We start from the raw sequence: 72,089 nt of genomic DNA, 5'->3' as shown, positions 1-72,089 counted from the left end.
CGCCGTCGCAGAGGGCTGTCAGAATGCAGCACTTCCAGGCCTTGCTTCGAGAAATGCTGCATTCTGCTTTTGCGTGCGCTGGCAGAGGAGCAATTCCCACTCCCAGAGAAGGATTTGCGGGTACCAATCCAACAGCGCCTGCAAGAAGAGGCCGGTTTGAAGATGTGTTGGTGACTTCGGATATGAGGTCATTCTTTCAGCCGACCCATCGACAGGTGTCATCCGGATCCAGCATCAGGGAACGCCTAGACCGTCAGGTGTCCGACTACATTGGGTTAACGGCCGATGTGGACGCTCTGAGGAGTGATGAACCCCTAGACTACTGGGTGGGCAGGCTTGACCTCTGGCCAGAGCTTGCCCAATTTGCAATCGAACTGTTGGCTTGCCCCTCATCCAGTGTCCTGTCCGAAAGGACGTTCAGCGCAGCAGGGGGGATTGTGACCGATAAGCGTACTCGCCTAGCTCACCACAGTGTTAACTACCTCACATTTCTAAAAATGAATGAGGCATGGATCTCGGAGGAATTCAACACATGTGATCAGTAGACCATGTATATGTCTATAAACAATTTTTGGAATCAAGCACACAGACCTTCTTAATTCATTTGGCTCACTTCCCTGACCCAAAAAAGCACACCGTACTATATGCCCCTACCCTCCTCTTTGAAGAGGTTGAGCGGTGTCATATTTCTACTGGGGCTGCTTATTATGAGGGGTTCCCACCATCCCTGTGCTGTGCTGACTTCCTCCTGGGTGTTCTTATTATGAGGGGCTCCCACCATCCCTGTGCTGTGCTGACTTCCTCCTGGGGGTTCTTATTATGAGGGGATCACACCATCCCTGTGCTGTGCTGACTTCCTCCTGGGGCTGCTTACGGTGCTGCTGTCAGCGCTGTATGTCACGGAGCTGCTGTCAGCGCTGTATGTCACGGAGCTGCTGTCAGCGCTGTATGTCACGGAGCTGCTGTCAGCGCTGTATGTCACGGAGCTGCTGTCAGCGCTGTATGTCACGGAGCTGCTGTCAGCGCTGTATGTCACGGAGCTGCTGTCAGCGCTGTATGTCACGGAGCTGCTGTCAGCGCTGTATGTCACGGAGCTGCTGTCAGCGCTGTATGTCACGGAGCTGCTGTCAGCGCTGTATGTCACGGAGCTGCTGTCAGCGCTGTATGTCACGGAGCTGCTGTCAGCGCTGTATGTCACGGTGCTGCTGTCAGCGCTGTATGTCACGGAGCTGCTGTCAGCGCTGTATGTCACGGAGCTGCTGTCAGCGCTGTATGTCACGGAGCTGCTGTCAGCGCTGTATGTCACGGAGCTGCTGTCAGCGCTGTATGTCACGGAGCTGCTGTCAGCGCTGTATGTCACGGTGCTGCTGTCAGCGCTGTATGTCACGGAGCTGCTGTCAGCGCTGTATGTCACGGAGCTGCTGTCAGCGCTGTATGTCACGGAGCTGCTGTCAGCGCTGTATGTCACGGAGCTGCTGTCAGCGCTGTATGTCACGGAGCTGCTGTCAGCGCTGTATGTCACGGTGCTGATGTCAGTGCTCTGTATTACGGTGCTGCTGTCAGTGCTCTGTATCTCCTGCACCCTCTTGTTTGCCTACCCTGGTCCCTGACCTTCCCTCTCCTCCATTGCCTTCATTAGCTCCATAGTCCTGAATTGTCAGAACAATTTCCCAAATAAAAAAAAAATGCTTGTAGTTATCGATCCCAAATTCACCTCATACATGTATTATGCTATTGTCCAGGTGGTGGGACTACGTGCTACCCCCTAATAATTACCCCGTGGCCGCAAATTCGACCTAAAGGTTTGCGAAATTCGCCTCCCATTGAAGTCAATGGAGCCCGCGGCGAACGGTCGTTTTCGCGAACGTTTGTGCCCGTTCGCGTTTCGCGTTCGCGAAACGTCCCGTCGGAAGTTCGTCCATCACTATTGCTGATCAGTCTGCTCGAATTGAGAGCGATCAGGCTGTGCCTCCACACTTGGTCGATGAGTCTTCAAGGGCGTCCGATCAGGATACAGTCAGACAATGCCATGGCTGTGGTGTACATAAATCACCAAGGGGGAACAAGAGGCTCAGCCGCTGCTCGGGAGGTCGCTCACATACTTCGGTGGGCAGAGCGACATGTACCGGCCCTGTCGGCCATTTACATCCCGGGGTGGAAAATTGGCAGGCAGACTATCTGAGCTGACAAATGCTTGACCCAGGAGAGTGGGCATTGCATCTGGAGATATTCAGGCTGCTGTACCTGAAGTGGGGCACACCAGATGCGGATCTATTGGCCTCCCGTCTCAATCGGAAGGTACCAAGATTTGTGTCCAGGACCAGGGAACTGTGGGCAGACACGTCAGATGCGCTGGTGGCTCCATGGGATCAGTACCAGCTGATCTATGCCTTTCCTCCGCTGAAACTGTTGTCACGCCTGCTGCGCAGAGTGGAAGCCGAGGTGGCCCCAGACTGGCCTCAGCGGCCCTGGTACGCAGACCTGGTGCATCTGGTAGCAGACGCTCCCTGGCGGCTACCACTGTGGGAGGAACTCTTACTTCAAGGTCCAATCTTTCACCCTGCTTTACCGTCGCTGGCTTTAACGGCATGGCTGTTGAAAGCCAGGTGTTGAGGAACCGGGGTCTGTCGGACTCTGTGATTCCAACTATGTTGAGGGTGTGGAAATCTTCTTCAAGGAAGATATACCATCGTACTTGGAAGGCCTATATCTCCATGTGTGAGGAGAAAGGGTGGCATCCGCGCTCCTTTTCTATATCCAGGATCCTGCTGTTTTTTCAGCAAGGTGTAGACCAGAAGTTGGCGTTGAGCACCATCAAGGGGAAAATTTCAGCTCTGGCTGTCTTTTTCCAGCGACCCCTGGCATCTCTCTCATTAGTGAGTACCTTTGTTCGGGGTGTGCGACATGTAGTCCCTCCGGTGCGTCCTCCGTTACCCCCATGGGATTTTTATTGTCGGCACTTCAGAAGTCGCCGTTTGAGAATATCAGGGAGATTCCCCTGTTGACCCTTTCACAGAAAGTGGTTTTCCTAGTGGCCATTACATCGGCCAGGAGGGTTTCGTAATTGGCAGCCTTGTCATGCAAGTGTCATGGTGTTGCGTCCCCAACAGTCCTTTCTACCGAAGGCGGTTTCGGCTTTTCATATCAATGAGGACATTGTATTACCATCGTTGTGTCCTAAGCACCCCAAAGAGGTGGCCCTTTCACGCTCTCAATGTGGTTAGGGCTCTGAAGGTGTAATTGTCTGCCACGGCTCCCTTTCGGAAGTCAGACTCACTGTTTGTTTCGGTGGCTGGTCCAAAGAAGGGTATGGCGGTCTCGTCGGGCCCCATTTCCAGGTGGATCAAACAGATTGTAGTACAAGCCTATGCCTTGAAGGGGCAGGTGCCCCCCTTTCCAGTCACGGCCCACTCTACAAGAGCAATCGGAACATCTTGGGCCTACCGACACCAAGCGCCTGTCGCTCAGGTGTACAAGGCGGCTACCTGGTCATCTGTCCATATGTTTACCAAGTTCTACAAGGTAGATGTCAGTGCATCAGCTGAAGCCTGTTTTGGCCGCAAAGTTTTGCAGGCGGCCATGTAGTTGCAATTGTTATTTTTTCATGTTTTTTCGATAAAAACACAGTACTGTTTGTTAATGCACTGTTGCATTACTTCCGCAAAAAGGTTGTGGTGTTGGGGATCTCTCCTGTTGAGAATGCCGGTTATGGCGGTGTGTTTTTCTGTACACTGCTGTTTTTTTGTGGGTTTAGTTTCACTAGTTCCCACTTGCCATGGTGGATGACGTTTTTATGCTGTTTTTTCCACCCCTTGTTTGACACTGCTTGGGAACGTCCCATTTAGTTACAAAGAGGAGCTGTGTCGGTCGGGGAATATAAGAGAAAATAGGATTTTTGTACTCACTGTAAAATCCTTTTCTCTGTAATTCACCAATAGACACAGCACCCACCCCTCCTTTTCTCTATGTTATACTGCTTGTTGACGTACTGAATCTGCTGGGAACAGCGGGGAGGGTTGTTAGCACAGGGTCCGCCCCCCTGGGGCGGGACTGAAAGTTCTGTGTATTGTGTAACAATTTTGCCTAGTTCTCCTAAGGGCAGGCTAAACAACCCATTTAGTTACAGAGTGGAGCTGTCAGTCGGTGAATTACAGAGAAAAGGATTTTACAGTACAAAAATCCTATTTTCTGAACGATTACACTATGGAGGCATCTTTTGCTTTTTCTCTATGAGCGGCACAGCAGCCTAGAGGGACCATAAGGTTTTTGGGAACACCTGTGAAGCTTCCCTGTGCTTGGAGAGACCGTTTGTGGTCATATAGAGCCGGTAAGTGTACCCTAACTCTCTTTTTGGGTGGATCACGTTTCTCTTCCGGATTGAATCACTGGTTGGGATTAAGGAATATCTACTCCACATCTATTGCATACTGGACTTTTTCTACACACCTATTGCATGGATTTTTATTGTGTATTATCACTATTGAGAATTTCTTTTTTTTATTTGATTATTTGAATTAATGTGTCATTTTCATAGGAGTAATTATGTTGTCCTTTTCACTACATCTTGGTGGTTGTATGCCTTAGTTTTATTTATCAAGGCTCTTTTCACTATTGTAAGGATTAAGGTATATGTTGAAAAAAAATGGTTGACCGTATGTCTTACTAAATACATGTATTTTTCCATCCTTCTCTGTAAAATAAGGACTCGTCATCTATTGTCACGTACTCATCAAGAAGAGGCCGCATCAGCCCTAAAAAGCAGTCTACGCCCAGAAGATTGTCTTATCAGCTGATAACACCCGGAGAATTGTCTTTTCTTTGAAAATGTTGTTTTTTTACATTTGCTGATGTTTGCCCTTTTCTGTCTATAAAAGATATAATAAAGAAGCCTCAGAGCCAGAGTCAGTCAGAGACAGTCAGAGTTAACGACAGACTTCTGAGCAGAAATACTGAATAATACCTCCGTGTCTCTTTGCTTGGATAAGAACTCTAACTAACAATTGGGAAACGGTAACATAACCTGACAAATAGGTGACTTGTTGAGGTCACACCTAACATTTCTGGCGCCGCGAATAGGGACTCGCTGAAGAAACTACAAGAGGCGAACGAACATAAGGACGGAACGAAATGGTCGGGCACATCAAGAACCACAGACAAATCCTGCGCAGGTAAGAAAAGCTTTATTTTCTTATAAACTCTGTGCTTCTTAGATTTGTGCCCACCTGATCTGTCTGAATTGTTCTTCAGGTAAAAACCAACCTCTGTAGTAAGCGGGTCTTGAACTTAATATTTTGGCTTATGTTACCGTTGTTTCTTGTCTGTCTACTTGTCATCTGTCTGTTGTGAATGAAATAAGCCCTGTTTGTATGGTGTGAATTGAAACATATATCATCCCAATGGGTAACGGAATGCGCCCTTAACTCGTAAGAGTACTTTGGGGGTCCGACACTTAAGTTTGATATACGCTTTTTGATTCATGAGCCTAAAAACGGGTTGAAAGTATAAGTCCTGACTGCCTCAATAAAGCAGGAATAAGAAACGAATGCTGAGAGATTCCATGGTAATGGGACGGAAATAAGGTCTCCACAAAGTCCCGGAGACCTAGTCATATGTGTTTGGCCACCAAAAGGGAATGCTTGTATATGTTGTAGCTGTCAGTCTGGTCATAATATTTGTCAGTTGGCTAGCATATAAAGTAATTCGATCTCATCCAGGAGAGGTTTTTTAGTATTTTGGCACCCTAGGAGGAGAAGGCAACGAGACACTTAGTAAGTGATCCAAACGCCACCTAGGCAGGACTGTCAAAATGGGCCAGACACATGGTAAACCCCAGGAGGAATCTCAGAAATGTTATGCTGTTAAAGACATAATTACAATGTTGTATGGGAAGGATAAGGCACAGGGCACAAATAGGATTCTCAAGAAATTGGGGATGGATGGAGAAAATGGATTAAGTGTAGAAGGTTGGGAAGAAATAAAGAAAGACAGACAGGGAGAGATATTGCAGAACAGATGGGTATCACAAATACAATGTTTAATTAAGGTTTCCAACAGGGTTGAAGAGGAGGGATGGGAGTATTGTCAGGAAAAGGGTGGATGGGATATGAAGGTCCGACACAAAAGTCTTCCTTCTGCTCCCGGCGATAGGGTAAATACGGGAGATACTCCACCTCCTTATAACACCACCACACCAGGTAATGAAAGACCAAAACTTTATCCTTCCTTAAGAGGAAGAGGATGGGTATGCCGAGTATGCGGTATCCAGAACCCAGACTGGGCACAGGAATGTGTGCATTGCGGCGCTCAAAGACCAGAGCCCGTAGCTCCAGTCCATAGTCGGACTAGGGTAATACAAGTAAATAATCCAAATGCGGGTCAAGCAGGACAGCCACCTACAGTGACCCGACAAGTCGTTCTGAGGACATGGACACCTTGGTCGGCTGACACTCTTATGGCATTAATACAGAATGCTCCTGATCCCGTAGCAAAACCTGCCGCATTCTGTAGATTCGTGACACAATTACTAGACACACATGAAGCAACTTGGCAAGATGGGGAAGATATATGTAGACATAAAATGACACTAACAATGTTTAATCAATTCATGACTAAACTTACCCCACTTAGACCGAATGGGGATCCTACCACAGATCCACCAGGAATACACCCTCGTCATATAGACTCTAGACCCCTGTTTATAGCTCAGTTACGAGAATTTTGCCAAGGGAAACAGCAGGAAAGGGGTTCGACAGCGCCCATAAAACAGGCCCCAGGTCAGACTGTTACAGAATTTTACCTCAACATGGAAAGCATGATGGCTGACGAAGGTCTAGATTTAGCCTTACCCGTCACCATTAGGGCTTTCAATCGACAGTTTATGGAAGGACTAGTACCCCAAATAGGTGACAAACTGAAGGCATGTACTCCCGAATGGAGAGCCATACGGGACAGAGGAACATTGTTGCAGAAAGCACAAGGCATAGAGGCTGATTTAGCAGAAACGAAACCCAGAAGGACACCGGGAGTTAACACTGTTGCCCGGGTCAATGAAGGAGGGAATTCCTCCCGTAAACCTCTTACCTGTTATTACTGCAACAAGGTGGGACATATAAAAAGAGACTGTAGGAAAAGGATAAAAGACGAACAGGAAGGAAACACGGACAGAGACACGAGGGACTACAGACAGAGGCGTACCAATGATAGGGACGATCCGACCGCATGACTTGCCCCAGTCCTAGCTGAATCAGAGAACAAAATGCTCCACATGTTGATGAAGGTGGAAGGTAAACATATTCCTTGTTTGGTTGACACAGGAGCGTCACGCAGTCTGTTGTCTGATTCAGTAGTCCCTCCACACATGACATCCCGTGACACCATACCCATAAGTGGTTATGACGGTCTTTTGTCCGATGCCCCACTGACTAAACCTTAAAAGGTAAAAATAGGGAGAATGGCTACCGCCTGACACTTGTGTATTGTTGCAATATGTAGATGACCTATTGTTATGTTGTCCGGATAACGATACTTGTTTAAAAGCCACTCTCTCATTGTTACAATTCCTGGCTGAAAAAGGGTGCAAGGTGAATAGAACTAAGTTACAGGTATGTCAGAAAAAGGTTGTCTTTTTGGGCCACTGTATATCCCAGGGTACTCGACATCTCACTGAAGAACGAGTCCAGGCCATAAGACAAATGAATATCCCACGCAACTTTAAGCAACTTCGTATGTTTCTGGGAATGGTATCATATTGTAGACAATGGATACCACATGCCAGTTCTCTGATGCAGCCATTATATGATTGCTTGAAAATAGTACCCTATGTACTCACAGAAGCAGGTCATGAATCTTTTAGCACCTTAAAAAGGTTACTAATTTCGGCACCTGCGATCGGGATCCCTGATTATACCAAAACATTTCATTTGTACATTGCTGAAATCACGGGACACGCAACAGGGGTGTTGACACAACAACACATCAAACAAAGGCCGGTAGCATACTTCTCGGCGGCTCTCGATCCTGTCTCTAGAGGATCACCGTCCTGTGTACGAGCAGTTGCAGCAGTGTCAATTATCATTGACAAATCCTCAGAAATTGTCTTAGACAATCCTGTAGTGGTACATACCACACATGACATACACGCCATCTCGTCACAGGTCCAACCAAAACACATATCAATGGCAAGGCAGCTGCGTCTACAATGCACTTTGCTCCTACCCCCCAATGTTACCTTTCAGTGATGCACTTCTTTTAACTTAGCACAGCTTTTACCATTACAGACAGATTTGACAGGGGGGAGTAATGATGATAATGGTGTAGATACAGCACAAGATACTCAGGATTCTGACACACTTTCGTTTCAGGACATAACATCTGATGAACACGATTGTTTCCAACTTATGAAACAAGAAACCACGGGGTTCCCACATGTCACAGACATACCCATTGCAAATGCAGAACACACACTGTACATAGATGGTAGTAGATTTGCCGATGACAAAGGTAAATATCACACAGGTTATGCTGTGGTAACGGACACACAGGTAATTGAGGCAAAGTCATTACCAGCACACATGTCGGCACAAGAAGCGGAACTAACCGCTCTAGAGAAAGCCCTAGAACACTTGGAGGGACAAGAAGGGAACATTTACACTGATTCCGCATACGCCTACGGTGTGGCACATGATTATGGCCACATATGGAAAGCTAGAGGTTACCTTACAGCAGCAGGCACACCTGTTAAACATGGTGAAGGAATCAAAAGAGTCCTGAACAATCTTCAAAAGGTTATAAGAGTAGCCATCATGAAGATAGCGGCACACACGAGCGCAAAAACAACTGAGGCAAAAGGAAACGCATTTGCAGATTTAACTGCAAAGAAGGCAGCTCTAGGGGAAGTAAGCCCTGAGACCTTAGCCACGGTACAGGTGAGTATGCCCGAAACCACATGGCAGCAGCTAATGGAACTACAGGAACAAGCAGGGGCTATTGAGAAGGACCGTTGGGTTAAGGAGGGAGCTGCACCAGGCCTTGACAATGTATGGAGAGAAGGAGACAAAATATGTCTACCCGCTTCTCTATACCCCGCAATGGCAGCGGCTGTTCACTTACCCACTCATGTCAGCTCCAATTCTATGTATAGGATTGTAAGCCAAGGATGGCTAGCCCCTGGATTCAGTAGTACTGCAAGGAACTACTGTGCTGCATGCCAAATCTGTCTGATTAATAACCCAGGACAGAGAGTGAAAACCCCACGTAAACATCAGGTCCGGGCCCAATATCCCTTTCAGAGACTGCAGATTGACTACATACAAATGCCTAAGAGCGGCCCCTTTGAATTTGTTCTCGTGTGCATCTGCCTATTTTTAGGCTGGCCCGAAAGTTATCCTGTGAAATCAGCTACGGCAAAAGCCACCGCCAAGAAACTGATTACTGAGCTGATACCTAGGTTTGGTCTCCCAGAAACAATAGAATCAGATAGGGGGACACATTTCACGGGAGAAATAATGCAAAATGTGATGGCAATGTTAGGGGTTCAACAAAGTTTTCATACTCCTTACCACCCACAGAGTTCAGGATCAGTAGAAAGAGTAAATGGTACAATCAAGCTGAAAATACAAAAAGCTATGCAAGAGTTAAATAAACCATGGCCTGAGTGCCTAGCTTTAGCTTTGTTCTCTATTAGGTACACCCCAACAGGAAAAACAGGGTTATCCCCATATGAAATACTGTTTGGAAGTGCACCTAGATTAGGTTTATATTTTCCTCAAAGTATGCAATTACAATGTGATAGTTTAACTACGTATGTAATACAGTTGCAACAGCGTCTGACTAAAATCCACAAGAGTGTGTATTCTTCTCTTCCAGACCCTAATTCTGTCACAGGTACACACGATCTACAACCAGGAGACTATGTGTATGTAAAGAAACATACCAGAAAGACACTGGAACCAAGGTTTGAAGGTCCTTTCCAGGTGCTATTGATTACAGCAACCTCAGTGAAATTGGAAGGGAAACCTACCTGGATCCACGCTTCTCATTGTAAAAAGGAGCCAGTTGGCAAATGACAACATGTATCTTTTTATTGTTTCAGTAATTCTGGCTAATAGTTTGGTTACCTCACAGAATAAAATACACAAGGATGAAGGATTTTCTAAAAAAATGTTATTACTGAAGTTTAAATATGCTTATGCCCAGAAGTCAGGATATGAGAAATGTTGGATTTGTAGCAAATTACACCCCAGCACAGCAAGTATACCACTGATGGCAGTTCCTATAAACTATACTGATCTTGCTAACAGTAGCATTAACATAATTAGAACAAATACCAGCGAGACAGTAATGTTTAAGTCAAATGGTCTCGCCTTTTTCCCTGATTGGTGTTTCAACTTAGGGAACACAACGGGAGGAAATGGAGAATGCCAAGACAGCAAGTTTAATTTGTCCATTGTCGTATTAAATGGAAGCTTCTATCCCAGTAATTCCAGCACACACCAGACATTATCTGACTTCCTCACTAACATTGTGGATAATAATGTCAGGTGGTTAGTATCCAACTTATCTCTTTATGGATACACCTCTCGTTATAGAAATGATATCAGTTCAAGATCAGTAGCTCTAGGAAACAATATATACATCTGTTGTGAGGATAAATGTTATACTTGGATACCTAGAAGAGCTCAGGGATGGTGCTACCTCGCAAGTTTAGTACCAGTAATGGGAGTAGTAGGTGATGAACGAGGTGATCACCTATTAGAAGCTAGCATGCATCCTAGATATCCCCTCAGGTATCGTAGTAAAAGAGAAATATTCCTGAAGAAGGACATGGCATGGGCTTGGTTCCCGTCCTGGACAGGATGGGGTATAGACTTAATGAAAAGACTAAATAACTATACAGGAATTATTAATGATGTTTTGGAGAAAAACTCTGATGACATTACTAAGTTAAATCTGGAGACCAGAGCCATCAGACAACAATTAGAATTACATGAATTAGCAATTGAAAGTATGAGTGCAGCATTGACAGGACTCTGTGAAACTACTGAGGACTATGAGTGCTGTACTTGGATACATAACACCAGCATTGAGGTACCTGACTATTATGACATCATTGCACAACACCGTACGGAAGTAAAGAATTTACAAGAGAAGGCCCGAAATATTGGTCGCGACTGGGATCCGTTTGGTGGAACTTTTAGTTTCTCAGGGTTATTCTCTTGGGTTAAGAAGGCAGCAATGACGATTATAGTGGTGCTCTTATTCGTATTTTTCTTTTATGCATGCTTTAAACTGCTCATGTGCTTTTGCAAGAAAGCCAAGGTAAATGATGCGGAAAAGATGGAACTTTTGTGAAGATAGGTAGATTTAGTTTCTTGACATCACCCATCTGTCAGAAAAGCCACTCTTCCTGAATTTTAGATGTTGGTACTGTCCAGGGGGATGGGTGTATACCCCTCTGACAACTCGCGGTCAGGGAGAGTACCGTATATACTCGAGTATAAGCCGAGATTTTCAGCCTCTTTTTTGAGGCTGAAAGTGCCCCCTCGGCTTATACTCGAGTCACCGCTGTCTGACTGCTCGATCAGCGTATCGAGCAGACAGACGGCGGACATTAAAATTCAAAAGCCGCGCCTCCTTCTCCGCCTCCGCCTGTGATAGGCGGAACACTGAATTTCCCAGCAGTCAGTGTTCCGCCTATCACGGACATCCGTTCATTCTCATACTACGGACGAGTATGAGAGGATGTCCGTGATAGGCGGAACACAGGCTGCTGGGAAATTGAGTGTTCCGCCTATCACAGGCGGAGGACGGAGGCGCAGCTTTTGAATCGTAGAATGGCCGCCGAGAAGAGCGGCGATCCATCGGCACGACACGGGACGGAGGAGGCACGGGACAGAGGAGGCACGGGACACCGGAAGGCACGGGACAGAGGAGGCACGGGACAGAGGAGGCTCGGGACGACGGCGGCTCGGGACGGAGGCTTGGGACACAGGTAGGCTGGACACACACACAAGGCTGCACGGACACACACACACACACACACACACACACACACACACACACACACACACACACACACACACACACACACACAGGGATGGATGGATGGATGGATGGATACACACACACACACACACACACACAGGGATGGATGGATGGATGAATACACACACACACACACACACACACACACACAGGGATGGATGGATACACACACAGGGATGGATGGACGGACACACAGGGATGGATGGATGGATGGATGGATGGACACACACACAGGGATGGATGGACGGACACACACACAGGGATGGACGGACACACAGGGATGGACAGCCATGTCTCACCCTCGGCTTATACACGAGTCAATAAGTTTTCCAGTTTTTTGGGGGTAAATTGGGGGCCTCGGCTTATATTCGGGTCGGCCTATACTCGAGTATATACGGTACTCTGGATATAGGCCGACTAGAACTTGTTCAGGTGGACCCAGGGCAAGAGGGAGGGGTGATGTCAAAGGGGGAAATGTAAGGATTAAGGTATATGTTGAAACAAAATGGTTGACCGTATGTCTTACTAAATACATGTATTTTTCTATCCTTCTCTGTAAAATAAGGACTCGTCATCTATTGTCACGTACTCATCAAGAAGAGGCCGCATCAGCCCTAAAAAGCAGTCTACGCCCAGAAGATTGTCTTATCAGCTGATAACACCCGGAGAATTGTCTTTTCTTTGAAAATGTTGTTTTTTTACATTTGCTGATGTTTGCCCTTTTCTGTCTATAAAAGATGTAATAAAGAAGCCTCAGAGCCAGAGTCAGTCAGAGACAGTCAGAGTTAACGACGGACTTCTGAGCAGAAATACTGAATAATACCTCCGTGTCTCTTTGCTTGGATAAGAACTCTAACTAACAATTGGGAAACGGTAACATAACCTGACAAATAGGTGACTTGTTGAGGTCACACCTAACACTATCATTGGGAAATTGAATGAATCTATTTGTTTATTTATTTACTTTCTATCAAGAATTTGAATGATTTTTTTTTACTCATTTAGCTTTTAATTTGGTGAGTGTTTGCTTTAGTTTTACTCCCTAAAGTTTGTTTCACTATTACAGGGAAGTTATATGAATTATTTATTTATTTATTCATACTTTTTTGAGTGTCTGCTTTACCCTTACTCACTAAGGGTTTTTTCACCACTACAGGGCAGTCACATGAATTTTCTATTTATTTATATATTTTTTTCTATTACTATATCTCATAGTTATTTACAATATTAATTTAATTGTAAGTATTTTCTAATGGCTATTTAGTTTTATTAGCACTGCACTTTTTTTGTAATTTAGCTTGAGTTGGTGTATCTAAACTCTTGTGCTAGCCGCTCCTTCCTTTTTTCACTCATTATAGCGTAGTGTGAATCCCTGTTGGGGTTCTTCTTTTTCAAATAAAATTAAATATAAACACTGGGTGGCAGACATGCTGAGGTCATCGCGATACAGCGTAGGTTGACGGGCGATTGCATGCCGGCCGACATTTTTTATGGGCATTTTTACTGCTTTAAGTGTAAGTGTATTACTTTACTTTTATTAAATTTTTTATACGGAATTATGCTATGGTGAGTCTTCTTTCCATTTCCCTGGGATCCCGAGTACTGCCTTTCTGCTTCATGTGCTGCTGGTGACGGTCCTGGCCTGTTTCATTCAATAAGGGAGCCTACTGTGATAATTGTCTGAAGAGGTGCTGTGGAGATTGACTATGGGCATGAAATCGCTTGCCTTTTGGTAAGTGCATATTTTGTGTGGTGGTGGTCACGATCCTTGGTGTTTTTTGGTTGTACAGAAGATTGAACACTTTTTATTTTTTATTTTTACTTTATGTTTTATTTTTATTTTTACATTATTATTACACTCATTATTATCACATTTTTTTTTATTATTATCACTAATATATACTAATATATATTTTTTTAATTTTATTTTTATTTTATTGCTACTATTAATCTAATATTTTTTATTTTTCCATGAATTCTTATGATATTTAGGTATTTATTAAGTTTTCACTGGACTATTTTTCATTTATTGGACTTTTTTATCACTTCACTGGGATTTTTCGAAGTTTATTATTAACACTTGTTATTTATAATTCTTTTTATAAATCATGGTATGTTTGATTTATTAGAGGGGTAGATCAACTTTTTTCACTACTATTGCAATTAATTAATGAATCACTCATAGGTGTTTATATTTAATTTTATGTAGAGTATGTATGGGCGCGGCTTTTTCTTTTTGTTATCTTATTGTGTTTACGCGTATCTTGTAAAACTGAGATGCAGCGATTTTTAGTTGAACTAGTGTAGATTTAGGTTTAGCGCGGTATTTATTTTTCTTTTTGATCCATGATAGATCCTAATACGGATATAACGTGACAATATAATTACCGCTAAGGAGTGGAACAGGTAACGATATGGCCAGAAATATTAAAAGCCTTTGGATAGTCTTAGGGGCCCCCCGAGTTGCCCCCATCTCCCCGTGGTGGATGAGCTCAACCCAAAGGGCTTGCAAGGAGCCACACTGATGACACCCCCCAGAAGACAGAAGGGTCGGCACCTGCAACGAATTCCCAATCAGAATTTATATAGATAAAGGGATTTAATGAGAAAGATTCTTAGCACAGTTTCAATAGTGTCAATGGAATATAAATGAATATAAGGACTAGCTGCAATCCTATTGGTCAATATTTACACATCAATGTATTATAAGGTCCAATGGGTACAAGTATATATAATCAATATAGTGTAATTAAAACTAAATTTAATGATGTGTAGTGAAGCGGGAAGAGTATAATATTAGTAAAGGAATTCGAAATATAAACTATTGTTTAAGTGTTCCATATAGTGCAATGGCCTGATTAAGGGCTGCCCCAAGAGGAAGTGGGGTGATAAAGTGTACTATATATTAATAGTAAAGTAAATTAAGTTGCATATTTAAATAAGTGCAGTGGTGACAACCAGCTGATTGCAGGCTGAGATGTGTACCGACAATTGAAAAGCGGTGTGCACGCTGAGCCACTGGTGCGTGCGCACTTCACCGCAAACCATGATCAAGGGACGCCACCGGCAGGGTGAGGCTCATATCAGTGAGCGGGAGGTAAAACCCCGGATGGTTTGAGGTGAAGTGCGCATGCATGAGTGGGTCAGCGTGCGTACGGCACTGTGCTATCTCTCGGTTTGTGGGGGTGATGATAGCAGTAGTCAGGGCACCCGCCTTCCGGGACGCCGAGGGAGGAGGATCAGGGCTGCTCTGTGAAAAACAATTACACAGAGCAGGTAAGTATATCATGTTTGTTATTTAAAAAAAAAAGAAAAGAAAAAAGACAATCACTTTGGGCATGCCCCACTGCAAGGGTGGATTTTGTTTATTTTCCTGGAGTTGGGATTTAAACCTTTATTATGAGAGAGAAAGTCAGAGAAGACACTTGGGTTCGGACAGGTACATAAATGGGAGATTTTATGTATATTTATACGTGAGTGTTTGTATGTATGTGTGCGTATATATGTAGGTGTGAAATGCCGCATAGGGAGTACTGTTATGCACTAGGGTGTATATACTCCTGGTCTCTGTACTCTGTAGTTTACCCACTCTTGACTCCTGCACATTATATATTACATACACCTTACATCTGAGATTATATTCTCCCCCTTTGGAACCCAACCTTTATTCTGTCTCATGTGGATGATGATTTCGTAAAGTGATTAAGACCTTTAATTGATCTATTGTATAAATGATTAATACTTTTTTTTTTTTGTGAGGATAGCTTCTGTTATTAATTTCAATATATTTGATCCTTATTTCATGCTTTATTCATTTCCAGTTTTTAAACTGTATTGGTGTCTTACGTGGATAAAATTGAGGTCTGTAAGGTCCTGAAGAAACGCATTGACTCCATCACATTGATATCTCACTCTGGTTACATTTACATTTCCGATGGTTGATGTTGAAGTTGTGACCTCTTGTGCAATAAATGAATTGTTTTTACTATGCACTTATATCATGTCTTTAATGTGATTTGTTAATAACATTTGGATATTTTTTAACGGCTGTCTGTGTACAATTGGAGGCATATACAAAGTCCCCCACTTTTTTCTTATGATTATAGTAAAAAAGTAAGTAGCTATTTGGCTCTTCCTTTTCAATAAATCCTATTTTAAATAGTATTACACTATTGGAGCTTTTCTTCTTTTATGATTATCCCCTGCCCCTGTATGATTGGGTGGTCCCGATGTGAGGGGTGACTACAGTGAGAAATTCATCCGCCACTTCATTGCCCTTGGCGGTTACATTCTTGCTACCCCGCAGAGGTATTTCTGCTTGCCTACTTGACCATCCTAGTGATAGCTTGTCCCGACCATATGTTGTGTGCCACTGAAAAATTCTGCACCCAGTCACTTGGTGGTGGAAAATACAGTGGAACCTCAGATTACGAACATAATCCGTTCCAGGAGTATGCTCGTAATCCAAAGTACTCTCATATCAAAGTGAGTTTTTCCATTGAAGTCAATGGAAGCGAAAATAATTTGTTCCGCATTGACTTCAATGGGATGCTATACCGCATGCGGCCAGAGACGGGGGCGCTGGTGAGCCTTGGAAATGGGCGAGCCTTTCCAAGGTTTGCCAAGGTCAGCCGAACTGTCCTTGGGCCTTTCGTGCATTTCCGAACGCCGACGATTGGTCGCTGTTTGGCTCCGGCGCCCCCCACCTCAGGCCAAAAACGATACTGCACACCAGACAACACTCGCAAACCGAGTTTTAGAAATACAGTGCTCGTTTTGTGAAACGCTCGTTAACCGCGTTACTTGCAAACCGAGGTTCCACTGTACATGTATTCTTGGACCATTTTTCTTCCTTTTTCTTTTAATTCCAAAGACTTATGTCTTACTAAGGATTTCATCAGCTGCTTTTTGCACATTGCACACTATCCACTTGTTTAGTGTGTCACAGTACTATACGGAGTGATATATTCACTGACTAGTGCGATTTATTTTTTGTTTATTTTCTTTGGATTATGCCATTAGGGATGATGGTAACCTATATCTGTTTAACATGAAATTCGCTACCACATGTTTGTCCCACATTATTTTTGTTCCTGACCCTTGCACTTTGTAATTTATCCAATCCTAATCTCTGCAATTTATATGTACAGTAGGTATAATGATCAGGTATTGGTGAGATGATTGGTCATGGGGCAGCTTGGCATGGGGCAGCTTGGCATGTTCTCCATGGGTGCTGGATGACCTTGTCCTAACACTGCATAAGGTTAATAAATCTTTCATGGTCCCCATGTCACAACACTGGGGGTCTTCGCAGCTATTTGCTATTTGCCAAGCACTGTCACTGTAAATTGTAGAAAGGAGTCTGACTCACATGCTCTCCTATATCTGCAATAAGTATGTATTTTACTTTGATTCTTACCACTGAACAGAGCAACATGGGTGTGAAAAAAAAGCAAATTATGTGCTGCCTCAGTGATACATGGTCTGCTTTAACTACTTGCCAACTGTCTCCTCTAACTTTACAGCTTAAAGTGGTCGTATAGTCTTTTCTACAACTTTTACCTACAGGTAAGCCTATAATAAGGCTTACCTGTAGGTAAAAAAAATATCTCCTAAACCTGTACAGTTTAGGAGATATTCCCCTCTCAATGTGCCACTGACTGCAGCGGCACATGCGCACAGGGGATTCTTGGCTGAAAGTCCGGCAGACGCCGGACCCTGCCGGAAAGAAATCTCCCGTGCGCATGCGCGGGAGTGACGATATTGCGGCTCCGGCCATTCACAGCGCTGGAGCCGCGATACCCAGAAGACACGCAGAGGGAACATGTCAACTCCCTCGACGTGGATCGGTCGAGATGTCGGGGCCTCGTTCTAAGGTAAGTATTTCATAATGAGCTAGTATGCGGTGCATACTAGCTCATTATGCCTTTTCCCGTGCAGGTCAGAAAAAAAAAACCTCAGTGGGTTTACTACTGCTTTAAAGGTGGCTCGCCGGTGCAGAATCACGTAAATATATGTGATCTGCATCCCTGGGTAGGGGGCACACGTGCGCTGTTCCGGCTGTGCTGCCATGTTGCCATTGATTTATGGCCGCAACTTGCTGATCAGCAGAGCGAATGACAGAAGAGAGCCCTATGTTGGCAAACAACACAGGACTCTGTACGGACAGCTACAATGTGCCATTTTTTTCCTCCCTTCAAAACAGGGAGTAAAAACTGCCACATTGCTGAGTAAAACAGCACACAGCACACACACTAAACATTGTTAGGCACACAGTTAACTCCTTGATTGCCCCTAAATGTTGAATCTATAGTTGCCATGATGCTGCACATGTGATGAGCTCTGACACCAGCCATATGATGTCTTGACAGTTCATTTGAAAGCTAACATAAGCACACTAACAAGGCATGGCCAGGTCTGGTGCTACCACTAGGCAAACTAGGCAGCCACCTAGGGTGCCCTGCTACCTAGGGCTCCCGGCCACTGGTGTTCTCTCTGCAGAAAGCAACTAAGTCTCAACATCAGCAGGCAGCCACCACTCCATTCGCACATAGTGTCAGAGGCACAGCAGTGGCGGAGGACTGTGTCTGTGTCACAACTACCGAATGAATGGAAGCAAGCAAACATTCATTGATGGGCTCTGCTGAGGCTGCATTTGATTGGCCTGCTGAGGCTGCATTTGATTGGCCTGCTGAGGCTGCATTTGATGGGTGCTTAAACGGAATCCCGGCGGAATTTGTCTCAAGCTGTCTTGCCTACACATGGTCACATCAAATTCCGATAGTTTATAACGCGGTGACATACAACACGTACGGCGGGACTAGAAAAAGGAAGTTCAATAGCCAGTAGCTTCTGTCTCATAGTTGAATCTGAGCATGCATGATTTTTGGCGTGTCGGAATTGCATACACATGATTGGAATTACCGACAGAAAAATTTTCCGTCTGGAAAATTGAGAACATGCTATCAATTTTTGGCTGGCGGAAATTCGGACAGCTAAATGCCGATGGAGCATACACACGGTCGCATTTTCAGATGAAAAGCTCTCATCTGTCTTTTTCTGGCTGGAATTCCAATCGCGTGTACGCACCATTACTGTTTTCAACAGTTAAATTGGTGGATATAGTCCCACTTTACATGCAGTAACCAGGGAGCCTATCAGAATCCATTCCAAAGAAGTCAGACCAGTACATAGATCCTGATTGGGTGCCATGAGTTACAGCAATTATTATAGAGGAACTGCAGTCTGCTCACATAATTTCTAACCACTTCAATACAGGGCACTTTCGCCCCCTTCCTTCCCAGCCCAATTTTCAGCTTTCATCGCTCTAGCGCTTTCAGTGACAATTACGCGGTCGTGCTACACTGTACCCAAATGAAATTTTTATCATTTTGTTCGCACAAATAGAGCTTTATTTTGGTGGTATTTATTCACGACTCCGTTTTTTATTTTTTGCGATATAAGCGCAAAAAAGCGGAAATTTGGAAAAAAATAACAATATTTTCTTTTTTCTACTTTGAAAGAAATCCAATAAAATCAAATTTTGTCATAAATTTAAGCCAAAATGTATTCTGCTACATGTTTTTGGTAAAAAAAATTCCGTTAAGTGTATAATAATTGGTTTGTGTGATCACGGACATATGTACGCAAATGATCATGTACATATGTGTGCAGGTGATCACGTACATATGTGTGCAGATAATCATTGGGACATGTGATTTTAGTGGGACATATGTGGGGGACATGTGTTTTTATTATTAGGGACATGTGTTTTTATTATTTGGGGACATGTATGTTTTGGGGACATGTGTGGGGACATTGTGTTTATACTGTGTGGTGTGTTTACTGTGTGGTGTGTTTACTGTGTACACTAGACTGGTGATCAGTGAGTAAAAAGCTGTAAAAAGCAGCTCATACTCACTGATCATCAGCCGGCTGCAGCGATCTGCTCTCCTCTCCTCAGCGATGACTTCTGTGTGAGGAGAGGAGGAGCCGATTGCCTAGCAACCGGCTGTTTGTTTACATCACATGACGGCCGTGATTGGACACGGCCGTCATGTGATCAGGAGGGCCAATCACAGAGCCCTCCTGCCGATCTGAGATGCGCCATGTCCGGGTGACACGGGCGCATCGGGATCGCGCCGCTGCGCGGGCACGCGCGCGCGCGATCCCACTCCTCCTGATGGACGTTCCTGAACGTCTTATCAGGAGTAGACGGCTCCCACCCGGCCGTATATGTGCATTGGCCGGGTGGGAAGTGGTTAATATAAACATATTTGCCATTCTGAATCTTCCCTCCAACCACTTTGCATATTATTTTATATACTGTATACTGTGCTTGTCATATATGCTGCATAAATCTCCCTCCACTGAGTCTGGCTGCAACCATTTTAACTGTGGGAAACTAAAGCTGCTTCCTGTTCACTTCCTAGATTTACACAGACACACAGAGGCACCTCCAGCTCTGCAACTCTCATTGGCCCTCTTATGATTGATCCCCCCTCCCTTCCTGGCAAACGCTCACGAGAGTGAGAGAGAGAGCTGTGCATAATGCCATAAGCCTAGGCTTTTTTGCCAGACAAGAAACAGGAAGTGAGCTGTATAAGGTATTTACTGGCAGAAAAATAAAAGGTTTTACCATCCAAAGTTAAAACAAGGCAGAAGATTTAATAGACGGAACGTTGAAAAAATGACTGAAGGTCTGCTTTAACCGCTTCCCGACCACCTCGCGCCAATATACGACAGCATAAGGGCGTGTACAGGCAAAATCACTTACCTGTATGTTGCCCTTTAAAAGGCGGCAGGGGTACCCCGCCGGAAGCTCCGCGACTCCGGTCGCGGGTCCCACGGACTCGATCGCTGCAGAGATACCCGAGATCGCCTTATGGAGAGCAAGAACGGGGAGATGCTAAAGTAAACAAGCATCTCTGTTCTGCCTAGCAACAGTGACACTGATCTCTGCTCCCTGTGATTGGAGCAGAGATCAGTGATCTGTAAAACACAGCTACACCCCCCACAGTTAGCAACATGCTCCTAGGACACACTTAACCCCTGCACTGCCACCTAGTGGTTAACCCCTTTCCCTGCCAGTGTAATTTACACAGGAATCAGAGCATTTATATAGCACTGATTGCTGTATAAATGACAATGGTCCCAAAAATGTATCAAAAATGTCCATTGTGTCCATAATGTCGCAGTCACAATAAAAATCGCTGATCGCCGCCATTTAAAAAAAATATTAATAAAAATGCCATAAAACTAGTTCTATTTGTGGGGAAAGAAAGGACGTCAATATTTTTTGGGAGCCATGTCGCACGACCGCGCAATTGTCAGTTAAAGCGACGCAGTGCAGAATCGCAAAAAGTTCTCTGGTCAGGAAGGGGGTAAATTCTTCCGGCGCTGAAGTGGTTAAGAGCTCTTCAATGAATAAAGAATATATATTTTTTGTCTGTGCTTGGGGTTTAAAACGCAGATTACAAAACTGAAAAAAAAACACGAAAAAAAACCAATGTGAATGAAACAGTAAAGCTACTTTATTGTACAGATTGTCATGTAATGAGACACATTCGGTACATAAGGGAAAATGGCAGTCCAACTGAATCCCCTGACTTTATGAGATTAGATATAGGATTTAGGAGGCGGCATTAGTAGGCAAAATGACTGTTATACAATTGTAAAAGCATAGGATGCAGTAAAGCAGAAGGAAAAAAAATCTTTTCATTATGTGCACTTTCCTGTTCTAACAAAGTGAACAGGAAAGTTATCTCTGCAGGTGATACATATGAAATTGGTTGTATTGCTTTGAGAATATTCGCACCTGACGGTCTTTCTGCAAATAGTTAACCTAAATGTTTGGCTACTGCTTTTATTTACTCTACCAGTGTTTCCTCTGCAGATATCCCTGACTGGTCCAGTGGTCGAATGGATGAAGGTATTGACTGGCTTGCACTGCCCATCTGGTGTATATAAAGGGTCGTTCATGGTTCTGTTGCAGTTGAAATCAGCGACACTTTGAGAGGTGATATGCTTTTCTTTAAACTTTTCCCATTCCCTGTCTACTTTTGGTTTGCAATGGGAAAGGCCAAAGAGAATTCCACAGATAAACACAATTGTTGTTACTGAAAACATCTTGCCAAGGATGTTCTGCAAAAAAATAAATAAATACAAGTAAATTAATAAACAGAGAGAAACAGAGATGAAGAGCGCCCCCTTTGTTGGTGCCCCCCTTGGAGTCAGTGAGATGAAGCGTAGCCATGAGTTTGATTTACATTTTATCAGCCAACTGTGGGCTTTACCTCCAGGATGACTATTGGGTACTACAGAGGAGAAATCAGATGCCTGATCTCTTCTCCATACAGTACAGTGAATCAGAGCTCTCTTGGGTGACAGATCCTTTTCAGCTAGACCCAGGAGAGGAGCAGATTGAGTTCTGCCTGTACTCGATTTGCTTGGCCTCAGTGCAGAGGGGAGTATGGAGTCTAATAGAACTCTGATATTGCCACAAGGATAAGGTTGCCACCTTTTCTTCAAGCCAAACCCGAACACTTTAGCGGCACAGGGCACATTTTTTTTTCCATAGTATACACTATAGCAGGGATATGCAATTAGCGGACCTCCAGCTGTTGCAAAACTACAAGTCCTATCATGCCTCTGCCTCTGGGTTTCATGCTTGTGGCTATCAGTCTTGCTATGCCTCATGGGACTTGTAGTTCTGCAACAGCTGGAGGTCCACTAATTGCATATCCCTGCACTATAGGATTATAAAAGACCTGGGACATCTTTGGGAGAGTAGTAATGGGGTATTTTGCTGGGAACGGTGCCCCCTCCAGTGATGCCGAACCTGCCCCCAGACAGCCAGCCACAGCTCCCAGATAGCAACAGATGTGTGTGTGTGTGTGTGACTATCTCAGTTACTTGGGGAGCCGGGACTGTCTGGGTGAATCCTGGACAGGTGGCAACCCTACATAAGGAGGGCCTGCCACCTGCACTATGCTATTACATAGGGGCCTTTACAAGCTCTTGCTATATTTCAGGCTCACTGAGGCCAATACAAAGAATTCTGTGAAAGGGCAAGGGGAGAGGAAGGGGTGGACAAACAACAGTGCAACTTCTGTGTATAAGAGACGCAGCTCTTATAGTTGCAGCTCCTGTGCTGCAACTATAGGAGCTACACCATCCAGCCTCAATGAAAGTAAATATGAAAGTCGTATTAAACCGAAAAACAAAAAGTTTATATATTGCAGCTTACCAGTCCTTAGATGCGATGGCTGCATTTGTTTTAATTTTTTATGCTTATTCTTATTTATTTTACCTGGTGATCCTGCCAGTAACACACTTCCTGTCCAAGGGTGTCTGCACTCTGGATGAAATAGTAAAGCAGACACCCTTGGGCTGCATCTAGACTAGAAGATTTAGATATAGTTGGCTAACACTTTATAACAGTTGCAGTTTTTTTCCTTTTTTGGATAAAGGTTTAACATAGATGATTAAAAACTTACCGTTATAGGCACCCCTCTCAGTGGTAAATGGCTTGTCTCAACCCTCTAACTGCTCCTTTATCCGAACAGCTTGGTCTGTTAAAGGAAGTGGAAAAACAATAAACTTACTGACAGATTTTCTAGGAGAAAATAAAGGAAAAAGAAGAAAAAATAAAACAAATGCAGCCACCACATCATAAAATTGGTAAGCTTCAATTTAAAACATTATTGTTTTAGGGTTTAACACCACTTAAAAAAAAAGTAAAACACCTCATGAGACTTTACATTTTTTATTAAAAAAATTGCCTGGAGTTTAAAGTGGTTTAAACCCTTACAAACCACATTGACCTACAGGTAAGCCTAGATTAAGGCTTACCTGTAGGTCCAAGAAATATCTCCTAAACTTACATGGTTTAGGAGATATTTGCCGAAAGACAGACACCACTGTCTACGGCGCATGCGCCGTAGACAGCGGCGCGCAGGCGCACTGAGCGCGCTGCTGTCAACGGTGATGTGCCGGCTCCCATGCGCATGCGCGGGAGTGACGTCATCGCGGCTTCACCAAATGACAGCAGCGGAGCAGCAAGACCCACCGGGAAGATGGATGCTCCGGACTACAGGGGACAACGGTGACTTCGCTGGCTCCTGTGTCAGGTAAGTGACACATAATGGACTACTATGCGATGCATAGTAGTCCATTATGCTTTACCTTTGCAGGGAATCAAAGAGGAAGTAAACTCATCAGGGTTTACTTCCTCTTTAAATAAATAATTCAAATATAGATAAAATAATGATATCTAATAAAATAAGATTTATCATTAACTCCAATCTGAGGAGCTGTGGAGTTATCTAAAAAGGCATTATAAATCTTCCTACCTGCCTCTTGTATTTTTCAACTGCATACGAAGTGCATTGTTCAGCAGTTTCATAGTGTCATTTGTTGTCCCTGTACACATATCATATAATAGAGTAAGGCTGGGTTCACACTACAGCGATGCGGGAACGCTGCAAATCCACTGCGGGTTCCTGCATCGCATGCCTCCCGGCGGCAGTTCACACTGCCCTATGCGAACTGCTGGGAGTGTCAGTGAAACGTTAATGACACCCCCAGATCAGTTTGCATATCGCAGTGCGATCTGCAAACTCTGACAGGAATCAGATTGCATGGTGTGAACACCCATGAGATCCGATTCTGCTGCGGACCAAAAAAGAGTCCTGTGCGAGTTTGGGCCGGACGCGATGCGGATTCAGCCATACTATCTGTATGGCTGAACTTGCATCACACAGAGATCGGATGTGATTTGTACTGCAGTGCGGTGCGAATCGCATCCGATCTCATAAACCGCTGCAGTGTGAACCCAGACTAAATCTCCACATTCCTTTGTCAGCAATTTCTGTTTGTGTTCAAGCATGGAACTGCACAGGTTAATGCTTGACCTCTTTCTGTAGTCTAAGAACTGACACTTCCATATTATCACTCCCACATTTGTGATGCAAAACAGAAACATGGCAAGGCATTTACATCATCTACATAGAGTTTGCATGTTCCCTTTCTCTGTGCTTTTGTGAGTTTCCTCCTGTCGCACTCCGTAGACCTATTGGCAGGATAACTGGCTGCTGCCTAAATTGCTCTAATGCACAACTCCCAACTTTTTGAGATGGGAGCGAGGGACACATATCAGCAAAAGTATGTAGTCATATTTCACACCCCCTGCCACGTCCCCTTAAAGGATGAGTAGAATTATAGGGGTCTGATAATGTTGATATATAGATTAGATAGATAGATAGATAGATAGAGATTTATAGTTATATATATGAAAGCGAGAGAGAGACTGTCACTTTAAGAATTTATAATACTCTTGTTTCTTACTTTCCTTAGGTGTTTTGTTCCATTGCCTGAGAGACAAAAACTGAGCCTGTCTTGCTGAGGAAATCAAAGGATGGCTCAAAAATAGACGGTCTTATCCAACTATTTTGATCCAGAACTCTCATGGCAGTGTCCGTGTCCAGTTTCATTTCTATCAGTCACATGATGTATACAGCCATTTAACTGTTCGCTTGCTACTAAGAAGACATACATGCTGATTGGACTAACTATATGGTCACACCTAGATTACAGCCTAAGGCCTCATGTACACTGCTACTGGTAAACAGAGGTTTTGGAGCAGTTGGGAGTTTTTTTCAGCTACCCCTGCACTCTCCTTTATGTTATCATATCTGTCCATGTACACAGAGTAATTTAGAGTTGTTTCTAGGCAGTCAAGTTTAGAGGCATTTTGTAGGAACGCAGAAAAAAGTATCCAGAAGCTGAGTTTACAGGCATTTCAAGCGCCAAACTCTTCTAAACGCGGCTAAACGTGGCTAAACTCGCATTTAGCTGCATTTCCTTTACATGCTTTTGTCATTTTTGGCTATTTGAAAAAAAAAAATGCAAACGCGTCAAAACGGACATTATAAACGTGGGTTACTATCAAATCATTGAGAAGAGGTTGTAAAAACGTCCGATGTACATGAAGTATTAAACACACCTAGACCTTATGCATATTCATAACTATAAGTTGTTTAACTTGATTTATTTAGTTACTCCCGAAATTCGTTTTTATATTTATTTCGTTTTTCGTTCAAAAATTGCATTCGTCCGAAAATCCACATGAATTACGATCGAATCTGTCTTTGAAGGCTTATGGTGTCTGTCGAATGTATAAAGAAGATTCGACTGAGCTACTATATAGCATACTTTAGAACCCTATTAAAGTCTATGGGACTCCAACGTTCAAAATCTAAAGTGCTAATTGTAAAGACTAATTTGCAAGTTACTGTCCTAAAAAGTGTTTGGGGACCCGGGTCCTGCCCCAGGGGACATGGATCAATGCAAAAAAAAGTTTGAAAAACTGACGTTTTTTTCGGGAGCAGTGATTTTAATAATGATTAAAGTGAAACAATAAAAGTGTAATATTCCTTTAAATTTCGTAGGGGGGGGGTTGTCTATAGTATGCCTGTGAAGGGGCGCATGTTTCTGGTGCTTAAAACTGTCCCTGCACAAAGTGTCAATTATGCAGGAAAAAAAGTCCTTTAAAATCACTCGCAGCTATTATGAATTGTCGGCTCCGTAATACAGAGAACACTCATTGAAAGTCATTGATAAAAAAATAAATAAATAAAAAAAAAGCATGGCGGTCCCCCAAATTCAATTACCAGGCCCTTCAGGTCTGGTATGGATATTAAGGGGAACCCTGCTTCAAATTTAAGAAAAAATTTGACGTGGGGTTCCCCCTAAATATCCATAACCAGACCCTTCAGGTCTGGTATGGATATTAAGGGGAACTCCGCTTCAAAAAAAATAATAAAAATTGACGTGGGGGTCCCCCTAAAAATCCATACCAGACCCTTTATCCGAGCACGCAACCTGGCAGGCCGCAGGAAAAGAGGGGGGGACGAGAGAGTGCCCCCCCTCCCTCCTGAACCGTACCAGGCCACATGCCCTCAACATTGGGAGAATGCTTTGGGGGTCTGTGACCCCTCAAAGCACCTTGTCCCCATGTTGATGAGGACAAGGGCCTCATCCCCACAACCCAGGCCGGTGGTTGTGGGGGGTCTGCGGGCGGGGGGCTTATCAGAATCTGGAAGCCCCCTTTAACAAGAGGACCCCCAGATCCCGGCCCCCACCTGTTTGAAATGGTAAGGGGGTACAAAAGTACCCCTACCATTTCACAAAGAAAGTGTAAAAAATAGTTAAATAAGACAAACACACTTTTGAAAAATTCCTTTATTAAAAATAAAAAAAAATAAAAAAAAGATTCCAGCGGTGCTAATCCACTCTTGCTATCCAGCGACGGACGATCATCTCTCCGGGGTCCAGCGTTGGCTCATCTGAATCAGCGCAGCATCCTTCTTCTGTCTCCATGGAGGAGACACTGCAGGGATTCCGGCGGCCTGACGTTTCTTATATACAAAGGGCGGGGCCACCCGTCACCTGACCCCGCCCCCCTCTGATGCAAGGGGAAACCCGGGGTTCCCCGTGACGTATGGGTGACCCCGCCCCCTCTGATGTAACGGAAACCTGTCTGTGTTACATCAGAGGGGTGCGGGGTCACCCATACGTCACAGGGAACCCTGGGTTTCCCCTTGCGTCAGAGGGGGGCGGGGTCAGGTGACGGGTGGCCCCGCCCTCCGTATATAAGAAACGTCAGGCCGCCGGAATCCCTGCAGTGTCTCCTCCACGGAGACAGAAGGATGGATTCGCTGCGCTGATTCGCCGAATAATTTTGCACGCCCCACTTTTCATTTTTTTATTAGTTAAAAAAGTTTCAAAAATCCAATAGATTTCGTTCCACTTCACAATTGTGTCCCACTTGTTGGTGATTCTTCACAAAAAATAAAATTTTTATATATTTATGTTTGAAGCCTGAAATGTGGCAAAAGGTTGAAAAGTTCAAGGGGGCCAAATACTTTCGCAAGGCACTGTATGCACTAGTGACCTTCTGGGGTGGTAGGTAATAGCTCGTACAGATAAGTATAGAGAAAAGAGAACAAAAAATATATCAACCGTGACAAAACGCATTACACTCAGGCGATTCACTCTTGAATCTGTGCGGTAGTGATTACCGCTCTTATTATGGGGGTAAATAATCTTTTGGCTTCAAATTTCAAAAGAAATTAATTAGAACGGCTATATATTCCCATATTCCCTGGGGCTTCAGGGGCAAATAGGGTGTAAACTCTAGAAACAGAACTTGCTCGCGTCCACGGCATGAACAAATCGGAGTATGTGTAGTCATCCTTTGTCTGAGTCATCCATATGTTCAGGAGCGATAATTGGCCAGTCCCACAGGAGTCGCAGGCCTTCCTTTAGAGTAGAAATCAGATGGGTGGTGTCCTCTTTCATGATCTGTAATCTTGCTGGGTAGATCCAACGGTAGGTGATGTGGTGGTTGTTTAAAAGTTTTGTGATGGTAGACAACTGCCTATGCTGCTGCATGGTGAAGGCTGACAGGTCCGCGAAGAATGAAAGTTCTTGTAGATCCTGAAGTAGTGAATCTCTGCGTCTGGTTGTTGCCATGAATTGATCTTTAATGTGGTAAAAGTGGATTCGAACAATTGTATCTCTAGGGAGATGTGCTGCAACATATTTAGGCTTAGGGAGCCTGTGGATCCGGTCCACTACAAGATCCTCCTGAGGTGCGTCAGGAAGGACTGCTTTAATAATCTGCAGAAAAATATTTTTCAGGTCTGGAGGCTTTACTGCTTCAGGTATACCCCGTATTTTAACATTGTTCTTCCTAGATCTGTCCTCTAAATTCGCCAGCTTGAGTTTCATTTGCAAGATTTCATTATGGGCATCCACTAGATCATTAAGTGGCAGCAAATTCTCCCATTTTCTCCCATATTCTACATGTGATACTCTTTTGTTTACTGTGGACATCTCAGATATAAAATGTCTAGTAAGAGCTTGGATGTCAGCATGTAATGTATACCTAAGGGACACCAACATGTCTTTCAAGGTAGTATGCATTATTGGGGCATTGGCAGTGGGAAAGTCAGACAAGGAATCTTGTAGTTCCCTGGTATCCTCTAGTGAGGAATCCAGGCTTACCTCCTCTTATTCTCTCTCATCACTCTCCAGTCATGGTTTACTCTTAGCAGGGCTGGCAGATTCTGAAGTTGGTGGGGTGCTGGTATTTTTCCCCATATGGTGGTGTGAGCGATCAGGAGGCTGTTATGCAGCTTTGCATGGCTGGCCACGTGTGCTGTACTCACTGCCTCCTCATGTGCCGCCACCATCTTGCCTAGCGCTGCGCCGCTGTGATAAGAGATATTCCGGCAGTTTACCTGGTTTGCATCCTCCTTTCCCTTTTCTCTGTGGCATCCTTGAGTATTCCCACACCTCCTAGTGTGTTTTTCGCCTAGAAACCAGGCATGTGAGCGCTGAAATCACCCCTGATTTCCCGCGGCAGAGAGGAGCTCTTTCACTGAGCGTGCATTCGTTCCGCCGGCTAGCCACGCACCAACCCTACATGGTTTTGATTGAGAGAATCTCTTTTCTCTGACTTGCAGCAAGGGAAGCTGAAGTTTAACCCCCCTGACGGTCTTCCCGAGTCTGGCTCGGGGTGGAATTTTTATACCAAAAGCGGTAACCCCGAGCCAGACTCGGGACCGCATCGCTGGATCCAGGAGGAGGTTTACTTACCTTCTCCCTCGGATCCAGCGTTGTCTCCCCGCTGTACGAGCGAGCCGTGTCTTGCTCGATCTATCACAGAGCCGATCTCCATGCCCTGCGAGCGTTGCGACGCACGGGGACGGAGATCGGCGCCAAATTCAAAAAGTGAAACACACACTATACATACAGTATAATGTAATCTTACAGACTACATTGCTGTATGTAAATATAGCGATACCCTCACTTAAGAGGGCCGCAAGTTTGGTTTGGGTCCTGAGCACAGCTCCGCCAACCCCCCCGGCAATCTGCTCTACCCACTTTGGCACAGTTAGTAACTAGCAATACACATTAAATCACTTATACTCTAAGTATGTGTGTGTGCGTGGGTGGATAACTCAAGCTCATAGACAATCTTTGAAAGTATATAACTGACTTTCCTTGGTGTGTTTTATAAAAGGAATAACATGAATCAAACATTTGGATTGCAACACATAAGCAGGTCCCTGCAGTAACCAGTAATCAAAATGAACAGAGTAATCAGCATAATAAAGTATTGCTATGCAACTCTAATGCTGCCCTTTTTCAGCTACTTCCCCGCATGGGTAAACTAACATCCAGCACTATCTACCTATGCAGTCAGGCCTGACTGATCTAAATGGAAGTCCAGTAAAACAATATTCGCTAGCAATCTTTCGGTGGTGCACTTGAAGAACAATTTTGTAATCCAAACGAATAATAAAGATAAAGCATCTGTCTTTAAACAGCTCTCACCACTCGGACAAGTCCAAGTCCGGTTTCTCTGCCTTTTCGTCTAGGAACAGGAATCCACCGACCTCCCAGTCTTCAATCCTTCTGGTGTACTGCAGCAAAGATGAGAAAATGTCTCTCAGGTGCAACTAAGCTGGCAGAGAGCTCTTTGGAAAAGAGCACAAGGCCCAGGCTTCAGGCCTTGTGCTTTCAGCAGTTCAGCACAGACCTCCTCTTGCTAGGAGAGAGGGGGGTGTCCAAAGAGAGCGAACTAGGCCTCTCCCCCTCCTTATATTTCCCCCCCCATAAGTCTCTGGGGCATAACTCAAAGCATCCTGGGAACCAGCGGGGTTCTGGGAACAGTAGTTTTATAGTTCTTAAAGAGACCCCGCTACACACTCCCCCCACTTAAACTCTTGGTCCCCAAAGATAAACTTTTAACACATATCCTGTACCAATTTTGAAAGTGCTGAGTATGATGTTGGTACAGGAAATTTCCACCAGAACTCAGAGGTGGGATTCCCTGTCCCACAGGTCACACTGACATGAGTGGCCTGCCTAACTGTGCCAGAGAGTGAGCTGGGGTTGCCCTCCACCAAATGGTCAGTGGAAGGATTAGAGCGTTCAGCACTTCTTCTAGCAGTCACAACAGAGTCCTCAGAGCTCTCCCCCATTTGAGAGTAGGTTAGCTTCTTGGGGGGTCTCACAACTCGGCGAGCTCTCTGTTCTCTTGGGACTTCAGGCTCTAGTGCCACAGGCTCTACTTCAGGAACACATTCTGACAGCATCACTGGTTCTGGAACATCGGTTCCTCCCTCTTCTGAGTAAATGCTAGGGATATCTTCCCAGCCTTCAGGCACACCACTAGATGGAATGAACTCTGTAGCTTCTGGGTTCAGTGTCCCATCCTGTGTATCCTCAGTAGGTGGGAGATCTATGGCAGAATTTCCTGGAGTTGATGAAGGCCACAGCCACTCAAGCTCTCCTCTTCCACCTTCACCTCGTTGGGTATCTTGTCCATCTCTAACCCGGGAGGTCTGAGACCGAGTGCTAGGTCCCGGGGTATCCAGAATGGAAACAGATTCAGGTGGACTTCTCACTGGAGGTATTCTGACTGCTTCAGTAAGCGGGAGCAAATGATTCCTGTGCCAAGTCTTCAAGGGCCCCACTTTCCCCTCTGGTTTTAGCTTATACACAGGCAATCCAGGTAGCTTTCTGCAAATGACATAGGGCTCCGATCTCCATCTATCAGCAAGCTTGTGCTTCCCAGGGATCCCCAGATTGCGTAGCAGTACACGGTCCCCAGGCTGCAGGTCTTGCACTCGAACCTTCAGATCGAAGTTCCTCTTGTTGCGGGCTCCCCTTTGGTCCGAGGCCGCCTGAGCTCGTTCATGGGCCACTTTCAAATTGTGTCTAAGTCGGTCCACATATCCCTTGTGGGAGGTAGCAGAGGCATGGTCTAGGGAAATGCCAAAGGCCAGATCCACCGGCAATCTTGCTTCTCTCCCAAACATGAGCCGGTAGGGGGAGTAACCCGTCACATCACTTGTGGTGCAGTTGTAAGCGTGCACCAGAGCTGATATGTGTTGGCTCCAGTGTTGCTTCTTCTCTGTCTCTAGAGTTCCAAGCATGTTTAGTAAGGTCCGATTAAACCTCTCAGGTTGGGCATCTCCTTGTGGATGATAAGGTGTAGTCCTGGTCTTCTCTACTCCCAATGAGTCCAGTAGGTTCCGGATCAGACGACTCTCAAAGTCCCTTCCTTGGTCTGAGTGGATTCTCTGTGGTAATCCATAGTGGACAAAGTATTTTTCCATGAGCACCTTGGCCACAGTGGAGGCCTTTTGGTCTTTGGTGGGGAAAGCCTGGGCATAACGGGTGAAATGATCGGTTACCACCAGAACATTTCCCAATCCACTCAAATCGGGTTCGAGGCTAGGGATGAGCCGAACACCCCCCGGTTCGGTTCGCACCAGAACTTGCGAACGACCCCCGCGTTCGGTACGAACGTTAGAACCCCATTGAAGTCTATGGGACTCGAACGTTCGAATTGGAAAGTGCTAATTTTAACGGCTAATATGCAAGATAGTGTCCTAAAAAGGGTTTGGGAACCTGCCTCCTTCCTCAGGGGACATGGGTCACTGCAAAAAAAAGTTTTAAAAACTGCCGTTTTGGCGGGAGCACTGATTTTAATGACGATTAAAGTGAAAAAAAAAAAGTGAAATATTCCTTTAAATATGGTGCCTGGGGGGTGTCTGTAGTATGCCTGTGAAGTGCCATGTGTTTCCCGTGTTTAGAACAGTCCCTGCACAAAATGACATTAAACGGAAATAACACCATTTAAAACTGCTTGCGGTTTTAATGTTATATCTGGTTCCTGCAATATGGTTGAAAATCATTGAGAAACATGGCATGGGTAGCCCTCCCTGCCCATTACCAGCCTATTTGGATCTTGTACGCATATTAAGGAGAACCCCGTACCCATATTAAAAAAAGGAAATGCATGTGGCCCCCAGGCCCTATATACTCAGAACAGCAGTATACAGGCGGTGCAAACAAGACAGGGACTGTGTAGGTTTGTTGTGTTAAGTTGAATCTGTTTGTCATTTTCAACCGGTACATTTTTAAAGTGTAGCTCCAGTCAAAAAAACTATCTTTAAGCTTTTTGGAAAACATAGGGAAGGGTTATCACCCCTGTATAATTTGTTTTGTCGTCCATCTTTTTTCATCTCACTTGCTGCTGTCTCCTTGCGTTTGCAAGTAGGAGATGTTTGTAAGTTGGATGTTTGAAAGTAGGGGCCTGCCCTATATTATAGCGGTATGTACTGGGTACAGAGCACGCAGACAGCACGCACTATCTCCTAACACTACTGACTGCAAGCTCTATTATTAACCACTTGTTAGCCCAATGTTTGCATAAAGTGAAAGATGAAGTTATGCTGAGTAAATAGATATCAAACATGTCACTCTTCAAAATTGCACATGCCCGTGGAATGGCGCCAAACGTCGCTACTTAAAAAATCCCCATAGGCGACGCTTTAATTTTTTTTTTACTGGTTACATGTTTTGAGTTGCAGAGGAGGTCTAGGACTAGAATTATTGCTCTCGCTCTAACATTCTCGGCGATACCTCACATGTGTGGCACATGCGAGCACATGGGGACATGGGCGCTTTAATTTTTATTTTATTTTTTTATTGTTCATTTTACTTTATTTATTTTAGTTTGACATTTTTTTCCCCAAAAATATATTTTTGATCACTTTTATTCCTATTACAAGAAATGTAAACATCCCTTGTAATAGGAATATGGGGTGACAGGTCCTCTTTACAGTGAAATCTGGGGGGTCAATATGACCCCACATCTCACCTCTAGGCTGGGAAGCCTGAAATAAAAAATAAAAAAAAGATTCAGGCTTTGATCGTACTGGCGAGTTGGTAGAAGCACCGGAGGGCGGTGAGGGGTGGGGGGCGTCTATGGCTGGGTATTTCAGGGTATCACCGAGTATGGCTGGGTATCTCTGAGTATGGCTGGGTATGGCAATTTATGGCAGGGTATTACAGAGTATTGGCGGGGTATTGGCGGGGTACTAAAGAGTAATAGCAGGGTACTGCAGAGTATTGGGGGGTACTACAGAGTAATGGCAGGGTACTGCAGAGTATTGGGGGTACTGCAGAGTAATGGCGGGTACTGCAGAGTAATGGCGGGTACTGCAGAGTAATGGGGGTTACTGCAGAGTAATGGGGGGTACTGCAGAGTAATGGCAGGGTACTGCACTGCAGAGTAATGGCAGGGTACTGCACTGCAGAGTAATGGCGGGGTACTGCAGAGTAATAGCAGGGTACTGCAGAGTATTGGGGGTACTGCAGAGTAATGGCGGGTACTGCAGAGTATTGGGGGGTACTACAGAGTAATGGCAGGGTACTGCAGAGTATTGGGGGTACTGCAGAGTAATGGCGGGTACTGCAGAGTATTGGGGGGTACTGCAGAGTATTGGGGGGTACTGCAGAGTAATGGGGGTTACTGCAGAGTAATGGGGGGTACTGCAGAGTAATGGCAGGGTACTGCACTGCAGAGTAATGGCAGGGTACTGCACTGCAGAGTAATGGCAGGGTACTGCAGAGTATTGGGGGGTACTACAGAGTAATGGCAGGGTACTGCAGAGTATTGGGGGTACTGCAGAGTAATGGCGGGTACTGCAGAGTATTGGGGGTTACTGCAGAGTAATGGGGGTTACTGCAGAGTAATGGGGGGTACTGCAGAGTAATGGCAGGGTACTGCACTGCAGAGTAATGGCAGGGTACTGCAGAGTAATGGCGGGGTACTGCAGAGTAATGGCAGGGTACTGCAGAGTATGCACTGGTATTGCAGAGTATTGGCAGGGAATTGAGGGGTTAAATTCGGTGAGCAGCGATGTGGGCACTGCAGATGCAGCCCACATCGCTGCTGACACCGATCTCTTTCCCCTCCGCTGTACCGATCGGTACAGAGAGGGGAGGGAGGAACAGGCGTCATAACATGACGCCGGTTTGTTTCCAAGTGATCACTCCGTCAGAATTCTGGGAGGCCGTTAATTAACGGCCTCTCAGAGTTAAACAACCCCCCTGAAGCCGTTAATCGGCAATGGGCAGTTGTTAAGTGGTTAAAGCTAGATCACTAGCTATATAGGTGAGGTGAATATAGTGGTGTATACTGCAGTCAGGGCACAGACAACAACCACTACACAGCAGCAAGATAGGAAATCAGCCCAAAACGATTGGTGTGTACTGTGTTGAAGGTACACAGAACACCCACTGCTTCAGATGCTAAGTAACACACTACACGAGGCCGCCTCAAAGGCGGCCTTATATAGTGTGGGGCGTGCACTACACAGCCTGAGCTATGATTGGCCACATGCACGATGCCTGTGGCCAATCATGGCTCTCCCCGCTGCCGGCGCTGCGATTGGCCAAGCATGCGGGGTCACAGTGCATGCTTGGCCAATCATGGGGCAGCAATGCACTGCGCCACCGCAGTGCATTGTGGTCCGCGCGCGCGTCACTCGAATTTTGACGCGAACGGCCCAAACGTTCGGAATTCGCCGAACGGCCGAACAGCCAATGTTCGAGTCGAACGTACGTTCGACTCGAACACGAAGCTCATCCCTATTCGAGGCAGAGAAAGTCAATGCACACCAGATCCATTGGACCCTGACTCTGTAGGTGGCCCATTGGGGCAGCTTGATGGGGTAGAGTCTTCCTCTGGATGCATCGTGCACAAGAACGGCAATATTCCTCCACTTCTGCCCTCATACAGGGCCAATAGAACCGGCTTCTGACAAGCTGGAAAGTTCTCTCCGCCCCTAGATGGCCATGCTGGTCATGTAAGGCAATTAGTACCGTCTCTCGGTGCTTCTCTGGGAGAAACAACTGCCACTTATCTTCTGAGTTATCAGAGGGGCCCCTTCGGTAGACCACTCCCTGATGTACTTGTAGCTTATCCAACTCTTTCCTTAGCAGGCGAGCCTCCTTGGAAGGGTGATGTCGAAGTCCCTCTGGATTCTCGTTCTCCAAAGCTTCAAGGACCAATCTCCCCATGGGGTCTTCCAATTGGTCATAGCTCAGCTCCTTTCTGGACAGCTTTGGCAGGAGTTCCTCTGCTAGTTGAATTACCCCACAGTAGGGTTGAGGGACTCCCACTGCGGTGACTCCTATCTCCTCTGCTCTGGAGCCCCCTCTTGCTTGAAACTCAGCACCCTGACAGAGTGCTCGCACTCCTTCCGGTGCTACCTGAGTCCAGTCTTCCCAGTCATCGACCATGACATGAGATCTTCGGGACAGGGCATCTGCATCCCTATTTCCAGCCCCTGGTCTGTATTTTAGACTGAAGTTGAATCCGGATAATGCAGCCAACCATCTGTGTCCGGTTGCATCTAACTTTGCAGTAGTGAAGAGGTAGGTCAGAGGATTGTTATCTGTCTTTACGGTAAACTCCGCCCCATAGAGATAGTCCTTCAGTTTGTCTACTACTGCCCATTTGAGGGCCAAGAACTCCAATTTATGAGTGGGGTAGTTCTTCTCCAAGGGAGTCAGGCTCCGGCTCACATAGGCCACTGGTCGCAGCTGCCCTTCATACTCTTGATAGAGCACTCCGCCTAGGCCCTCATGACTGGCATCGACATGTAGCTCATATGGTCTGGGGGGGTCGGCATAGGCCAGGACTGGGGCCGTGGTAAGGCTCCTCTTCAAGGTTCGGAAAGCCTCTTCACACCTTGGGTTCCACTGATCTTGAACCGACTCACCGGCCCTCCTAGGTCCCAAGCCATCCTCTTCTCCTTCAGTCTTGAGCAATTCGTTCAGTGGCTTGGCAATCCGGGCAAACCCATTCACAAATCTTCTATAATAGGAGCAGAACCCCAGGAAAGATCTGAGCTCTGTGACTGTTGTCGGTCTTGGCCAAGAGGTAACTGCCTCCAACTTCTCAGGGTCTGTAGCCACTCCCTTTTCAGACACTATGTGTCCCAGATAGTTCACAGAGGATTGGTAAAACCGGCACTTCTCGGGAGAAAGCTTGAGTCCCTCTTCGCTGAGTCTTCTCAACACCTTCTCCAACCTGGCCTCATGTTCTTCCAAAGTCTTCCCGAAGACAATGACATCGTTCAAGTACACAAGGACTTCTATGAGGTTCATGTCTCCAACGGTCTTCTCCATGAGGCGTTGAAAGGTAGCAGGGGCTCCAGACAGGCCCTGAGGCATTCTGTTGAATTCAAAGAATCCCACTGGGGTTATGAAAGCTGTCTTCTCTCGGTCTTCCTGGTGCATGGGGATTTGGTAGTACCCACTCTTGAGGTCCATTACACTGAACCACTTGGCACCAGCCAAACTCTGTAGGGCATCCTCTATTCTCGGTGTGGTATACTGGTCAGGGATGGTCCTCCTGTTGAGAGTCCTGTAGTCGATACAAAGCCTCAACGACCCATTCTTCTTTCTGACCACCACTATGGGGGAGGCATAGGGACTTCTAGACTCCCGAATCACACCAGTCTTCTTCAACTCCGCAAGCTGCTCCCTCAGATCCTCCAGGTCAGCTAGAGGGACCCGCCTAACCCTTTCCCTGAAGGGTTTGTCTTCTTGGAGGCGGATTCGGTGGGTGGCACTCCTGGCACATCCCACATCAAACTCATCCTTTGAGAAAATCCTCTCCCATCTAGTCAGCTGGGCCTTGGCTCTCTCCTTCCAGGCTCCAGGTAGGTCCGGGTTCTCCATGGAAAGTTTTTCCCAAACATCTCCTCCTGCACCCGTTTCTTTTACTTCTGACCAGCTGACTGGGGCCGCAGGACTCACCTGCCCCAACAGCATTCTGGCAGGGATCTCTATGGGTCTCTCCGTAGGGTTTCTCACACTCACTGGGACTCTTCCTCGAGCCTTCTTCAGGGCCTTGATTGAAATCACTTCCGGTATCACTTCCAGGCCGGAGTGATCCTCCCTTGGATCGGATTCCAGCATGACAAAGGGGCCAGGCTGCTCCCAGGTAAGCTTCACCGTGGCCCTGAGTCAGGCTACCTCTCCGGGCTGCAGCACCACTTCCTCTCTCCCAAGTCTCCACACCTTCCCTATCCCCTCTCCTGGGGTCTTCTGCTCTAGGACCAACCGTTGGTAGGCTGTCTTAAGCATGGGATGGATATTGGGATCTTGATGGTTACTCGTCTCCACTAGAGGGGTCAGAAGTCTTCGCACCAGATCCGTATTGGTCCCTATGATGAGGGACATCTTGCTGGCCCCGGGCGGTCTAGGACACACAACTGCCAGGGTGTCAAACACCTCTGTTTTCCCCGCCACAGATGGATCGAAGGTCAGCTTTATGGGCAGGTAACCATCGTAGGGGAAACTCTGAGTTCCCAGGCCCCATATCTCCAGCTCTTCTATCTTCTGTATAGGCAAATGGCTCAAGTGCCTATCATAGAAGTCTCTGTACAACAAAGTCACTTGAGCTCCAGTGTCCAGGAGGGCCTTCGTGTAGACTCCTTCCACCTGGATGGAGACAGTGGGGGACGGGCCGACCAATTCTTCTGGGAAGGGCCGGGTTGAGGCCACCCTCTTCTGGGGACCCGTCTTCATCCAGTTGGTTTTTGACTTTACTCTTTTTCGAGCCTGGTATGCATTGACCCTCCCCACAGTAATGGGAGTACGAACCCGCTGAGGGATGTTATTGTCTCTTTATTGTAGACATTCCTTCTGAGGCGTCTGGTTTCCTCTCTCTCTCTTCCTTCTATTCAGTTTGGAGTTCACTGAAAGGCATGGGCACCCGGTTGACTCCCTCACCGGGGCCCTCTGAAGTTTCCCGCCGGCTGGCGGTTATCTATCTTCTTCTTCTTGGGACTGGAACATCTACTGGCGAAGTGGCCACTGCCCCCGCAGTTGTAGCATAGCATCTCTTCTCGGTCTCGAGTGGGGCTTGGTGTTGGTGTATCTGGAAACAACTCCCTCCTAGGACTTGGTTTCTCGGCTCCCCCTTGACCTTTCGCCATCATAGCAGTCAACATCTCCATCACCTGGGACATCTGTAACTTCAAAGTGTCCAGCTCCTTATCTCTAGCGGGAGTCATGGCCGGTGTAACTATTGCTACCGGTTGGTTGACGGGCTCGGTGAGATCTTCTTCCCTTTTCTCTTTCAGTAGGGCCTCTTCCTCTCTGATCATTCGGATGAGGTCAGTGTACTCCAGACTCTTCCCATCCTGTCGGGCACGTAGTGTCCATGCAATAGGATCCATGGGTTGAGCTCCCCTCAGTACCTGTTGGGCACGGGCTTCATCTACTTCCCCTGGGCTGATCCCCTTCTTTAGGATCATCCTATGCAGGATTTTATCTAAACATCCCATGTAGTCTGATAGTTTTTCACCTTTCTTCTGGTAGCAATGCTCTAACTGATAAGCAAGCTCAGAGATTTTCTCTGTCCCACCAAACACAGTCTGTACTACATCTAGGTACTCCTGCGCATTACAGTCTGTCCTGCTCATCTTCAGGTTGCGTACGGCCTCTAGAGCAGGCCCCTTTAGACTTTCCACAATCCTCTGCTTCTTTCTGCGCTCTGGAACTTCCCATTCCTCTAGTGCCTGAGTTGCGCTATCTAACCACTCTTCAAATCCCTCTTCATCCGAAGGTACAGGTTTCCTCCCTGAAAACATCCGGAGTTTTCTGTACCCCGACATCGGGTAATCTGTGGGATCCTTCTTGCACTGGGCCACAATCTCCCCCAGGACAGCACACAGTTCTGCGCTAAGGGTGGCCGGTGCTGATCTGAGACTGAGACGGGTGAGGTATGGGCCCCAGCCTGCGGTGATCCCGTTGGCGATGGCTCCTCCCCTGGCTAATGACCACTGACTGACTTGGGTCGGCCTTAGCCGCTTCACACCACGCTCTGACTCCCTGTGGGTCCATGCCGGTACCTCTGAAGTGTTCACCGCTGTCTCAGAAATCCCGGATTTACGAGCCCCCACATATATCGATACCCTCACTTAAGAGGGCCGCAAGTTTGGTTTGGGTCCTGAGCACAGCTCCGCCAACCCCCCGGCAATCTGCTCTACCCACTTTGGCACAGTTAGTAACTAGCAATACACATTAAATCACTTATACTCTAAGTATGTGTGTGTGCGTGGGTGGATAACTCAAGCTCATAGACAATCTTTGAAAGTATATAACTGACTTTACTTGGTGTGTTTTATAAAAGGAATAACATGAATCAAACATTTGGATTGCAACACATAAGCAGGTCCCTGCAGTAACCAGTAATCAAAATGAACAGAGTAATCAGCATAATAAAGTATTGCTATGCAACTCTAACGCTGCCCTTTTTCAGCTACTTCCCCGCATGGGTAAACTAACATCCAGCACTATCTACCTATGCAGTCAGGCCTGACTGATCTAAATGGAAGTCCAGTAAAACAATATTCGCTAGCAATCTTTCGGTGGTGCACTTGAAGAACAACTTTGTAATCCAAACGAATAATAAAGATAAAGCATCTGTCTTTAAACAGCTCTCACCACTCGGACAAGTCCAAGTCCGGTTTCTCTGCCTTTTCGTCTAGGAACAGGAATCCACCGACCTCCCAGTCTTCAATCCTTCTAGTGTACTGCAGCAAAGATGAGAAAATGTCTCTCAGGTGCAACTAAGCTGGCAGAGAGCTCTTTGGAAAAGAGCACAAGGCCCAGGCTTCAGGCCTTGTGCTTTCAGCAGTTCAGCACAGACCTCCTCTTGCTAGGAGAGAGGGGGGTGTCCAAAGAGAGCGAACTAGGCCTCTCCCCCTCCTTATATTTCCTCCCCCATAAGTCTCTGGGGCATAACTCAAAGCATCCTGGGAACCAGCGGGGTTCTGGGAACAGTAGTTTTATAGTTCTTAAAGAGACCCCGCTACATAAATATTTCACATCCCCTTTGTCCCTAGTGGTCTGCCCAGTGTCCTGCATGCAGTTTTATATTATAAAAACTGTTCTTTATGCCTGGAAACTGGAGATTGTCCATAGCAACCAAAACTGTCCCTTTACATCAAAAATGATTTTAGACCAGCTAGAAAACAGCGATAATAAATTGTAATCACTCGCAGAATTGAGCGATAGTGATTTGTGCGGAGATCCGTCATCAAATATTGAAAAGTAATGACAGTGACAATTCTGCAACTGAGCACATTTCAGTGTTTTTGATTTGATTACATTATTGAATAATTTTTATTATTGTTATATTATTATTTGGTACAATTATTTATAATTATTTATTATATTATAATTTATGATTTAATTTTTCAAACTTTATTATACCCGGGATGTCTGCTAGACTCTGGTTTGGACAGATTTAAGAGAGTTATTCCTAAGAATTACAGGACTACAATATAAAACGCCAAATTTTCATGCAAAATAATGGTACCGCTTTTAGCACCTAAAATCCGAAATAATCGTACCGCCAGGGAGGTTAACAGCGTGGTATGTCAATTCCATGGCATGTAGAGATTGTTTTCAGGACTCCCAGTTTTGAATGTTTGTCTGTTGGTAGTGGAGCATCCCAATCTTTAATATATATAGCTGTCTTAACCAGGCGGTATGATTACCGTATATACTCGAGTATAAGCCGAGATTTTCAGCCTCTTTTTTGAGGCTGAAAGTGCCCCCCTCGGCTTATACTCGAGTCATCGCTGTCTGCCCGCTCGATCAGCGTGTCGAGCAGACAGACAGCGGCCATTCTATAATTCAAAAGCCGCGCCTCCGGCTCCGCCTTCGCCTGTGATAGGCGGAACACTGAATTTCCCAGCAGCCTGTGTTCCGCCTATCACGGACATCGTATCATCCTCGTACTACGGACGAGGATGATACGATGTCCGTGATAGGCGGAACACAGGCTGCTGGGAAATTCAGTGTTCCGCCTATCACAGGCGAAGGCGGAGGCGCGGCTTTTGAATTTTACAATGGCCGCCGAGGCGCCGACGAAGAGGGCACGGGACGGAGGCAAGGCAAGGCACGGCACGGGACGGGACGGGACGGAGGCAAGGCAAGGCACGGCACGGGACGGGACGGGACGGAGGCAAGGCAAGGCACGACACGGGACGGAGGCAAGGCACGGCACGGGACGGAGGCAAGGAGGCAAGGCACGGGACGGAGGCTCGGGACAAAGGCTCGGGACACAGGTAGGCTGGACACACACACACACACACACACACACACACACACACACACACACACACACACACGCACGCACGGATGGATGGATGGAGACACACACACACACAGGGATGGATGGATACACACACACACAGGGATGGATGGATGGATGGAGACACACACACACAGGGATGGATGGATGGAGACACACACACACAGGGATGGATGGATGGATGGATGGAGACACACACACACAGGGATGGATGGATGGATGGACACACACACACACAGGGATGGATGGACGGACACACAGGGATGGACGGACACACAGGGATGGACGGACACACAGGGATGGACGGACACACAGGGATGGACGGACACACACACAGGGATGGACAGGCATGTCTCACCCTCGGCTTATACACGAGTCAATAAGTTTGCCAGTTTTTTTGGGGGTAAATTGGGGGCCTCGGCTTATATTCGGGTCGGCCTATACTCGAGTATATACGGTATGTCAGATTTTTGCATCTCAAAGTGGTACAAAGTGGTACAATGTTTTGCATGGCGCTTTTTATATTGTAGGCCTGTAATTCCTGGGAATAACTCACTTAAGTGAGTAGACAGTCTAGTAGACATCCCAGGTATGATAAAGTTTAAAACACAAAATCATAAATTATAATATAATAAATAATTATAACAAATATTAATAATGTATTTAATAATGTAATCAAATCAAAAACACTGAAATTTGCTCAGTTGCAGAATTGTCGCTGCCGTTACTTTCAGTGTTTGACGACAAATTTCCCCACTAATCACTATCGTTCAATTCTGAAAGTGATTCTAATTTACTATCGCTGTTTTCTAGCTGGTCTAAAACTACTTTTGACATAAAGGGATGCTTTTTGGTTGTCATGGACATTCCCGAGTTTCCAGGCAGAAAGAACAGTATATATATATATATATATATATATATATTATAAAACTGCATGCAGGGCACTGAGCAAAGCATTAAGGGCAAAAGGGATGTGTCAGGGCTGGGCCCGCGGACACAGCGTAAGGAGATGGTAAGTAACTTTCCCAGGATACTGCGATGCAATCCCGAATGTGGTTCGGGGGTTAACGCTTTTGGTAATGAAAATTCACCCCGAGCCACACTCGGGATTACCACCAGGGAGGTTAATAGGGATTTACCTTATATGGTAATGGGAGCCACAAATCCTATCGTATAGACTGTATACCACTGAAAGAACACCACGTTTGGTAAATTGCTTGTCTGCAGAGCTGACTTGAAAGCCAAAGGTGTCTTTTTAAGTTCCATCGTAAGCCCAGACTTCTGTGAACAGGACGCAAATCTTTAAATCCTTTCATCACAGCAGCACTGTTTGAGGCAATCTTATGGAGTCTGAGGTTGGCCTCAGACTCCATAAGATTGCCTTGTGTCCTTTGGAGCAGGTCTATGGCTTCTTCATCTGTGGGTAAGAATTTGAGTCCATCATCCACGTAGAAGTCTCTCTCAGTGAAGTGTTGAGCATCTGCATTCTGCACCATATTCCTTTTGAAATCAAGAGCAGTCCTTTGTAGACCATATGTTGCAACAGTATGTTGGGTTTTTTTTTGCACGTGTTACCCTTCCATGTACTCCTTGCTGTGAAGGCCAGTTATAGGTGGGGACAGTGGCCAGTTGTTTGTTACTGATGTAATATTGGTGAGGGGACACACTGGGCACATTTGCTGCTATTGTGCTATGTGCTGGGTGTCCAGTGTGCCCCTGTGCTTTTTTAAAGAGAGGTAGGCTACTTCCAGACTCCCCTGCCCTCTATTCATCCATTAGAATGCATGTGCTTCTACTATGCTCTCATAAATTTCCAAGATTTAGGACTGCACATAATACTGGGGTGCCTTAGAACAGCAGTGGAGGCAAAGAAAAAAAAAATCACAATAAGCGAATATTGATTGGTTTGCGCAAAAAAGGTATAGTGTCTACAAACTAAGGAATAGATTTATGGCATTTTAATTTTTTTTAAGTTGTTTTTACTAGTAATGGTGGCAATCACCGGCGAACATCGATTTTTAGCGGGACTGCAACATTGTGGCTGACAAATCGGACCCTCTGATCTCTGTGTACTTTCCTGTCAGATAAGGGATCTGCTTTGTTTACATAGGAAAATCCCCATTCTGCCTCTCTGTGGAGCTGGTGGCTGGCAGACATCGGGATCACCCAACTCGCTGAATGGCTCCCCATCTGTGCAGCGGGCATGTGCACACAGTATTTAATGCACTAAATGACACACAGGTACATTGTTTTGCGCAATAGAGCCACCCTGCCGTAGTATATACCGGTATGCGGTGGGCAGTCTTCAAGTGGTTAAAGGGGAGTACAATGTGAGAACCGCAGAAACACTCTGCTGTTTAATAAATTCAGTATCCAAACTTACTTCACTATTGGAGTCTCCTTTGTTTCTCCTCCCCTCTGCACTGACCCACAATATCCATCTTGAGAGGAATACATATGATAATTGTATAGGATAAATATATTGGGCTACAGGCAATTTGGAATCAACACGGACACACAGAGACGGCTATAGGCTTTGTGAGGCCTTAGGCAAATCTGAGACATGAGGCACTATTCACATCCATAATGGGAAAAATAATTCAAGCGATAAAAATTAACTGTATAAATTGCATATATTAAGAGTTTTAAATTCTATGAATTCACCGTCTTATGAAATTTTCTCTAACCAAGTCTTCTTTAATCAAATATATATATTACACACATATTTATCCATTTACATAAAGGTCAGGTTAATATAACCCAGCCAGCACAGGGTTCCCCCATATATCAGAGTCTGCAGGATTCCCCCTTACAGTGCAAGGGAACTCTGATATAAAGGGGAATGCTACGGATCTTAGGGGGGACCTGCAGACTTTGGTGTAAAGGGCAACTCTAATTTAAGGGAGAGGGTGACCAAAGATTACCTTTATATCAAATCCCACTACATTCCCCTTTACATCAGAGTTACAACTTGCATTTAAAATGGAAATTCTAATGTGGAGGGGGCTCTGGAGCACCTTCCACAGAGTGAGAGAGTCGCAGACATGATACAAGAAATAATTGGAGATTACAGACATGGTACAAGAGGTGGTCAGAGACTGCAGACATGATACAAGAGATGGCCAGAGACTGCAGACATGATACAAGAGATGATCGGAGACTGCAGATGTGAAACGGGAGATGGTCAGAGACTGCAGAAATGATACAAGAGATCAGTGGCGGCTGGTGCTTACAATTCTTGAGGGGGGGGGGGGGGGTGCAAACAAACTGAAAAATAAAAAAAACACATCAATTGCAGCCACTGTGACCATAAAATGTAGCCACTGTGACCAGAAAATGCAACCACTTTCCCCTTAAATGCAGCCACTGTGCCCATCAAATGCAGCCACTGTGCCCATCAAGTGCAGCCACTGTGCCCATCAAATGCAGCAATGTTTGCTGCAACCAAATACCTGTATACTGTTTAGTTTTAGTGAGCACGGGAATACCTTCAGTTTTATTTCTTAACTCATTGTTTGCTATCAAAGCAAAAAAATCTCTCTCTGCCCCCATGGCAAAGTTTTCCTCTCCTTTTTTTTTTTTTTTAACTCCTACATTACCATCAAAGATACATTGCAAGATAAAAGAAAAGAAATGTTGCTTACCGTGACCTTGGCAGATAATGCCCAAAACTTCTACCACCACGAAAGAAAGATTGGGGAAACAGTCTGTTTATCTTATCTGTCTGTGCCAGTGGTAGCTACATGTTAACTACAACTTATATATACGATATAAAGGGAGGGGATCATATACTCTTGTCCAGTAATATGTCAATACGTCACAAACAAATCACCAATGCATTACCAATACGTATACTTACTGCGTAATTACAGGCTGGTATTAAAACAGTAGATAACAATAAATACATGCCAAATTAAGCAATATTAAGATAAAATAATGTTAAAGTTACAGTTAAAGTTACTTCCTCTTTTCCTATCAACACCAGGGACATCTTGTGAATATAAGTTTCCAAATACTTGCTACATCAATTTCTGCAATCATGCTTGCGTATTTAAAATAAGTTACATTAAAACAATATGTTAAGGGTAATTCTAACAAACTCAAGCAAGATATTATAACAAAGTTAATGGGGAACGCTAACCATTCCTAAGAGGGAGAATTGCATATGACCTATTACAGGGCAGGACTTAGGGTGGTGGGGGCCCCTGGGCTTGAGTCACTTTCGGGCCCTACCTTCTATACATTACTGTATTTATCGGCATATAACACGCACCCCAAGTTTAGGAGGGAAGTTTAACCAGTTGCCGACCGCCGCACGCCGATGTACGTCGGCAGAATGGCATGGGCAGGCATATTGGCGTACAGGTACGTCCATGCCTTCCCGCGGGTGGGGGGCCCGATCGGGCCCCCCCGGTGCCAGCAGCGGTCGGATTCTGTGCAGGAGCGATCTGGGATGAGGGGGCGGCCATTCATTCATGGCCACCCCCTCGCGATCGCTCCTGACGAATGAAATTCTAGCACTACATCACTTCCTCTCCTGTATTGTAAACACAGGCAGATGAAGTGATGTAATCTCTCCTCGTGTCGGTCTTTTTCGTTCCGGCACCGAGGAGAGAGGATCAGTGAGTTGCACCTAACACTACACTACACAGTAGAACTAGCCAGGCACACTTTCACCCCCCCTTCACCCCCAATCACCCCTGCACCCCCAGTCACAGTGACACCAATTGCATTTATTTATTTTTTTATTATTGCATTGGTGTCATTTGTGACTGCAATAACTGTTAGGGCAGTTAGGGTTAGCCCCCTTTAGCTCTAGGGTACCCCCCTAACCCCCCCAATAAAGGTTTAACCCTGTGATCACCCCCCGTCGCCAGTGTCACTAATAAGCGATCGTTTTTCTGATCGCTGTATTAGTGCCACAGGTGACGCTAGTTAGGCAGGTAGGTATTTAGGTTCGCCGCAGCTTTTTATAGTGTCAGGGACCCCCATATACTACCGCCTAAAGCCCCCTGATTGCCCCCTAGTTAACCCTTTCACCAGTGATCACCATATAACTGTTACAGGTGACGCTGGTTGGTTAGGTATTTTTTTTATAGTTTCAGGGCAGGGCAGTTTCAGTGATATAAGTTTGAGGGTCAGATAAGGTCTGCATCGCCCCAGGCAGCGTCAGTTTAGTGCCAGTACCGCTAACACCCAAGCGCAAAGCATACACCTCCTTTAGTAATATAGTATCTGATCAGATCTATATTAGCGTCGCCAGCAGTTTAGGTTTCTCAAAACGCATTGTTAGCGGGATCAGCCCAGATACCTGCTAGCACCTGCGTTTAGCCTCTCTGCCAAGCCCAGCCCAGCCCACCCAAGTGCAGTATTGATCGATCACTGTCACTTACAAAACACAACACACATAACTGCAGCGTTCGCAGAGTCAGGCCTGATCCCTGCGATCGATAACAGTTTTTTTTGTAGCGTTTTGATACAGTCGCTGACAGCCTAGGTGCTTTTTTACCTGTGAGTCTCACTAGTGTACCCCTAACTTTAGAGCCCAAAATGGCAAAGCGAAGGTACACTAGTGAAGAGGCCTACACGTTTCTGTGCATGACAGATAGTGAAGAGGAAGTCACTCATCTGTCAGATTCAGGCTCAGAATACGATCCTGTAGAGGATAGCGGCTCCATGACAGATAGCTCTGGCGACGGAGATATGTTCCCTGTTAAGGGCAGGTGTACCCGATCCCAAATTTTTTCTGTTGTTGAGGTGCAGGAACTGCAGGTCCCTCGTATGGAGCAGAGACGTACTAGAGCCGCTCATCCTTCTGGTGAACTGGCAAGCACCAGCGGCCTAGTACACCCTGGACGTACATCCAGCACTGCAGTAGCACGTGGTGACGTGGCGAGTCCCATAAGTGCAGTTCAAGCTGGCGAGGTGGCAAGCACAAGTAGTGTCCCGCTGCCACCAAGACGAAGACAAAGACAGGCCCGTCATACCCATAGTGCCCTTCCTGCAGAATTCGCCAATCCTGATTGGGTGCCCACCACTTCTGCAGAACCCGTACTTCCCCCATTCACTGGCCAACCTGGCATTAACGTGGAAACAGTTGATTTTACGACACTTGATTTTTACTCACTGTTTTTCACCGAAGATCTATTGTGGACCAAAGCAATTTGTACGCTGGTCAACACATCGCCACTGTTCCCCAGTCCGCCCTTGCCAGACATTGGAAACCAATTCCGGTTTCCGAATTTAAGATCTTTCTGGGCCTCTCCCCCAACATGGGCATAACCAAAAAGAGTGAGTTGCGGTCATATTGGTCCACTGACCCAATTCACCATATGCGCGTGTTCTCTGCTTCCATGTCCAGGGCACGATACGAGCAGATTTTGCGGTTCATGCACTTCAGCGACAATTAACTCTGTCGTCCTCGTGGAGACCCTGCATACGATCGGCTCTACAAAGTTCGGCCCCTCATAAACCACTTCAACCAACGTTTTGCAGACTTGTTTACTCCCCATCAAGTTGTCTGCGTTGATGAATCCCTGATTAAGTTTTCTGGTCGCTTGTCATTCAAACAGTACATTCCCAACAAGCGTTCCAGATACGGGGTCAAGGTGTATAAGCTCTGTGACAGGGCCACAGGCTATACACGTAGTTTTATGGTTTATGAGGTTAAAGATAGTCACGTAGAGCCGGAGAACTGCCCTGACTACATAGGAAGCGCTGGTAAGATAGTGTGGGACATGGTGTCACCCTTATTTGGAAAGGGGTACCATTTATATGTGGACAATTATTACACGAGCCTGCCACTGTTTAGTCATTTGTTTGATCAGCAGATTGGAGCATGTGGCACTGTGCGACCTAATCGCCGGGGCTTTTCCCCAGCGGCTTGTAGATTCTCGTCTTAGGCTGGGGGAGAGAGCCTGCTTGCGGAGTAATAATTTGCTCGCTATGAAGTGGAGGGATAATAAGAATGTTTTCATTCTTACCTCCCTTCATGCAGACACGACGGTCCAAATTCCTACGGCGACTGGTATTGTGGAGAAACCCCTCTGTGTCCACAAATATAACCAAAGTATGTGAGGGGTGGACCTCAATGACCAGTTGTTAGCGCCGTATCTAGTTGCCCGTAAGGCAAGACGCTGGTACAAAAAAGTGTCTGTTTATTTATTCCAATTGGCTATGCTGAATGCTTATGTGCTACACAAAGCTTCAGGATGGACTGGATCCTTCCTTAAATTCCAGGAGGATATCGTCTCTGTATCCAGGCGGTGCTCCACCTCACCTTCCCCAACCAAATGCAGTAAGCCGGCTGCATGAGATGCATTATCCTTATGTCCTCCCGCGTACCCCTACCCAACGAGCCCCCCAAAGAAAATGTCATGTCTGCAGAAAGCACGGATATAGGCGTGACACCCATCATTATTGTCCCCTCTGTCCTGACAATCCTGGTCTTTGCATTGGTGAATGTTTTGAACGCTACCATGAACTAGTTGAGTATTAGCGTAGGGTACAGCATTGCACAGGCTAGGCACACGTTCACAGGGTCTCCCAAGATGCCATCGCATTTTGAGAGACCCAAACCGCTGGAACCGTTACAACAGAACTGTTACATAAAAAATTGTTAAAAAAAAAAAAAAAAAAGTAAAAAAACCAAAAAAAATATAAAAAAAAAAAAAAAAAGAGTTGTCGTTTTATTGTTCTGATTTCACCACCACAGTTAAAAAAGAGCATATATGCCGAAGCATGGGGGCATAAGGGGTGGAGGAGCGATTTGCTCCTACCTTTTGCGGGAGGATGCCCCCATGCTTCGGCTTATATATATTTTAGGCACAGATTGTGTTAAATGTGTTATTTTTTTTTTTTTGTATTTGCTTTGCAGGTATGGTAAGTCCTACTGTTATACTGTAATGTTACTTTGTTTTATTGTTAACCATCATTTGCTTAGCAGGTACGCCATTCTGCTGCAGCGCGGATTTATTTATCTTGACAGCAACAGCGTTTTGCTCCCACGATACATAAAGCCGTGACTCCAGCACTGTCGGAGGTGATTTCACCACCACAGTTAAAAAAGAGCATATATGCCGAAGCATGGGGGCATAAGGGGTGGAGTAGCGATTTGCTCCTACCTTTTGCGGGAGGATGCCCCCATGCTTCGGCATATATAAATGGTGCATGTATGCCCACCATTAGAAGTGGGTGGATGAAGGGAGGTATTCTAATGGTGGGCATACCCACCGATCAATATTTTTTTTCGTTCAGCCCACAGGCTGCATGAAAAAAAAATTACAATATATGCCCAACCAGTTCCAGCAACATACTGGTATGTTGCTGGACTTTGAGTGCTTATACCAGAATGATGCCTGCAGGTTTAGGTATCATCTTGGTATCATTCTTTTCAGCCAGCGGTTGGCTTTTATGTAAAAGCAATCCTAGCGGCTAATTAGCCTCTAGACTACTTTTACAAGCACTGGGAGGGAATGTACCATCTTCCATGGTTTTCTCAGGCTCTCCTGTCCCAACAGGGAACCTGAGAATGCAGCCGGTGGTTCCGCCAGCTGACCATAGAGCTGATCAGAGACCAGAATTGCTCCAATCATCTCTATGGCCTAAGAAACCGGAAGCTACGAGCATTTCATGACTTAGATTTTGCGGGATGTAAACAGCGCCATTGGGAAATTGGGAAAGCATTTTATCACCCCGATCTTGGTGATGCTTTGAGGACAGAGGAGAGATCTAGGGTCTGATAGACCCTCATTTTTTAAAAAAAGAGTACCTGTCACTACCTATTGCAATCATAGGGGATATTTACATTCCCTGAGATAACAATAAAAATGATAAAAAAATATAAATGAAAGGAACAGTTTAAAAATAAAATACAAAAAACAAAAAAAAAAACACCCCTGTCCCCCCTGCTAAAGCGCAACGTCGAACGCAAGCGTCGGCCTGGTGTCATATGTAAACAGCAATTGCACCATGCATGTGAGGTATCACCGCGAAGGTCAGATCGAGGGTATTAATTTTAGCAGTAGACCTCCTCCGTAAATCTAAAGTGGTCGCCTGTAAAGGCATTTAAAGGCTTTTAAAAATGTATGTAGTTTGTTGCTGCTGCACGTTTCTGCGCAATTTTAAAGCATGTCATGTTTGGTATCCATATACTTGGCCTAAGATCATATTTATTATTACATCAAACATTTGGGCAATATAGTGATTTTTAGTGCATTAAAATTAAAAAAAGTGTGTTTTTTTCCCCAAAAAATGCGTTTGAAAAATCGCTGCGCAAATACCGTGTGAAAAAAAAAATGAAACACCCACTATTTTAATCTGTAGGGCCTTTGCTTTAAAAAAATACTTAATGTTTGGGGGTTCAAAGTAATTTTCTTGCAAAAAAAATATTTTTTCATGTAAACAAAAAGTGTCAGAAAGGGCTTTTTCTTCAAGTGGTTAGAAGAGTGGGTGATGTGTGACATAAGCTTCTAAATGTTGTGCATAAAATGCCAGAACAGTTCAAAACCTCCCCAAATGATGCTGAGAGGCATGTCGAGTCCATGGAATATTTTATATTTTGACAAAAGTTGCGGAAAAAATACATTATTATTAATTTTTTATTTTTTTTTGCACAAAGTTGTCATTAAATGATATATTGCTCAAACATGCCATGGTTATATGTGAAATTACACCCCAAAATACATTCTGTTGCTTCTCCTGAGTACGGAGATACCACAAGTGTGAGACCTTTTGGGAGCCTAACCGCGTACGGTACCCCAAAATTAAAGCACCACCTTCAGGCTTTCTAAGGGTGTAAATTTTTGATTTCATTCCTCACTGCCTATCACAGTTTCGGAGGCCATGGAATGCCCAGATAGCACAAAATCCCCCCAAGTGACCCCATTTTGGAAAGGAGACACCCCAAGCTATTTGCCGAGAGGTATGGTGAGTATTTTGCAGACCTTCATTTTTGTCATAAAGTTTTGAAAATTGAAAAAAAGAAAAAATATATACATTTTTCTTTTTTTTTTCTTCATTTTCAAAAACAAATGAGAGCTGCAAAATACTCACCATGCCTCTCGGCAAATAGCTTGGGGTTTCTACTTTCCAAAATGGGGTCATTTGGGGTGGGGGGTTTGTGCCATCTTGGCATTTTATGGCCTTCAAAACTGCGATAGGTAGTGAGGAGTAAAATCAAAAATTTACACCCTTAGAAATCCTGAAGGCGGTGCTTGGTTTTCGGGGCCCCGTACTTGGATAGGCTCCCAAAAAGTCCCACACATGTGGTATCCCCGTACTCAGGAGAAGCAGCAGAATTAATTTTGGGGTGTAATTCCACATATGCCCATGGAATGTGTGAGCAATATATCATTTAGTGACCATTTTGGGCAAAAAAAAAAAGTTTGTCATATTCCCGCAACTTGTGACAAAATATAAAATATTCCATGGACTCAACATGCCTCTCAGCAAATAGCTTAGGGTGTCTACTTTCTAAAATGGGGTCATTTGGGGGGGGGGGTTTGTGCCATGTTGGCATTTTATGGCCTTCAAAACTGTAATAGGTGGTGAGGAGTGAAATCAAAAATTTACGCCCTTAGAAAGCCTGAAGGCGGTGCTTGGCTTTCGGGGCCCCGTACGCAGCTAGGCTCCCAAAAAATCCCACACATGTGGTATCCCCGTACTCAGGAGAAGCAGCAGAATTTATTTTGGGGTGTCATTTCACATATGCCCATGGCATGTGTGAGCAATATATCATTTAGTGACAACTTTGTGAGAATTTTTTTTTTTTTTTTTTTTGTCATTATTCAATCGCTTGAGGCAAAAAAATTAAATATTCGATGGGCTCAACATGCCTCTTATCAATTTCCTTAGGCTGTCTACTTTTCAAAATGAGGTAATTTGGGGGGGGGTTTGTACTGCTCTGCCATTTTAGCACCTCAAGAAATGAGATGGGCAGTCATAAACTAAAAGCTGCGTAAATTCCAGAAAATGTACCTTAGTTTGTAGATGTGACAACTTTTGCGCAAACCAATAAATATACAGTTATTGACTTTTTTTTACCAAAGACATGTGGCTGAATACATTTTGGCCTAAATGTATGAGGCCGCGTACACACGCACGGACTGTTCGCCCAACTTTGTCCGCTGAACAGTGTTTGGGCGGACAGTCCGCTCGTGTGTGGGCTTTCAGCGGACAGTTTCAGCGGACAGTTGGACGGACAAGGTTTTTCGGAAATTCCGAAAAACTGTCCGCTGAAACCTTGTTTGAGCGAACAGTCCGCCCGTGTGTAGGCTTGTTCGTCAAACAAAGTTGCGCGCATGCTCAAAGGATTTTCACGCCGAAAGCTATAATGCAGTGTATAGGACGTCGTATTTTTCGTCCCGTCGTACGTGCCGTTCACGTCATCGCGCACGGTTTCAGCAAACTGTTCGTTCGTCGTGTGTGGGCATGTCCGTCCATGCTAAGTTTGAGCGGACTGTTTGCCGAAACTGTTGGACGGACAAAGTTGGGCGAACAGTCCGCGCGTGTGTACGCGGCCTGACTAAAATTGAGTTTATTGGATTTTTCTAATAACAAAAAGTAGAAAATATCATTTTTTTTCAAAATTTTCGGTCTTTTTACGTTTATGTTTACGTTTCTCAAAAAATTAAAATTGCAGAGTCAGTCAAATACCTTTAAAAGAAAGCTCTATTTGTGGGAAAAAAAGGACGCAAATTTTGTTTGGGTACAACATTGCATGACCGCGCAATTACCAGTTAAAGCAGCGCAGTGCCAAATTGTAAAAAGACCTCTGGTCATTGACCAGCAAAATGGTCCGGTCTGAAAGTGGTTAAGGAAAAAGCTTTCATTTAAATGCCCATCAATGCAGCCTTATCAGTGTCCATCTGCAGCCTTGCCCATCCATCTGCAGCCTTGTCCAGTGTCATTTGCAGCCTTGTCAGTGTAGCCTTGTCATTTGCAGCCTTGTCATTGCAGTCTTGAAGTTTAAAAGTGGCGCCGTAGCGATACAGAGTCCTGTATATCTCGGCGGCTCTTGGGTCCTCTCGCAGTCCCGGGTGTACTCGGCTTGGCTTACAGTCACGCCCAGTCCCTGTATTATGTCCATCGTAGGGTGGGACTGGGCGTGACTGTGAGCGGAGCCGAGCTGAGTACACTCGGCTATGCCTCTCGGTGGGGCCCACGGGGTCCCCTGTTGGGCAGGGCCCATGGGCTTGAGCCCAGTCAAGCCCAATGGTAAGTCCAGCCCTGCCTATTACCCATAGGTCAAAGTGGGAGGTGAGCTGCTATTGGTGGCAGTGTGTGTATTATTATCGTTATTTACATTTATTGATTGAATAATATTAGAATTTTTATTATTTGAATATTTATGTACACTGGATGTACATTGGGTATTATTATTTAATTTAGACTCATGGCTTTATTCTTAAAATTTCTGTGTTAACCATCCATTAAGGGGGCATGGGTGGCCCCCTCTCTATCCGCGCCACACCCCTGTATGGTTAATGGATAAATTAATGCGTAGAATCTATCCACGGCTGCCGCGGCCACCCCCTATTCAGGTGTCTTAATTACAGTGGCGGGGCTGTGTTTTTGAAGCACCTGATTAGAGCCATAGGCTCTAATAGGATTCAAAATAGAGTGGACTCTGAGCGTAGGGCATTGCGCTCGCAGCCCACCCAGGTGTATTAGAAATGCGAATGAATATTCGCTTTTCTAACACTGAATCGCCTCTACGCCAATCAGGAAGTGTGGGTCTGTTAGCCTCTCCCCCGATTGACTGAAAGGTCAGGTGATCCTATTGGATGCCTAGGAGAAGGGGAGGAGACGCACGGTGGAAGCCGTGGTGATCTCAAAAGAGAAGAGACAGGAGATGCTGCCAGATGCCCACCACAGCCTGAATCCCTGCCCAATGTGCGAGTCGATCCCTGCTGCTGTGTGCCCACCAATCCCAGATATTCCCGCCAATCTGACGGTTTGAGATGCTGCGGGAGGGGGTGGTTGTTTGCCGCCCCCCCCCCAACAAAACAAAAAACACCAGCCGCCACTGGTGTTAACTTTGTTTTTTTTACTTTGGTTTTTCCCAATCGCTTTGTGTGAATGGCCTTTTTTGAGATTGTTTTTTGGTATGACATTGACATGCATTTATATTTTACGTGTGGAAAACAATAGTGTAGCACCTTGAACAAAGTAAGTATATTAGAGTACAATAAATGGTAATAAATGACATCTGAATAAATGGTGCTTAAAATATAAAGTCCAATAATCACAAAATAAAGTCCCACAGAGTGTATAATCAGTGAACATAGATACTGTAAATAACAACTCCAGTGTTCATGTACAGTAGATAATCCTCAAAGGTGCTCCAGTGACCAGCCACCAACATTGAGTGAATTAACATCTCACTGGAAAGAATAGCAACCATTACAACAGCATGTGCGCCCAAGCAAACATAGAGGTCTCACAGGAACTACTGCAGCATGAGAACTTCAATGACATCTTATATGCTTCCAACCAATGCCAGTTCAGCTGAGGAGAAGGAGAGAATTGTTGATGACCAATCATCTGTTGTTTTAATATATAACATATATTGCAGATAATACCATTTACAATATTTTAAGTGAATGGTGGTGCTCCCTGATAGCTTTCCTTGGTCATCTGCACACTGGCTGGAGTTGTATAGTGGTTGGTCTGGCGCTTTTGTGTTCCCCTCTGCGGGCGACTCTGTGTTGGATGGGTGGTGCTGGGGATGCTGGTTGTGGTGTCTTGGCCTGCATTTTCCACAGCCTGACTGGCCGCGCCAGCAGGAATTTTGCCCTGAATGAATGTGTAATAAATCTATGCTACGGATGTGAGATTTAATTAATTTGGGTCAGCAGCAGGTACTATATCACAAAATATGTGAAAATAAATGTCAATACAATAAAGACCACGCTGAAAAAAAACCTCAATATGTACAAAAAATGAAAAAATTATGGCACCTTCAAATTTCAATAAAGTGACAATATAACCAATATACAAATAGCCACTTTGGCTATCTGGCAACTATCTTTGGCTATCTGGCAACTATCTTTGGCTATCTGGCAACTATCTTTGATACACTGAGCACTGCAACCGAGGCGGAAGGAGGTGTTTAACACGAGGAACAGAACTGGGAGATTGTGGCGCTGGGTTTAAACTGTGAGCTCCGCTGTGAGGTACCAAACAGCAGAAGGAAGGGTGAGAGACAGTATCTGTGCTGCTAATCTAACCAGTATCCACTGTGACCACCAATGCCTTGGAGTAGAGTGCGCTGTTGCTGAGGATTGTAGTGATTTTGAAGTGCTTTCGTTCAAGTTGTGTCCATGTGAGTGCATTAATGAGTGGGTTTTAAGTTTGGAATTAAAGATTTTTTACAGTGTTGCACTATGGGAGGTCTCTTTTTTTCTCTCTGAGGTGTTTTTGAGGGGTAGCTCTATTGAAGCCTTAAAGGAGAAAATACATTGACTGAGTGCTGAACATCTGCTGTCTTCATTTAAGAGATCTAACGCCTATTGAGCTTGGCACGAGAGTGCTGGGCGCCGCAGCTGGTGAGTGCTCCAACGAGGGGGGTCACTGACACTGATGGTGTGGTAAAGGCTTTATCATTACTTTATGGACACTGATAAGATCTTCACATGAAAAGGATTTAACATTTAAGGATCTTTTTTACTTCCTATGGACTTTTGTTTCTACTTTAAAGAATATAAACATTTGTATTTTGTGGTTTTGGGATAATCACATTTAGTTTGTCATTCACAAATATTTTACAAGGAATTGTATATATTTTTCAACTGTATTTTATATATTTGGCTTTATATATTTGGCTCTATATATGTTTTCGTGAGAAACACAGAATACTGGTTGAGGGGTAGAATTTATGAAGTTATTTTTTGCACAAGTTTAGCGCCACAAGGTAATATAACCAATATCAATGAAAAATTTGTGAATGAAATGAAGTAAATGAACCACTTTTCGTGGCTGGAGCCACGATTACGTCACTCCCGCACATGCGTGTGGGAACCTGCCGGTCATGGCAGGAGTGGGCTGTTTCTTCAGTGTGCATGTCTCAGAGACACTGGCACATGCGGATACAGTGAATATATCCTAAACTGTGCAGGTTTAGAAGGTGTTTACGGTACCTACAGGTAAGCCTTACTATAGGCTTACCTGTAGGTAAAAGTGGTGTAACAGGGTTTACAACCACTTTAAAATGTGTGCAATAAGATGCATAAATCTACTACAATAACAATTGCCGAATGGACCGTCAATCATGAGTAAAGAGTAAAATACAAAAAATTGTCCAAAGTTCAATATGTGCAAACCCCACAAGGTGCAAATTTATCAAAAAAATGTGCCCTTCACCAAAAATATCTTTATCTCAGCTCCCAAAAAACAGATAATGTGAAGTGGCACAATACATGTACAGATAAAGATCGCTGGAATTTTCTCTCTTTGGAATCGTTTCAGATGAAAAGTGCACACCTCCTCTCTTCAATTAGCATAGATAGAAATGTATCAAAGGCTTCTCAATTTTAGATGATTCAGATGTGTATATATAGGGAACACAAGTAGAATGCAACATAGTGTAATACCAAACTATTTTTATTTATTACAATTATTTTGATACACTCACATTGTTGTGTGTCATGTCTGACACAGGGGGAAAACAGTGTGGGTAAAATACATTTCAATCCATATGCATTATTGTTGATGGTCTCAAAATAATTTTCTAGACCATGACCAATTCCTTACCAGGCGATGATACACCTTCCTCCCATTTCATCATTACAATATTTGCAACTCTAGGAGCATATTTAGCTCCCATTGCCACGCCCTTCATTTGCTGATAATATAAATGATCATACCAAAAATAATTGATACGCATAGCTACTTCTAATAATTCCAAAATAAATGTCTATGTTTCCTTTTTAATTGTTTCTTTTTCTGTATTGCCCACCTTACTGCATCAGAAGCATCTACCTGTACTTGTATATAGTGAATTGACATTGGCAACAAAATTGTGTATGACTATCTTGGTTACTTGGGGAACCACAGCCTAATATGTCCGGGTCTCGGGAACACTGAAACCCTGACACTTGATTCAAAACCCGAACTCTGTCCGGCTGAATCCTGGACAGGTGGCACACCCTAGGTGTCTGGTGCCCATGAATCTACTTTGCAGAGACTGCCTGCTGGCTAAGTGGGTGGCGATCCTGTCTAGCAGAACTGGAGATGCTGGTTCAATTCCCCAACATGCTAATGCTTGTGTTGAAGTTTATATCTTCTCCCTCAGTTTTTCACCACAATCCAAAGACATGCTCTGCACCTGCTATGCCTTACGACCCACTCTATGTGGAGAGAGGTAGACAACTCAAGGCTCTGGAGGTTCTCATTGGACTGAAGGAGTCCTGGGTCCTTGCTACATATATAATATATGCAGCAGTCTGCTACTCAAAATAGGGAAGCTGACCAGGAAGTCCCCCTTAGTTGCTTGTATAACCACTGGATGAGTACCCTAGCACTTTGGCGGCTAGGGAGGTCATATGGTTGAGACCATGGATTGCGTATTGCTTCCTAGAAACAAAAGTGGGGAGGAATGGAAATGGTTCGAGATAAATGCCCGTATAAATAGGCTGATGAAACAGTGTACCCTGAACAATGGTCAACATGCTTCTATATACTGTAGTATCTGTAAGTGCTGGCAAACCAGCAATATCCAGCCCATGTACTCGGTGAGTCTGATGGGAATGGTTTAATAATTATCAGCCAGCTGCTGCACCTGCAGGACTCTGAGGAGAGTGGCAGGTTCCGCATCCCTTTAGACATGATTTCCTAATGGGAGTATCTTGCAAACAATGATATTTTTGTAGCAGTGGATGCCAAAAATCTGACTTGTATTTTAGTACAGACTTCTAGGAAAATGAGTGAGCCAGTCACACAAGTGCATACCTAGACTTAAGGTAAGACCTAGAAGGCATGCTTCATGGGTTTCTGGACAGCATGCTGTACAGAGCCTTGGATGAAGGTACCAGACGCTCATGGTCACTTTGGGAGATTCCTCACTGCTCCTCCTCAAGACAATTTCACTCCCATGGAGCTACCAGATCCACCACAACACCGGGGGGGGGGGGGGGGGGCTGCTAAAATGCTTACAGATACCTCAGACTCAAGAGGGATTTCAGGTTTTCTCCCCAACCCTGTTTGGAGTTCGCAGGGGAGGTTGGTTAGTGTCCAGTTGCAGATCGGAAGTGTTAGTTTGGGCCCTCTTTGAGAACTTTAAGACGGAGTCCATTAACCAGTATAACCACATGGCTGGAGGCTGTTGCTGGATCGTCAGGATGCCTATCCTATCCTCACACTTTAGAGGGAAAGTAAAGCCAACCTTTCTCCATCCCAATGGTTGGTGTACCCGGGGTTGGTGAACCCAGAGAGAGACCAGAGCATCTGCCCCTTGCGCCTTGGGGTACAGACAGAATCAGACCAAAGTTTGTGATTACTGTGGGAAACAAGGAGGTCTGTCTGTGGTAGGCCCCACCTGTGGACCAGCTCAGAGAAGACCTGAGTCATAGACCCACTCTGCTATTTCCTCTGTTTTATTTCCATCAGAGGAAGTGGTGACAGTCAGGACAGATTTCTGAGGATGAATACTTCCACTTGTTTGATGGCTTCTCAGTGCTTCAGTCATCTGGGCACAACGTCATCATGCATATAGATGATTCCTGGGGTGCACGGGCACCTGCACAAATTTCAACTAGAATTCTTAGTGCAAGGGAGGAAACAGGATAGAACACATTTTGCGGTGATGGAAAGACCTTGAGGAAGTCTCGGTGCTTTAGGACCTTTAGACTGGAGAATGGCTACGAATCATGTCTGAAAGACAGCTGGGAAGATGTACTGCGAAGGACTTTCGGTCAAGGCAAGCAGAGATTCCCAGCCAAGAAGGGTAATCTGGGGTTCAAACAGCCCTTTTAGCACTTTGGCCTTACTACACATAGTCAAGGAGGATCTCCTTGCAGTTTAGCAACAGGGCAGCAGTTGCCTATGTTCAGCTCCAGGATGAAACTCGCAGCAATATGCTATTGAGAGAGGTGAAACCCATAACGCCTGGGGCTGAAGATCACCAGCAAAATTTCGGAAACAGTTTATCTCCCAGCGGTTGCTTTTGAACAAGTACAAGCTTCCCAAAGCACAATGAGTGGGTCTATGACTCAGGTCTTCTCTGAGCTGGTCCACAGGTGGGGCCTACCACAGACAGACCTCCTTGTTTCCCACAGTAATCACAAACTTTGGTCTGATTCTGTCTGTACCCCAAGGCGCAAGGGGCAGATGCTCTGGTCTCTCTCTGGGACTGCAATCTAACCTTTATATTTTCCCCAAGATTTCCCATAAATGAGGCTGTCAAGGGAGAACTTAATTGTCATAGCCAGTCCTCCATATTGGCCAGGAGGCCCTCGGTGTTCCCTGGCCATTCATTTCAGGATACAGAAGACATTTCCCCTCTATAACATGGCACTAAAGGGGGGGATGGGCAACTTCGGTTGCTCCAGTTTCACTCCAGATTGATCTCTACTTTTGTTGTGTGTGAGAAGACATTCTACTTACAACATCTAGGTCTAATTCTGGAACAAGTTTGCTTTTTCTTTGTAGGGCGAGACATTGATCCTACTGCCCTTCCAGTGTCAGCTGTTCTATTCTTCCTACAGGCCTTAACCTATCTTCATATTGTCAATAACACATTTGAAAGGACCAAGAATCCTTCGGTTTGCTCAACTTTTGAGGGCGGTCATGAGGAGTCGGTCACCAAGGAAGAAAGATCTATTGCAGTTGCTCGATCTCATATCAGTTTTTTTTTAATACTGTTTTTTAATTGGTCTTCATCACATACAAAATACACTTGCTAATCTTATTACAAGTACAATTGCTTATACATTGCTGATACATTTATAAAGACAACGTTTTCTTTTCTCAGATTTTGTAAATGTGTCACCTTCTATACAACAGAAGTGAAACCAACATCACTAACTGTAACACTCAAAACAAAAAAAAAACCCTCAACACTTAATTACATTTTTGCACAGTCCTGAGAAATATTCATAAAGTCTAAGCTGATCTAGTTAATTGTTCCCTGGAGTACCATAAAACCCATTCTTGTGTGTTATCCTATTGTCCTACATTCCCCCCAGAACTCAGCACCCCATCAGAGTATTCACATGTATCCATTAGTTCGGTCCATTTCCCCTAAATCTTCATAAATTTACCCGCACACCCCCTGGCCTCATATGTAAGTTTATAAACCGGTAATACCTGATTTATTAATGTTTTCCACTGGTCCAGAGGAACCGGTGTGGAATATATCCATTGCATAACCACTGTTTTCCTAGCATAATACAACAAAAGACGAAGAAATTGCTTTTGATACGTGCCCAAATCTATATCCTCAAAAATCGCTAGGATACACCACTTTGGGCTGCAGATATTAGGTAACTCAAAATTATTTGCAATAAATTGCGTTACTTGAGACCAAAATGGTCGGATCCTTTCACAATCCCAAAGCATGTGAAGCAAATCTCCAATATGTCTATTACATTTATGGCATGTAGGACTGTTTAATTTCTGCATATAGAAAAGCCATAAAGGAGTGTAGTAGACTCTATGAAAAATACGCAACTGTATCATTTTATCTTTAGCCGAGAGCGTAGTGACAAAATATGTGTTAAGAAGTTCCTCCCAATTCTCATCTGTAAGGTCCGGTATGTCTAATCCCCAGCGATTTTTTTAATGGGTGAAGCTGGTTAGAGTCGTGATGTCCCAACATTTTGTGTGTAGGTTGTAGTAATGCCTCCTCCAATGGAGAGTTTTGAAAAGATAAATTTTGCAACCCCAGTTGAGCCATGGCTGCGTGTCTTAATTGCAGATAACTAAAGTGCCAAGAAACTGGGAGCCCAAATTCAGCCCGCAGTACCTCAAAGGATTTAAAGTTCCCTTGATTATACAACTGATGTATATATTTCAGTCCCTTTGTGGCCCACAAGGAAGCAGCGGGGAGAGCCAGAAAGTGGGGGAGAGTGGGATTACACCACACAGGATGGTTAGGAGATATAGATGTCGTGGCCTCCGGACTCAGCTGGAGACAACGCCTATATATTTCGAGAGAGGTCCTAATTATAGTAGGGCCCTCCACTTTTCTAGTTGTCCTTCTTAAAACCAAATTGGTAAGTGCCTCGTAGGATGAAAATATAGCCGCTTCCGCTGCTACCGCAGCATTTTCAATCTGTGGGAACAACCACCAATGCATGTAGACAAGCTGTAATGCAAAATAATAAAGTCTCAAACCTCCCTGAGCTGTCGACAGCTGCAATATTTTTAAGGCTATTCTAGGGTGTTTGGGGAACCACAACAGGGTCAGTAGAAGAGAATCGATTTCCTGGAAGATCTTCTTATTGACATATATTGGACTATTTGCAAGAACATATAAGAACTTAGGCAAAAACCCCATTTTAAATAGGTTTACCCTACCCATCAGTGTCAATGGCAGGGTTACCCAACTCTTTATCCTGTTTTTGAAAGATTCTATACATGGTAAAAGGTTATTTATTCGCAATATAGGTGGAGATTGGCAATTGTATTGTAATTCCCAAATATTTAAACCTATCAGTCATCTGTAAAGGGCAATCCAATGGCAGCACAAATGGGATATCCTGATCTACTGGTAAAACATGAGATTTAGTCCAGTTTATTTTAAGGCCTGAGAATTTGCCAAATTCACTAATGAGCCTAAGCATCACCGGGATCATAACTTGGGGGTTAGACAGGTACAGCAGCATATCATCTGCATAAAGTGATATACGTTCTTTTAAGGTGCCAATTTTCATGCCCTGTATATCTGAAGATGATCTGAGCAATCGAGCCAAGGGCTCTATAGCAAGCGCAAACAAAAGTGGCGATAATGGGCATCCTTGTCGTGTACCTCTACATATAGGAAATGGTTCAGAAATCGTTCCATTAATTCTAATACGGGCAAAAGGTTGGTTATGTAATATTGAGATCCATCTGAGAAAATTTTCTCCAAATCCGAATTTCTCTAAAATATAAAAAAGATAGGGCCATTCAACAGAGTCGAACGCTTTGTGGGCGTCGAGGGACACCACTGCTCTGGGAACTAACAAAGTATTGGGAGCTTGGAGATTGGTGAACAGCCTACGCACATTACTGTATGTACCTCTGCCTTGTATAAAACCGGTCTGATCTGGGCTGATCAATTTTGTTATGACCGAGTTTATACGGGAGGCCAGAACTTTAGTCAAGATTTTTAAATCTGTATTTATGAGCGAAATTGGCCTATAAGATTCACAGTAGAGTGGGTCTTTGTTAGGTTTAGGAATTAAAACTATGAGGGCCTCTTTCATAGAGGAAGTAAGGCTATTCTGTAAAAAGATAGAAGAGTAAAGTTTGCACAGTCGCGGTGCCATGGCCTCTTTATGTTCCATATACTATTCCATAGGTAGACCATCAGGTCCTGGGGTCTTATGCTTAGCAAAAGAGTTTATGGCTTGTTCTATTTCCTCTGTGGAAATGGGTTCCTCCAGAGCTAGTTGTTGTTCCTCCAGAAGAGTGGGAAAGGCAATAGAATCTATGTAATCATACAGCTCGGGGGGGGGGGGGGGTGTAGTGGACCTGAGATCTATACAGATCAGAGTAAAACTGAATAAAGGCCTTAACAACTCCCTCCCTAGACTCCTGCAAGGTAGCCGAGACATCGTAGATTTGAGAAATAACAATTGGGTCAGGTATCGGTTTGGCTAAAAAGGCCAAGATCTTTCCATTCTTGTCTCCTGAGTCAAAAACTCTTTGCCTCTGATACAACAGCAGTTTCTGTGTTTTGGACACTAGTGCTAGCTCATACGTCCTGCGGACATCCCACAGCATCTGATATCTAACTGGGGTTGAATCTCTGACATACCTTTCCTCTGCTTCTTTCACTTCCTTTGCCAAGGTGAGTAATTGCTCCCCAGTAGCTTTCTATAAAGTTGACACCCCCTGCATATACGCTTCCCTCATTACTGCCTTAAAGGCATCCCATGCGACCAATTCCGACACTTCCCGATCATTCTCACGCCAAAACGTGTTTATAGCTTCTACACAGGAACTCAGTACCAATAGTTCTTTCAACCAATATGGGCCCATGCGCCAGACCCGGTCAGTTGGACGATCTGGGTCACATAGAATGAGTTCCAGTGGAGAATGATCGGAGAGTGCTCTTGACAGATACGTCACCTTCTCCACCCTCTGAAGCACATCCCTGGAGGTAAAAAACATATCTAGTCAAAACAGAGACTTATAAGACTCAGACTCACGAGAAAATTCCTTCTTGTCTGGGTATTTCCATCTCCATACATCTACCAGAGCATAGGTAGTTGCCCACTCTTTCAATGCATGAGATTGTGGTCTGGTGCATCTGAGTCTATCCATCTCCACATCCATAACCCTGTTGAAGTCTCCACGGATCTCATCAGTTTAACGTTTGTTCCAACAGAGCAATGCTCGTTTCAGGCCATCACTTACAAGGCAGTATCAATGGCAAGAACTTTAAGCAGAAGATTATCAGAGATATCTGCATCAAACGTAGCAACAGACTGCTATTTAACAGACAGCTGCACATTGCCTAACTTTCCAGAACATCACACAGCAAAGTGACACGTACTTTTCATTTTCAGAACTTTAAAGGAGTATCTCTCCACAATTGTTCCTTTCAGGTCATCTAAATAAACCTTTTGTTATTCCAGTTGGGAATCATCAAGGGAAAGAGGTTACTGCCTGGATCCTAGCAGGCTTGGTTGTGTATAGGAGTGTAGAGCACTCTACCAGAGCTGTTAAAGCCTCATAGGCAACACATTCAGGAGAATCTATGGTGCCCATCTGTACAGGGGTATCACGGTCGCTCGAACATTCCTACTCAAACTTGATGGAATAGACCCGGGGGCCTTGTCATCAGGGGACTTTGTAGGAAGGACTATTCAGTCCTCTGTCTCATCCTAATTAGAAGATTGGTTTGACAAATAGATTCCATCCTATCAGCTAGTTATTTATCACTAGCATGATGCCATGTTGACATCAGGAAAACTGAAAATTGTGTCAAATACTTACCATAATTTTCCTTTCCTGACGCCAAACTATGGCAGAATATGAGCCCATCCATGTGCGCTCCGGTATGTGGATTGTTACAAAGAATGGGGTGGTGGGTAGCCAGGTCTTCATTTATGCTATTCACTGATCCTGAGCGAGTGGTCAAGAGGTGGAGCTCTATCACTAGTATTCTGCCATGGCTTGGCATCAGGAAAGGAAAATGATGGTAAGTATTTGACACAATTTTTTCGATTTGTTGAAAAAGGCTATTATAGGGATATATTAGTTGTAACTGGGGATCAGTTGGGACATAATGATCATAAGAAATTATTACAGCAAAAAACAAGAGAGTATAAGAAAAAAAGATCTCAAGGCATTGAGTTTTATTTTTGACTATTATGTACAATATAAAGAAGTTGAACAGTTTTAAAAAAAACACTGGCCAATTTTATATTTTGTAATGGGGGCTTCCATATTCCGATAAGCCCCCCCGCCTGCAGACCCCAAAACCACTGGCCAGGGTTGTTGGGAAGAGGCCTTTTTCCTCATCAACATGGGGGCAAGGTGCTTTGGGGTGGGAGGGTGCAGAGCTCCCCCTGGCCCAAAGCCCCCACCCCCCGATGTTCAAGGCATGCGGCCTGGTATGGTTCAGGAGGGGGGAGGTGGGCACTTGCTCGGATAAGGGGTTTCGGGCAAACCCGCTGGTAGCTGATGACTCATCGGTTGTTAAAGAGGGGGTGGCCGCCTTCCCAGCCCCCTCCTTAGCAACCACCTATATACAGTGTTTTAAACTGAAAAATAAAAACTGCAAAACACATCAAAAATCACATCACAAACACAAAGCATTTCTGGTGTGATTTCATTGATGTCTATTACACACAAAAAGTCCATGACCCTTTCCAAAAAACGCACCAGCCGCAAACACACAGATGTTAACCCGTACCATAGGAAACCATATTAAAGGGACTGTAGTGCATTTCTACAAACTGCAAAATGCACTAAAAAATGCATAGGTGTGAAGCTAGGGTAAGTGTTTACATGGTTTCTAAACGGAGTGGCTGTGTATGCCGTTTTTTCCCAGCATAGGGATCTCCTTAACCCTTGATTCACCAGCCAGGTTATGAGCTTGATGCTCCATGGGTTTATACAGTATACTGTCTCCAATGCTCATACAGTTGTTAACATACAGTATCTCACAAAAGTGAGTACACCCCTCACATTTTTGTAAATATTTTATTACATCTTTCCATGTGACAACACTGAAGAAATTACACTTTTCTACAATTATTATACAGGTTTTATATAGCTCCAACAGTTTGCACAGCGCTTAATAAAATAAATGCAGAAATTACAGTTACATTACAATTTGGTACAAGAGGAATCGGAGGGCCCTGCTCCTTAGAGCTTACAATTTAAAAGGGAAGGGTCAATTGATACAAAAGGTAATAGGTGGGGGATGAGCTGATAGAGGAAGTAAAACTGTGTTAGTTAGAAGCAGGATAGGCTTCTTTAAAGAGAAGGGTTTTCAGGGATTGTCTAAAGATGGATACATTAGGGGACAGTCAGACAGATTGGGGTAGGGAGTTCCAAAAGATGGGAGAAGCTCTAGAGAAATCCTGGAGGCGAGCACGGGAGGAAGTGACAAGAGATCTAGAGAGCAGGAAGTCTTGGGAGGACCGAAGAGAGTGGCTTGGTTGGTATTTTGGGACTAGGTTAGTGATGTAGCTGGGGGCAGAGTTATGGATGGCTTTGTAAATTATTGTTAGTACTTTGAATTTTATTTGTTGGGTGAGTGGAAGCCAGTGGAAGGATTGGCAGAGAGGGGTGGATGACACTGAATGGTTGGTAAAGTGGATGAGTCTTGCATCTGCATTCATTATGTAAAGTAGTGATTGTACAGCTTGTATAGCAGTGTACATTTGCTGTCCCCTCTAAATAACTCACACAATCATTAATGTCTAAACCGCTGGCAACAAAAGTGAGTACACCCCTAAGTGAAAATATCCAAATTGGGCCCAAAGTGTCAATATTTTGTTAACACAAATGTGTTGGAATCTTGCCTTGCGGCCCAGCCTCCGAAGGTAGGGGATCATGCTCTGCTTCAGTATGTCACAGGACATGTTGGCATTCATGGTTCCCTCAATGAACTGTAGCTGGCAACACTCATGCAGCCCCAGACCACGACACTCCGCCCACCATGCTGGATTGCAGGCAAGACACACTTGTCTTTGTACTCCTCACCTGGTTGCCGCCAGACATGCTTGACACCATCTGAACCAAATAAGTTTATCTTGGTCTTATCAGACCACAGGACATGCTTCCAGTAATCCATGTCCTTAGACTGCTTTTCTTTAGAAAACTGTTTGTGGCCTTTCTTGTGCATCATCTTTAGACGAGGCTTCCTTCTGGTACGACAGCCATGCAGACTAATTTGATGCAGTGTGCGGTGTATGGTCTGATCACTGACAGACTGACCCCCCCCACCTCTTCAACCTCTGCAGCAATGCTGGCAGCACTAATCCGTCTATATCCCAAAGACAACCTCTGGATATGACACTGAGCATGTGCACTCAACTCCTTTGGCCAACCATGGTGAGGCCTTTTCTGAGTGGAACCTGTCCTGTTAACCACTTTAGCCCCGGACCAATTTTCAGCCTAAGGACCAGAGGTCTTTTTACAATTTTGCACTGCACTGCTTTAACTGGTAATTGCGCGGTCATGCAATGTTGTACCCAAACTAAATTTGCGTCCTTTTCTTCCCACAAATAGAGCTTTCTTTTGATGGTATTTGATTGCCTCTGTGATTTTTATTTTTTGCGATATAAATGGAAAAAGACCGAAAATTTTGAGAAAAAAAGATATTTTCTACTTTTTGTTATAAGAAAAATCGAATAAACTCAATTTTAGTCATACATTTAGGGCAAAATGTATTCAGCCACATGTCTTTAGTAAAAAAAATGTCAATAGGCGTATATTTATTGGTTTGCGCAAAAGTTATAGCGTCTACAAACTAGAGTACATTTTCTGGAATTTACACAGCTTTTAATTTATGACTGCCTATCTCATTTCTTGAGGTGCTAAAATGGCAGGACAGTACAAACCCCCCCAAATGACCCCATTTTGGAAAGTAGACACCCCAAGGAAATTACTGAGGGGCATGTTGAGTCCATGAAATATTTTATATTTTGCCACAAGTTGCAGGAATATTACAATTTTTTTTTTTTTTTTGCACAAAGTTGTCACTAAATGATATATTGCTCACACATGCTATGGGCATAAGTCAAATTACACCCCAAAATAAATTCTGCTGCTTCTCCCGAGTACGGGGATACCACATGTGGGGGACTTTTTGGGAGCCTAGCCACGTAAGAGGGATGGGACCCCCCACCCGCTGGAAGGCAATGTACGTGCTTGTGCCTGTACATGCCATTGTGATGACGTACAATGGAATGCGGCGGTCGTTAAGTGGTTACACTGCTGTATGGTCTTGCCGCCGTGCTATAGCTCAGTTTCAGGGTCTTGAAAATCATCTTATAGCCTAGGCCAGGCATGTCCAAAGTCCGGCCCGCGGGCCAATTGCGGCCCGCGGCCCGGTTTTGAACGGCCCGCCTGGTTATTTGGACATACATATCTTTTGTGGCCCCCGACGATCTCCCATCGCCGGGGCCACAAAAGATATATATCAGCCGTCACTAAAATGGCGGTCCGAGTCCGGACCGAGCAGCGCTTCTGCCCGGACCGCCATGCCCCAGTGTAGCAAGCGACAGCAATCACTGGTTTGCTGGGACCGCGGGTTTCCCCAGCAACCAGTGACGCTGCGCGCATGCGCCCGCCCCCTGCTCCTGGCCGCGTCTCTCGGAGCTGAAGAGACACGGGCAGTAGGGGTGTGACGTCACGTGCGCGCCCCGCCCCCCTGCTGCCCGCGGTTCCCGGGTCCTGGATCTCATCACGAGGCAGCTTCAGTTGTGCCCACACTCCTGCTGCAGTTAAGGTATGTGGGCACATTAGTTATCTATTAGTGATCAGTGTTGTGCACACTGTTGGGCATATTTTAAGGGGCTTTTTTTTGTAAAGGGCACACTGATGGGAAAATTTTATGTTAAAGGACACTGATGGGCACATTTTATTTTAAGGGGCACGCTGATGGATATATTTTTTATGTGCACACTGATGGGCATGTTTTGTTAAGGTGCCCCTTAACAAAATATGCCCATTGATGTGCACATTAAAAATATACCCATCAGCGTGTCCCTTAAAATAAAATGTGCCCATCAGAGTTCCCTTTAACATAAAATTTTCCCATCAACGTGCCCCTTAACATAAAATAAGGGTCACGCTGATGGGCACCTTTTATGTTAAGGGGTAATCCGATGGACAAATTTTATTTTACGGGGCACGCTGATGGGTATATTTTTAATGTGCACATCGATGGGCATATTTTGTTAAGGGGCACGCTGATGGGTACAACAAAATGTGCCCTACAAAATATGCCCATCGATGTGCACATTAAAAATATACTCATCAGCATGCCCCTTAAAATAAAAATTGTCCATCAGAATGCCTCCTAACATAATAGGTGCCCATCAGTGTGACCCTTATTTCATGTTAAGGGGCACGCTGATGGGCAGATTTTATTTTAAGAGCAACACTGATAGGTACATTTTATATTAAAAGGGGCACTTTGATGGGCAAATTTTAAGTTAAGGGGCATGTTTTGTTGTGTCCATCAGAGTGCCCCTTAATATAAAATGTGCCTATCAGCATGACACTTATTTTATGTTAAGGGAAATCCTGATGTGCACATTTTATGTTAAGGGGCACTGTGATGGGGACACCTGATGTAAAGGGGCACTGTGATGGGGACACCTGATGTAAAGAGGCACTGTGATGGGGACACCTGATGTAAAGGGGCACTGTGATGGGGACACCTGATGTAAAGGGGCACTGTGATGGGGACACCTGATGTAAAGGGGCACTGTGATGGGGACACCTGATGTAAAGGGGCACTGTGATGGGGACACCTGATGTAAAGGGGCACTGTGATGGGGACACCTGATGTAAAGGGGCACTGTGATGGGGACACCTGATGTAAAGGGGCACTGTGATGGGGACACCTGATGTAAAGGGGCACTGTGATGGGGACACCTGATGTAAAGGGGCACTGTGATGGGGACACCTGATGTAAAGGGGCACTGTGATGGGGACACCTGATGTAAAGGGGCACTGTGATGGGGACACCTGATGTAAAGGGGCGCTGTGATGGGGACACCAGATTTAACTTGACAATAAATATTGTTGAAATGCTAAGGAAATTGTAAATTTCTCATGTTTTTGATAGATATACAGTTACTACAATATTTCTGAGTCGTAGCACAGACTTGAGATTCGGACCTCGGCCCAAAGAAAATTTTGGCGACCGGACCTCCTTTAATTTGAATTCATTACCCCTGATATATATGCTTCGGAAGGTACAGGGAGGACAGGACCGAGCGCCGTACACAGGAGAATTTCCTGTTTACGGGCGGCCTCTGTAATAGGAAGTCCTTCTCCTGCACTGCCATTGGACGACTTTTCTGTCCATCAAAGGAGGCGGGACTTTCTATTAAAGAAGCCGCCGTGTAAACAGGAGATTCTCCTTTGGCGCTCGTCAGTGCATTCCTGGCAATGGTGCTGTGTTCCTGGCAATGGTGCTGCGTTCCTGGCAATGGTGCTGCGTTCCTGGCAATGGTGCTGCGTTCCTGGCAATGGTGAGGCATTTGGGGAGGCATTCCTGGCAATGGTGAGGCATTTGGGGAGGCATTCCTGGCAATGGTGAGGCATTTGGGGAGGCATTCCTGGCAATGGTGAGGCATTTGGGGAGGCATTCCTGGCAATGGTGCTGCGTCCCAGGCAATGGTGCTGCGTCCCTGGCAATGGTGCTGCGTCCCTGGCAATGGTGCTGCGTCCCTGGCAATGGTGAGTCATTCCTGGCAATGGTGAGGCATTTGGGGAGGCATTCCTGGCAATGGTGCTGCGTCCCTGGCAATGGTGCTGCGTCCCTGGCAATGGTGGGGGAATTCCTGGCTATGGTAGGGGCATTCCTGGCTATGGTGGGGGGCATTCCTGGCTATGGTGGGGGGCATTCCTGGCTATGGGGGGGCATTCCTGGCTATGGTGGGGGGCATTCCTGGCTGTGGTGGGTCTGCAGATGTGCACTGATTAGGCTGCATTGGTGGGCACTGACCATTATTTTGCTTCACAGTTCTTTATTTAAACATTTTTTTTTCCTGAAACTTCCCTCTTAAAGTGAAGGTGTGTGTTATACGCCAATTAATACAGTATGTACAAATACGCCCAAGCTCAATTCTTCCCACACACAGCCACAAAGGCAAGAGAATTCTTGTTGGGCAATGTATTAGTGCTCGAACGAACACACTTAGACCGAATTTTAACGATTCAAAGAATGTCAGGCAAAATGGTCGGCCCTCGCGCATGTTCACTTCATCAAATCCGGCCCTCTTTGAAAAAAGTTTGGACACCCCTGGCCTAGGCCATCTTTATGTAGAGCAACAATTCTTTTTTCAGATCCTCAGAGAGTTCTATGCTGTGAGATTCCATGTTGAACTTCCAGTGACCAGTATGAGAGAGTGAGAGCGATAACACAAAATTGAACACATCTGCTCCCAATTCACACCTGAGACCTTTGTAACACTAACGAGTCACATGAAGCCGGGGAGGGAATATGGCTAATTGGGCCCAATTTGGACAATTTCACTTAGGGGTATACTCACTTTTGTTGCCAGTGGTTTAGACATTAATGACTGTGTGTTGAGTTATTTTGAGGGGACAGCAAATGTATACAGTTATACAAGCTGTACACTCACTACTTTAT

At 45.0% G+C, this 72,089-nt stretch overlaps 1 long non-coding RNA gene across 1 annotated transcript; it reads right to left on the bottom strand.

Moving 5' to 3' along the window:
- Nucleotides 1-21,553: 21,553 nt before the first annotated feature.
- LOC143979776 (uncharacterized) lies at nucleotides 21,554-45,841 on the bottom strand. The gene is made up of 3 exons (XR_013274083.1): nucleotides 45,739-45,841; nucleotides 23,541-23,615; nucleotides 21,554-22,185 (listed from the first exon to the last, which is right to left on the bottom strand). It is a non-coding gene; the product is annotated as an uncharacterized LOC143979776 (long non-coding RNA).
- Nucleotides 45,842-72,089: the final 26,248 nt, after the last annotated feature.

Source organism: Lithobates pipiens, unplaced genomic scaffold (genome assembly GCF_037356315.1).
Source record: "Lithobates pipiens isolate NorthernLeopardFrog02 unplaced genomic scaffold, aLitPip1_a1.2 Scaffold_1, whole genome shotgun sequence".
NCBI classification, from domain to species: domain Eukaryota; kingdom Metazoa; phylum Chordata; class Amphibia; order Anura; family Ranidae; genus Lithobates; species Lithobates pipiens.
The sequence above is the reverse complement of the archived record's forward strand: the minus strand, read 5'-3'. Positions and strand labels throughout refer to the sequence as shown.